Source organism: Nansenia antarctica (genome assembly GCF_963989245.1).
Source record: "Nansenia antarctica genome assembly, chromosome: 7".
NCBI classification, from domain to species: domain Eukaryota; kingdom Metazoa; phylum Chordata; class Actinopteri; order Argentiniformes; family Microstomatidae; genus Nansenia; species Nansenia antarctica.
Genome location: NC_137677.1, coordinates 50,978,072 through 51,050,160, shown reverse-complemented (window position 1 = coordinate 51,050,160; position 72,089 = coordinate 50,978,072). Strand labels below are relative to the sequence as shown.

The window sequence follows — 72,089 nt, the reverse complement described above, 5'->3', positions numbered from 1 at the left end:
CTTATTTTTCCGTCTTCATAAAAATCAATAATTCGGAATGCTGCGCAAATGTAGTACCCCTGCAGAGTGGAGTATCTTCATTTCGACAGATCGACTCTTCGGGGCTGCGTATGTCTGCGTGCACGCGCCCATATCAAAGATTTGTAAGCCTGTCTTCTGTGAACACTTATCACACAAGGCTGATCCTCGTTCGAGGAATCACCTGAGGCTTGAATTCCAATCTCGAGTTGCCTGAGCGCCGCATTTATTTATATCGCGGCTATACTGATCCACCTTTAGTGGAACGGCCCCCTGGTCTGTAGCTCATGTTGAATTACAATTCAATAAAACAGTACTATACAGACTAATCAGATAAAAGACCAGTAAAGAAAAATGTCACCAAAACAGCAATAAAACTAAAATAAATCACAGATCACATGTGTGATCACATTCATTAATTCAACAAATCACTTGTGCATAACATCACTGAATGAACTGAGTGAAACCATACGCCGCCCACCAGACAGCACGCAGGAGTGGTCCAGCAGAGTGGTCCCGGGTCAAGGTGAAGAGTTGACTTCAGGTCCATAGGTCACGGCACCAATGTGACGGGGTGTATCTTTGCATGAATCACTCTCAGCTGGATGGCTCACGTTCATTTATTCTGTAGAAAACAGTGCATCAAATTCTGGACACGGGACTTGCAGGGTCATCGAGCTAAATTCGCATCAGTGGTTAAGAATGAACTGAGACATATAGTAGTCACTCATACTACACAAATTATAACAATAATATAAAACAAAAATACAAAATGTGTAGACTACATAAATCTTCACTTGTGTGATCATATAGTGGTATTCATTTAACAACAACAAACCATTTCCCTCGCCTTGTTAATTGCGGCAGTATTGCACTATTTTACATCTTATTTTTCCGTCTTCATAAAAATCAATAATTCGGAATGCTGCGCAAATGTAGTACCCCTGCAGAGTGGAGTATCTTCATTTCGACAGATAGACACTTCAGGGCTTTTTATGTCTGCGTGCACGCGCCCATATCGAAGATTTGTAAGCCTGTCTTCTGTGAACACTGATGACACAAGGCTGATCCTTGTTCGAGGAATCACCTGAGGCTTGAATTCCAATCTCGAGTTGCCTGAGCGCCGCATTTATTTATATCGCCGCTATACTGATCCACCTTTAGTGGAATGGGGCCCTGACTGCTAGGTAAGCCGCGAGCGTGGTGCAAACTAGCGAGGTGGAAGACCCAACCTCATACAATAGGGTCTACTAACAGAACAACAGACATATAATAACACAACAATAATAATATTACCTGTAGAAAACAGTGCATCAAATTCTGGACACGGGACTTGCAGGGTCATCGAGCTAAATTCTAAAATGGTGTTACACGAACATTCACGTTAGCGCCATCAACGTTAACAACTTAAAACTCATATTACTAAACTTGTGATATGTTCCAAACTAAAATACTATAAACAGGGAAACTCAAAACAGCTATCTTGATCATTAAACATTCAAATAAAACATAGGTACATTAATAATCTCTTAAATTATATGCGATCTCAGACCCTGCAGAAAACATGACCTTACCGCATCAGTGGTTAATGATGAACTGAGGGAGATCACGTTACGTCCCGTGCAATTGCACTGTCCAGCTGTATTTACACGGCATCCGGGTCACGGATACACCCCGGATATACCCCTACGGATACACCACGTCATTAAACCCCTAGAGGGGAGAAGGGTCCAGCTGCGGATATCAAATCCATCACCTGGAAATGTGATGTACCATACGTCATCATACCGCGCCTGCATATTTGCATAGACTACGTCATCGCCTTACTATGGTGGAAACTACGGTGGAAACCATGAATCGCCTTACTACGGTGGAAACTACGGAAAAAACGAATATGTAGAGTACAGTCCTATCAATTGTTCGAAAAGGAGTAGGAAGAAGCCTGTCCTACCCCTGTTTATACTTAACAATTATGCTTACATTATATAATCCAATTAATTAATACATATATTTCAGTATCATCCGTTCTAATACTTTTTCATTAAAAATAATTTAAACCTTTTTTTAAAGAGCAATATTTCTGCTTTCCTTCATATTTTTGACATTAGGAACAAGTTATTAGTGTGATCACGATATCCGACCTCATGTACAATCCTCATAGCTTTTTTCTGTAGTGTAATCAATGGGTTTAAAGTGCTTTTATATTCATTTCCCCATATCTCCACACAGTAACTCAAATAGGGTAAGACAAGACAACAATATAGAGTATACAACATCCTCTGTTCCAGAATATGTTTTGCCCTGCACAATACTGCAATACTCCTTGATACTTTGGATCTAACGTATCTTATATGGGATTTCCAACAGAATTTACTGGGCTTAAAGTGCAGACTCTCAGCTTTAGGTTAAGGGTATTCACATCCAAATTGAAGGAAGGGTTTATGAATTATAGCTCTTATATATAATAACCAAAAGTAATTAGACAATTGACTCAAAAGCTGTTTCATGGGCCAGTGTGGGCTATTTATTCCTTCATTATTTCTTTATCAATTAAGCAGGTAAAAGGTCTGAGTTGATTCCAAGTGTGGCATTTGCATTTGGAGGCTGTTGCTGTATACGCACAACATGCAGTCAACAGAGCTCTCAATGCAACTGAAACAGGCCATCCTTAGGCTGTAAAAACAAAACAAAAATCCATCAGAGAGATAGTGGGAACATTAATACTGGCCAAATTAACTGTTTGGTACATTCTGAGAAAAAAAGAATGCACTGGTGAGCTCGGCACCACAAAAAGGTCTGGACGTCCATGGAAGACAAGAGTGGTGGATGATCACAGGATCCTTTACATGGTAAAGAAAAACCCCGTCACAACATCCAGCCAAGTGAAGAACAGTCTCCAGGAGGTAGGCATATCATTATCCATGTGTACCATAAAAGAAAGACTTCACACAAGCAAATACAGAGGGTTCACCACAAGGTGCAAGCCATTCATAAGCCTCAAGAATAGAAAGGCCAGATTAGACTTTGACAAAAAAACATCTAAAAAAGCCAGCCCTGTTTTGGAACAGCATTCCTGGACCGATGGAACTAAGATCAACCTGTACCAGAATGATGGGAAGAAAAAAGTATGGCTTGGAACGGCTCATGATCCGACGCATACCACATCACCTGTAAAACACGGTGGAGGCAGTGTGATGACATGGACATGCATGGCTTCCAATGGCACTGGGTCACTAGTGTTTATTGATGATGTGAAGACAGAAGCAGACAGATGAATTCTGAAGTGTTTAGGGATATTCTGTCTGCTCAGATTCAGACAAATTCAGCAAAGTTGATTGGATGGTGCTTCACAATACAGATGGACAATGACCCAAAATATAGTGTGTAAGCAACCCAGGAGTTTTTTAAGGCAAAGAAGTGGAATATTCTGCAATGGCCAGAGTCAATCACCTGATCTCAACCCAATCAAGCATGCATTTCACTTGCTGAAGACAAAACTAAAGGCAGAAAGACCCACGAACAAACAACAACTGAAGACTGCTGCAGTAAAGGCCTGACAAAGCATCACAAAGGAGGAAACCCAGCATTTGGTGATGTCCATGTGTTCCAGACTTCAGGCAGTCATTGCCTGCAAAGGATTCTCGACAAAGTATTAAAAATGAACATTTTACTTACTGTATGATTGTTAATTTGTCCAATTTCTTTTGAGCTCCTGAAAAGAGGGGACTGTGTATAAAAATGGTTGCAATTCCTAAATGTTTCATACAATATTTTTGTACAACCCCTTGAATTAAAGCTGAAAGTCTGCACTTCAATTACATCTTGATTGTTTCATTTCAAATCCTTTGTAGTGGCATACAGAGCCCAAATTATGGAAATTGTGTCACTGTCCAAATACTTCCAGACCTAACTGTATATAAATAAAAGAATGTCAATGACCCCAGGTGTGGGACTTTATTAGGTCAAACAGGTTTGAGGGGTCAGGCAAAGGACTTGGTGGAGTCAGGCAAGGGTCAGGCGATCATTGTTGTAATCCATGGATCAGGGCAGGAACCGTGGTGCAATGCAAGGTGCTGGGCTGGAGGTGTCCATGGTGCTGAGTGCCCACTGATGAGCTAAATAAAACATTCTATTTCTGATGAGTCAACAGCACTAGGGCTCCTTCAGAAAAACCCTTACTGGAATCTTCATACTCTGTGAATTAGTCTTTACTTTCTGATGAGTCAACAGCACTAACCCCATCCAGTGCGACATGTAGATAGCATATATTTAGAATATGTAAAATGCAAACACCAGAAATGCAAGAAAGTTTGAGGTATACCAAATGGAATTAATAACAAGTGTTACGACCCTTCTGTCTAGAGTAAAATAAGGGCCTAACAGGGTAGAGTGCACAATGTACAGGTGTGTTGCAACACAAATGCCCAAAAAAGTGTACAAGGGATCAAATCAATTCAAGTTTTATTTGTATAGCGCATTTCTTACAAGATGCGACTCAATGCGCTTCACGTAATGACAGATGTTCAGTGTCCAGTGTAGTGTTCAGTGTTGTGTCCAGTGTAGTGTTCAGTGTTGTGTCCAGTGTAGTGTTCAGTGTTGTGTCCAGTGTCCAGTAGTGTTCAGTGTAGTGTTCAGTGTTGTGTCCAGTGTCCAGTGTAGTGTTCAGTGTTGTGTCCAGTGTCCAGTGTAGTGTTCAGTGTTGTGTCCAGTGTAGTGTAGTGTTCAGTGTTGTGTCCAGTGTCCAGTGTAGTGTTCAGTGTTGTGTCCAGTGTAGTGTAGTGTTCAGTCCAGTGTCCAGTGTAGTGTTCAGTGTTGTGTCCAGTGTCCAGTAGTGTTCAGTGTTGTGTCCAGTGTCCAGTGTAGTGTTCAGTGTCCAGTGTAGTGTAGTGTTCAGTGTTGTGTCCAGTGTAGTGTTCAGTGTTGTGTCCAGTGTAGTGTAGTGTTCAGTGTTGTGTCCAGTGTAGTGTTCAGTGTTGTGTGTAGTGTAGTGTTCAGTGTTGTGTCCAGTGTCCAGTGTAGTGTTCAGTGTTGTGTCCAGTGTAGTGTTCAGTGTTGTGTGTAGTGTAGTGTTCAGTGTTGTGTCCAGTGTAGTGTAGTGTTCAGTGTTGTGTCCAGTGTCCAGTGTAGTGTTCAGTGTTGTGTCCAGTGTAGTGTAGTGTTCAGTGTTGTGTCCAGTGTCCAGTGTAGTGTTCAGTGTTGTGTCCAGTGTAGTGTAGTGTTCAGTGTTGTGTCCAGTGTCCAGTGTAGTGTTCAGTGTTGTGTCCAGTGTAGTGTAGGGTTCAGTGTTGTGTCCAACCCCCAGTGGTCAGACACGGACAGCTCCGTTGGTGGCCAGTCGTCCCTCTGCTCGGGACCACAGCTCGGCGCCTGCAAAAAGTCAGCTCTCAAAAACAAGAAAACAAGCAATAAAAATAGGGGGATAAGTAATCGGTAGACATCTGAGAATGTAGCTATTGTGAACTTTTAAATTACATTAAGTGGTTGAAGACAACGCGGCGTTTTTTAGCCCTGCCAGCTGTACATCTTATATGCATAACTGCATTTTGTTATTGGTACTTGTACTCAGCAATGACAATAAAGTTGAATCTAATCTAATATCTCTCTAATATCTCTGATAACGCTAAACCACATAGGATTACCCAATTAGCCAAGCCAGATGAACAAAACTACGTGCGAAACAGCCGCGTAACACATGCAACAACCTAAATAATAAATACACATCTGAAAACTTGTTCATTAATAATATTTCGAAATTCTCACCTGAGCTGCATTTGCCATTGTATTTGTAATTCTTCTTCTTCTTCTTATCAATTGCGTGTTCAAATTATTGTTCGTTAAATGTCCTATACAATGTCGCTGTGTTTTTAAAATCCATTTAAGATCCTTCAAAATCTCGCGGTTTCTCGCGGTTGCTTACCGACGCGCTTACGATGACGCGCTCCAACCAAATGGTACATCACATTTCCGGGTGATGGATTTGATATCCGCAGCTGGATATACTTGCTAGAGGGCGCAGTTTAGCTCTATTTTAGCTATAATTGAACTTTGAACTTTCTACTCCGTTACACTTGTTGTAAAGAAAATGTCTATAATGCATTGAAATGACATTAAACTAAGATAATACGATGGTTATCATAATTTCTCAAAACTTTATTAATAAGTAATTACAGTAAAAGTAAATGACATTTCTGTCATTGTTGAATCTCTACTAGACCTTGCAGAATCTAATCAATAGTTAATAACTGGGGACGACACATCGAACCTGCGGTCTTAACTCGGGCACGCTTTATTATAGAATGAACTCGCCTGAGGGGCGTGGCAATCATAGACATGACATCCCCCCTTTTCTTGGCATTAAACTCTTACTAACCAACAAACACAGCTGATGATTATACTAACCTTAATGTAGCTAAATTGCATTCTAAATAATATTTCAGTCATTATCAAAATATCCTTTGACACTTCTTAATGGTCAGCTGGTATAACATCAGGTAACATTTTTTCCTTATTATTATAAATCACTGTATTTTCCAAATTAGAAATCAAAACATTGTACCTGCCTTGCTGCCTGAGATCCTGTGCGGCGGGCACAACTTGATCCGATCAACAAGTAAATAGCCATACAGTATATGATGGTGCAGCCAGCAGACCCCCCCCCCTTCTTCTTTAGGGCTCCTGCCTCCTTTAAACTCCTCCCACACTGGGACCAGTCGTGTTAACTAGTGTATGTGTTCTCTGGTGTGTCTTTAGGTTTCCTGCCTCACTGAAACTCTTCCCACACTGGGAGCAGTGATATGGCCTCTCTCCTCTGTGTATTCTCTGATGCCTCTTTAGGGATCCTGCCTCACTGAAACTCTGCCCACACTGGGAGCAGTGATATGGCCTCTCTCCTGTGTGTATTCTCTGGTGTTTCTTTAGGTTCCCTGCCATACTGAAACTCTTCCCACACTGGGAGCAGCAGAATGGCTTCTCTCCTGTGTGTATTCTTTGGTGTCTCTTTAGTTTGCTCATATAACCAAATCTCTTTCCACACTGAAGACAAGAGGGAGTCTTCTGTCCTCCTTGAGTCTGTGGTTGTGATTTAAGGTGAGTTGGACAAATGAAACTCTCACTGCAATCTAAACAGCAGTGATATGGCCTCTCTCCTCTGTGTATTCTCTGATGCCTCTTTAGGGATCCTGCCTCACTGAAACTCTGCCCACACTGGGAGCAGTGATATGGCCTCTCTCCTGTGTGTATTCTCTGGTGTTTCTTTAGGTTCCCTGCCACACTGAAACTCTTCCCACACTGGGAGCAGCAGAATGGCTTCTCTCCTGTGTGTATTCTTTGGTGTGTCTTTAGTTTGCTCATATAACCAAATCTCTTTCCACACTGAAGACAAGAGTGAGTCTTCTGTCCTCCTTGAGTCTGTGGTTGTGATTTAAGGTGAGTTGGACAAATGAAACTCTCACTGCAATCTAAACAGTGGTGATTCTTCTGTCTTGAGCTCCTCCTCCTCCGTCTGTGTTGTTTATGGCTTCCTGATGCGGTGGAGCTGGGCTCCATGTCAGAGTCTGGGTTGGAGCTCTCTCCTGTAAGAAAAGGAACATATACAGGATTAGAAACAACATGAGAACAAGTGCTGCTTCCATAGACTCAGCAGTGCCAGAAGTAACACCACATCTGGTGTCTGCACACACTGTGGGAACATGACGTGTTCAGAGGATACCATATCAATGTTTTATAATTAACAATTGATTTAAAGCATATTCTCTCAAATATAATCAATGTTTAGCGTTTCAGTTTAAGAGTATTCATGTTGTACCTAGTTTAACTGTCACTCACTGTCTTGCTCAACAGTTGTGATTCCATGATCAGTCATAGAAGTTAGATAAATTGTAACAACTTTAGTTTGAATGAATAAACAACTGCTATGGAGGAAATCATGGGAAAAATAAAAATGAAAATAAATGTTTGATTGCATACACCGCAAAATATCTGCCAGCTCCCTTTGATCTACTCATTAATCTGGCCTGGCCTTCGCCAAATACAGAACATGAACTCACCATCCTCATCATCTTCAAGATCCTCACCAACTTCATAATCTTCATCATCGTCACCATCTTCACCATCCTCATCATCTGTGTCCACCAATTCATCTTCTAATTGCTCTTCTTTCATCATTACATCTTCATCCTCCACTTCCTCTTCTTCTCCTTCTTCTTCCTCTTTCACAATTTTCTCCACAACTTCATATTCACTTCCCTCTACTTTCACCATTACATCTTTCTTATCTTCCTCTTCTCCTGCTTCCTCCTCCTCCTCCTCTTTCACCATCACATCTTTCTTCACTTCCTCTTCCTCTCCTTCCTCCTCTTTCACCATCACATCTACCATCTCTTCCTCCTCTTTCACAATCACTTCTTTCTCCTCCACTTCCTCTCCTCCTTCCTCTTCTTTCACCATCACATCTTTCTTCACTTCCTCTCCTCCTTCCTCCTCTTTCACGACCACGTTGACTTCCAGTGTTTGACTGCAGTATTCCAGCTTCACGGCCACCATCTTTGGTCCCCACGTTGTGCTTTTCTGGATTGAAGAACCACAGCAGAAACTCTGTGGACTTGGGTTCAGAAACAGTAGCTGTGAGGTGGATCTGTGCATTGAAAACAAATGAAACAAACAGTCAAGGATACATTTCCGTTTGTTGAGTCATTTCAACAATATAGATACACATATATAGATATACATTATACCTATATACAGTAAAACTAACAAACGTATATATTTATATATTTGTGCCCATATCATGTTTGATTAGCTTCCATTTACACTAATCAGGAACCTGAAGACCGCTAAGGCGACAAAAGGCTTTTTTTCACAACCAGGCGGCGGAGGAATACAGAGTAGAGTGAGGTCGCAGAGTGAATCACTGAAATGAATGGAAGTAGTTGACACCGTTTATCAAGCCATTTAATCTTCTCCTTTCAAGAGCATGTTATTCCATATGTGTCACGGCTTGGTGAAAAGGTCTGCATGTCGGGAATTGTGAAACCTCGCCATCGAGCAAAACAAGTCTTGTTGTGGAAAACGAAAATCTGGTTCTTTGCATGTGACGATGAAGAACACACTCAATATCATAACCAACAGTTTTACATTCACTAAATACCTATAGTTTGTTAGCAAACTTGGGTGGGGGGTAGTAGTCCTATATCTATTTGTGTTGGGGCTAATCACTTCTCTTTCAGCATCAACCCACACCCTCATAAATAGCCATGTGCGTCTGTTTGTTGACAAGAGAGGACACTGCTGTCAATGACTGTATCCACAGAGAAAGTTTTGTCAATCAACATTCTATATCAACATTCTATTCACGGGACGTCCTCTCCTCCTGGCATTCGTCTGTGCGAAGTCCTTCACTATGTAACATGTTTGTTAAATCCATGTTTGTTAAATCCATTTGACGTGCGCGCTGGCTTTCAATGCTGAGAATCGCTAGTCTGGAGAGTCTGTCCTGGGACATGGTGCTTCTCAGATAGCTTTTGATCATTTTGAGTTTTGAAAACGATCTCTCGGCCGGGTCAGTAACACTGACCTCCACCGCGGTGCAACAGGTGCATCCACGACGTTCGTCCCTGACCCAGTGTTAATTGCATCCCTACCCGCGTCAGTCGCAGAAGCTGCTTTGGGTCGGTTTGTGAGAAAATATGACATTTTGGGAAGTTTCGCTGCATTTTGTTACATTTTATATTGCTCTTGCCGTTTTTGCGCACCACTGAAGTTTAACGTTGGCTGTACCCATGCCATACGTTGCGTTTTGAAGTGAGGATCGTTCGTTTCACTGGCACAGCTGTAGGCCTAAGTTAGTTCTTCTCGTTTATCTAATAGATTCTCCCTCTTAATGACCTATTGTATTTTTAGCTTGCTATTCGCATTCTATGCCTTCAGCACCGGAGTATGCTCATAGTCACTTGTATTAGTAAGGAGATGCACTTGTGAGTTCTGGCGAAGCGTCAGCTAAATGACTGTAATGTAATGCGATAGCCAGTGAGTGTTTGCTCGCATTCATGAATTCAATATTGCATGACAAGTGTATTTAGCTAGCTGGCTAACGTCAGTGGTAGAGCAGAGGTGATAAGCTAAAGGCTAGCTAGTGGTAGCCTACCAAACTACCCGTGAGTTAGAGTGAGGCACTGACTGTAGCCTAGCCTATTGTATGGAGCAGTGGAGGCTGGTGACTTCCAGAATTGAGGAGGCCAATTTTTCTTCCGCTTGCTCGCTTCACTCGCGATGGAATATTCCCTGTTCTTCTTATCTGTCTTTGTTAAAAATTATTAATTTGTGTTTGGCGGTACTGAAGGGATTGGGACACTCTCAGGATGGTGGATGAAGCAGCTTTTATTGCCTGCACAATGGGTCATCAAATAAACAAAACAATTGGCATGAATCTCTGGTCCGCCTGCAGCAGCTATTGTCCCTTCTGCTCAGGCTCACAACATTCACCACAACATACTACATACATACAATCAATGACATGTCAAAAGCACTCAAACACTATGTCAATCAGACACAGAATATACAATTCAGAACAATACTTCATCCATTTCTAATATTTATCCTGCAGAACAGCACTCATACACGCGTGTGGCGGAAAAAGGTACTACACGTGGAATGCAACATGACGTTACTGACTAGCCATGCCCTAGCTCGCGAATGCTAGTGCCGTGTATTCTTATTGATCATGAATCAAAGAACAGTTAGTTTAAGATAATTTAATTAGTTACAGGCAGGTTTATACATTACATCTGTTCCCCGTGGATCCTGGGTGAGAAGAGCGCTCTCTGTGTCCCTGTCTCCCCTTTCCCCTCCAGAGGGGAGGGGCCAGCGTGCATGTGTGTCCCTGCTCAACCCCCAAAGGTCCCTGCTGGTCATCTGTGTCCCTGCATGCCCTGGCATGTGTGTGTGTCTAAAACATACCACATATTCATACATAGATCATACATACTACAGAAATATACTACACATCCCCCCTCGGACCACCCAGAGGGTGTTCCGAAACGAAACTACCATAAAACAAAAACAAAAACACAAAACCCCACAAAACATTCCCAAAAAAAAAAAAAAAAAAAAAAATTTTTTTTTTTTTTTTTCAAATAAAATTAAAAATTAAAAAATAAACAACAACAGACAGAAAAACTACACCAACACACAACACAAGAAGCACAATAACACAGACCAACCCAGGACCAGTATTAGGAACCAAAGATATCATAAACAAAAAATAGAAAACAACCAATAATAAAAAGAATTTTGAAAATAACAATCACAATTAAACTAAACACAGTTTATCATGCACAAATCAATACAGAAACTTCCAACGACCGATGTTTTCTTTGTCCTTGAAGCGTCGGGGTCAGAGGTTACTAGCACTTGTACCCAGTTGGAGAACAGCCTTTACCGCTGTCTCAGATTGATAACACTTCCATAGTCAGGAGCTTTCCATTTTCGTTGCGCTAGGAACAGAACCTCTCTCCTAGCTTTGTATAACCACCACATCACTTCTCAACTGACCTCAATCACACGATATAGAAACAAACAAACAATACACAAATAATGACATTCAGTTATCATAACACATAATTCTCCAACAGTAAGCATAGGACAAAGGGAATGCATTAATGCATAGATCTTCACCTCAGGTGAGGACTAGTCTTCTGAAAAGTTCATTAACGTGGACTGAGTGACTGATTTTCCAAAAACAGTCAATGAGGCCCTGCCTTCTAAGAAAGTCAAAAATCATGTCTGCTATAATAGGTGCTCCTATCTTGGCAAAATAAGTTTCCCATGCCCCTAAGACCGTTTCCAGCCATGCTATCATCTGCTGTCCATTCCCGTCGTTCCCTTTGATCTGCTGCTTCACTACCCTATTCATAGTCTTTAATCTTTTCCTAACTGGTCGTCGTCCGTCAGTGTCATTGAGGTTCAGGCAACCGCCTGGTCCCCTCCCACGCTGATCAAGGTCTGGGGAGTCGCCCTCAGCATCATCTGAAGCATGGTGCAGGCACTCGCCAGCATCCCCAGTAGCACAGGTGTCCAGGCTTTGGACACCCCCAGGCTGGACCTCCAGACTGTCAACACTCTCTGCTTCGTTGGTTTCTGGTTCATTGGCATCTGGACAGCTTTCCGCTGTCCCCTCGGTTTCAGGCACTGCCGGTAATGTCACTGGCTGTAACACTGGCATTGCCACTGGCTCTGGCAACACCACAGCATCTCCTCGTAGCTCCTCCTTCTCAGGTTCTCTGGGGACCTCGGCACCTGTTGGCACAACATCCTGCCTACTCTGTACATCCACCCCCCTGTCCACCACCCGTGGCCCTATTGGGGTAGGGATATGCCCAGACACCACTGGTGTACCCACTCTGATGTTGTTTCTCCAACAGACCCCACATTGACCTAAAGCATGGTCAATCTGTTCCATCAAATATGGACTCCAAAACCCATATTTCTTGGTGATCTTGCGTCTCACCTCCCCCCTAGCCACATGTGCTAATCCATGAGCTTCCTGTATTAACATGCCTAATAAATCTGAGGGTGCTACAACCAACCCCTCATGATTCCTCCATAGACCTGTGTCATCCTGACTTGCCCCCCTTGCTAGCCAAACGCTCTTGTCTAACGTAGTTACTCTACTCTGTAACATCAATAAATCCTCAAGTGTGACCATGCCCTGTAATTGCTTTTCATGTGTGACCAGAAGACCTTTACCTGCCTTGTCTGCTCCTGTAATGGCTTTGGCTGCATCCTCTGCAGCCCTGTTACCTTGTGTGACATGTGATGAGTCAGACCTGTGTGTGGCACACTTCACTATAGCTAATTCCTTTGGCTTCATCATGGCTTGTAACAGCTTCATGATCTGTGCGTGATGCTGTATAGGCGTACCATCAGTTCTCTTAAAACCCCGCCCCCTCCATACAGCTCCATTAAAATGACAAACATTATGTGCATAGGCAGAGTCGGTGTACACTGTCACTCTCCGTCCGGTTCCCAAGTTGCATGCTTCTGTGAGGGCAATCAATTCAGCCAACTGAGCCGAGCAAGGCTGAGGAACTGCCTCAGCCTGTTCTACAATAAACTTTGAATTCTGTGCTTTAACTAAGGAATACCCAGCGCACAACGTTTCTCCTACCCCGTAACAAGACCCATCAACCCAATATTCTATATCAGCTCCCTTTAAAGGCAAAGCTTGTAGGTCTGTTCTATGCTTAATCACTTTGGCTGTCGATGGAACCTGAGCACCGCTGTCAGGTGTGCATTTTACTGTACAGTTCAATTGGCATAGAGCATCTCTCCCTAGCAGCCCTGTTGGCGTGTGTTCTGACACAAGTGTTGACAGAGTTGCTCTCTGTCCCTTGTACTCTAAGTCTACAAGCTCAGTTGTAGGAATCAGCTGTTTAATTCCCTCAAATCCGATTGTCTTCACATATTCTCTAGACATAGGGAGGTGCGTGGCGCCTTCAGGCTTCTGTGTCACCACCAGCTGGCACCTCCCACTCGGATCTTCCGGGCACCCCTATAGGCCAGCTGCTGGGCCTCCGTAAGGGTTCATCACTCCTGGAGCAGGTGTAGTAGGGGGCCAATATCCTCCTCCTTGGCTCCCCCCTGCGCCCCCCTGGGGCCTGTTGCAGCAGGCACAGGCTAGATGTCCATTCTGGTCACATTGGCATGACTCTAGCATCTCCTTCCCTGCTGCTGTCCATCCCCCTGGTGGTGGTCCTTGGCCAGGCTGTGTGTACATCTGGTATGGAACCGCTTGCACCCCTGGTGGCCCTTGTGAGTATGGATACCCCCCTTGTGGCCCCTGTGGGTAGGACTGGTAAGTAGCAGGATACCCCCCTTGTGGCCCCTGTGAGTAGGACTGGTAAGTAGCAGTCTGCACTCCAGGTGGCTGTTGCTGTGGGGCTAAAGCCTGCACTCCCTCTATGTTCCTCTCGCTTTCAGTCAATTGCAAATGAGTCAATATTCTGAGGGATTCTTCGTCTCGTGCCTTCTGTATCTGAATGTTCTTTCGATATAACTCCACGTGATGAGCTACGTGGTCTATATAAACAGCTTTGTTCATGTGTCGTAGCCCCACCACTTCTGCTAGCTTATCCTTAACTGGGGTAGGAAGCCCTTCTTGTATTTTTTCCCTGATTATGGATTTTTCTAAGGGGTTATCTTCAGCGTCTTTCCCTGTCACACTTCTCCATTGAGAGTGCATACGGGCAATATAACCCCTGGGATTCTCATCCCCCCCCAGTGGCTTCACAATGATATTGTCTGGGTGAATGTGAGTAGGGTAGGTCTCTCTGATTGCTTTCCACAGCCTGCCTCTGTTTGCTGCGAAGAGCTCTGGATCATAAACTGATGTATTGATATATCTATGAAGTCCTGCCTTCATCAATATTTCCTGCATTGTATCCAATCCTGCAATAAAAGCTAAGAGTCTTTTCAGGTCTCCCATCGCGACCTGCGTTCCTATCAGTATCACGTCGACCTGTCGCGTCCACGAATGTCCTCCCTCTTGAAGAACTGGGAGTTTCTCGATCACTTCAGACAAATCTGTATGATGCCACGGATGATATTCCATCTTGTTACCCCGAATCAGCACTGGACAGTTCTTTAATGTATTTGATGACATTCGGTGACAATCTCCCTCTTTCTCCGGGCGTCTTCTCCCACCTTTCCTTTCGGCTGTGGCTATCATCTTCCTGACCTGCGCGTGGTAGCCTCCATCTGCATTGTCGTCATCACTTGAGTCTGCACTGCCATCTTCGCTGTCATCTTCCTCGTCACTCCTGTCGTCCCCTTTTCCCCTTGGCTCCTTCTTCTTCTTCTGGGAATGATCCTCCAGTGCCTTAGCATATGGAGGGGGACTGGGGGCAGGACACTGAGCTATTTTCTGTCCCTCTACCTTAAATAGATCTAAAATAGCTAACTCTAACTTGCGTTTCTCTGATCTAATCTTTCCTCTTTGATGTGCTTTGTGCCCATTGATAAGTATCTCCAATGTTGTAATTAATTGTAAATTAAGGCTGCCCTCTTTCGGCCACGGCTGTTCAATGTATGCCCAACGGCTATTCCATTTCGTAGACATTTTGCTAATTTCCCTAACAAGAGGATTCATTTTTTCCACTACAGCCATAGGGGATAACGTAGCCAACATTCCACGATGTTCACTAATATCTTTTAACAGCTTCGTGGAATTCGACCCCATTCTACTTCGCTCAATATGCTGACAATATTCTATATTAGATAAGGTGTACGCTTCTTACAACCCACCTTATTTTGTCTTGTTTGCTAAACAAATGCTAGTCCAATATAACTGTATTAACCATCCCCACAAAAACCCTGCAACTCCAGAATAACAGACTTGCCTCTTGTGTATGTCAGTGCAGTATTAACTTAAATCTAATAGCTGTGTAAGTACTTTATACTTAAATGTGTTTCCTAATTGTTTATGAATGTGTCACTTAATTACTCATTCAATCCTAATTACAGTTCTGGTCAACACAATTATTAAATCACAAAGATTGGTCAACACCTAAGTATTCACTGATTTACAAAAACCCTTTTACTGCTTAATTATCAAATATGTACTATTCTGCTATTCCTTAATCAAACACTGTGGAAATGACCTAACTAAAATAAAAGATGTAAATTACAAATATTAATTATAACCTGTAAAGGAATCGACTTGTTATTTGGAAAAGAATGAATGATTAATTATTAATTACACACTTAAAGAAATCGACTTGTCATTTGGAAGGAATAAAATGATTAGTTATTCATTACAATCTGTAAGGAAATCGACTTGTTATTTGAAAGGAACAAAATGATCAATTCTCAATTACAATCATTTATAACCATCTATTTATTAATGTATCGGACTGTTTCATCGACCTCAGCTGTATCTCCCTGAGGATTTAGTGTTTTAAAATGTATTGTCGTATTTCGACCAGCAGATGGAGCTGTGCTCCGGCTAACGCGCATCGATTGCGCATGCGCCAACTCTTAGCCAAGGCTATGAATGTTTTAACCGTAACTCTAAACTATTTAAAATACCCCGAGATCAATTCACTATATCTCTTTAACACAACTTGTTTTCATAAACGATTACTTTTCACGACACAGCAATATCTTTCAATCCAGTTAACCACTATTTATCTCATTCAAATATTCTACGTTCACGCTTCCCTCACAAAGATGGCCTCTGTGTGTGTCCTTTAGACTCTCTGACCCACTGCAAATGGCGTCTAAATGCAAATGGCGTCTAAACTCCGCTGAAAGTACACTGCACGTTTCCCTCATAAAAATGGCGTCTGAGAATAGACTCTCTGACACACTGCAAATGGCCGCCCACACAACGGCGTCCTCTCACACAGACAAAGAGTAATGGCGTACTCTCTGTTACAATACAAAATAGACTACCCAGTCCTCCAACACATAAACACAACCTCACCGAATTTTACACAAACACACACACACGATATTCCAATACCGTACAAACAAATCACATACCATCAAACACTATATCTTACAAAAAAACGGGCTACAAAGTCCGGCTCTCACCACCCACCAAAGATTTATGAAAAGTTTGCATCTATTCCAACAAGATTACCGTTACACAGATTCTTTTGACTATAACTTATCTGAGATTTACAGTTTATTTTAAACACACCAATCGACTAGAGAGAGATTTCTGCAGAAAATCTACCTTCTTTGTTAGATTGAAGTTCGCAAAATACTGTAAATTAAGTTACATTTAACTCCTGGCTAGCTCGCCATTTACTGCCGTGTATTCTTATTGATCATGAATCAAAGAACAGTTAGTTTAAGATAATTTAATTAGTTACAGGCAGGTTTATACATTACATCTGTTCCCCGTGGATCCTGGGTGAGAAGAGCGCTCTCTGTGTCCCTGTCTCCCCTTTCCCCTCCAGAGGGGAGGGGCCAGCGTGCATGTGTGTCCCTGCTCAACCCCCAAAGGTCCCTGCTGGTCATCTGTGTCCCTGCATGCCCTGGCATGTGTGTGTGTCTAAAACATACCACATATTCATACATAGATCATACATACTACAGAAATATACTACACTAGCAACACCACGAGTGGACTCTTACAAAATGCACCAAAACATAGAACTCAAACAACATATGTAATAAGTTACCTGCACAATGGGTCATGGTCCGCCTGCAGCAGCTATTGTCCCTTCTGCTCAGGCTCACAACATTCACCACAACATACTACATACAATTATTAATTATTAATATTAAAAATAAAACTGTTCAATAAATCCTAAATGTTGTCTACCTATTCGATGTATAAATCGCGCCAGAATCTCGCCGACTTCCGAGGTCATTTTAAGCAAAAGTATTTGGCTTATTTTCAGGGATAATAGCCATGGGTGTTCTAGCGTGTCCTGCACTGAAGTGACTGGCGAATTCTCAAAATGGCTTCATGTGATTGGACGAACAAAATGTCAATCTTTCAGCCCTGGACTCAATGCATGGTGAGGCCAGGCCTCCTGTGCCCACCCATTTTCAGTGATTTGGCCAATCACATATTGCCATGAAAAAAATTGCATTACATTGACTTCTATGAGAAACCACTTTCCGACAGGAGGCCTGGCCTCCTTCAATAGAAACGGATAGGGATTCTGGCCTGTAGGTGCTTTACAATTGCAATATTGGGTTTTAGCCATGGAAAAATTCAGATTTATGAACAAAACGGAAATAATATTAATATAATATAATATGTTAAATAAATAAATAAATAAAATACATATAATTATTGCTTTTTTAAATCTCTCTCTCTTCTCTCAAATTATTGGGGAGGCCAGGCCTCCTCCACCTCTATGGAGGAGCCTCCACTGGTATGGAGTGAGAGGTCACATTGCATTGTTTTGGAGCATATCTGTTATATAAAAACGTTAGTGTCTTGTCTGTAGCCTATATTGCACTTTGGGTTACTGACCTTTACATAAAATTATTACCTAAAACAATGCATGTATTGAGCTAGAGTTCAACTACTTTATTGAAACAATCTACCGCCATAGTCCATGGCCTGTTGTTAAACCTATTTGATGTAGCAAAGCCTTTTTTATTTATATTATTATTATTTTTTTATTAATACTTATTCATTTTGCACATGTATATGTATAGGCCTGGCTGATTTAGAAAACATAAATTAAAATTTGCAAAATAAATCTGTTTTTTTTCATTTTTATCCGATTAATCGAAAAAATAATTGGCAGATTAATCGAATATCAAAATAATCGTTAGTACTGTAGAATAATACTGTGGATTAAAATGATTTCACTAGCCTACTTCTTACAGTACAGGATGACTTCAACACAGGTTTACAAAATATATGAGCTGGCTGCTGGTGGTGCTGGGATGATCAAGAGAGAAGGGCAGAGACCCCCCCCCCCACCCCCCGCCCCCGGCTGGTGTATTTATCAGCCTACAATATGTAAATACAGTTTCAAACAGTGACCTATCACAATCACTGTAGTTGGTGACCTGGGTGTGAAAGAGGGGCACTCACATATGATGTCACTCTGGCCTAATGTTGTTCCAGGTTAAAGGTCAAGGCAGATTCACAGATAGTCATCCTAAAATGCCCATAAGGACATCCACTTCCTGAGGCAAAAAACCTCTGTCTCTGAGACAAAAGGATGTGTTAAAACACATGTCATAAAACAAGGATGTCATAAAACAACCCTTTGTCAGCAGACATTCTTTCATAGCCAAAAAGCCTAACCCTAAGTAATACAGTCCATGCATGTGTGCAGTGTTTCCTCCAGGAATTTTTACAATGGTGGCGGGTAGCGCTGACCGCGCGCGCCCGCGATTTTTTCCGCGTGCACGCGCATGAAACGCGCACGCGCGCTCAAAACAACGACGTAATTTCAGCCAAAACTCGAGGATGGCCCAAAAAAAAAAATGTTTTCCCGTACGTCTCTTATTGTCTGTGTCTGCATGTTTTTCCAGCATGTAATTCCGTTGTCAATAAAAAATTCGTCTCCCCTTCTTTTCATTATCATTATGGAGGCTTTATGGTTGTTGTAACTATTATGGGAAGCGGTTGACACAGTAGCCGCTTTTCGTGTACGCTGCAGTGGATCCCTTCACAACGCAGAAGAAAGAGGAGAGAGAAAACATTGTCAATGTGCAGGGAAGAATCATGTATCAGCAGGGTTCAACAGTAACGCTTGCCTGGGGCAAGTAAAAAAATTCGCCGGGTTTGTTTGCGCGAGCCCGAAGACGCTGCTGGATCCTGGATCTGTTTACCTGTGTGCAGGAAGAAAAACAGACGGAGCAGGCGCCAGACCAGACTAGATGATTGTGGAGTGAAGAGATTATTAAAGCGTACGCGATGCGACGGGTGATCGACAAGCACGTACACTTTCATAATATCTTCACTCCACGATCATCTAGTCTGGTCTGGCGCCTGCTCCGTGTTCTTCCTGCACACCGATGCACAGATCCAGGATCCAGCACCGTCGTCGCGCATATTGTAACATTTGAAGTAGTTTGTAGACTACACGCAGCCTAGATGTATTCAACCAATCACAAAACAGTTTTGCAAGCCCGTCGCTTCGCGCTTGTGGGTGTGTCTAGCGATGTGAAGGTCTGAAAAGCGGCCTATTTTTTTTTTTTTTTTTTTTGAGAAATCTGAATGGTGGCGGAGGAAATTCCATCGTGGCGGTCCGATATCCTAATTATTGTGGTGAAAGACTGCTGCACTACATAAAGCCAAGGGACATATAATGGATTGTACACAAATAATCTTCCAAGGCTAAACATGATCACTACCACTGTACTCAGCAACACTTCTAGAATATGGATCAAGTGAGTTTCAACCATGAGGGGTGACATACATCTGTGTCTTGTCGTGTAAATTCTACGAATTAATCAGTACCGTAATAAAGATACCCGCGATTTTTTTCGCGTGCACGCGCATGAAACGCGCACGCGCGCTCAAAACAACGACGTAATTTCAGCCAAAACTCGAGGATGGCCCAAAAAAATAAAATGTTTTCCCGTACGTCTCTTATTGTCTGTGTCTGCATGTTTTTCCAGCATGTAATTCCGTTGTCAATAAAAAATTCGTCTCCCCTTCTTTTCATTATCATTATGGAGGCTTTATGGTTGTTGTAACTATTATGGGAAGCGGTTGACACAGTAGCCGCTTTTCGTGTACGCTGCAGTGGATCCCTTCACAACGCAGAAGAAAGAGGAGAGAGAAAACATTGTCAATGTGCAGGGAAGAATCATGTATCAGCAGGGTTCAACAGTAACGCTTGCCTGGGGCAAGTAAAAAAATTCGCCGGGTTTGTTTGCGCGAGCCCGAAGACGCTGCTGGATCCTGGATCTGTTTACCTGTGTGCAGGAAGAAAAACAGACGGAGCAGGCGCCAGACCAGACTAGATGATTGTGGAGTGAAGAGATTATTAAAGCGTACGCGATGCGACGGGTGATCGACAAGCACGTACACTTTCATAATATCTTCACTCCACGATCATCTAGTCTGGTCTGGCGCCTGCTCCGTGTTCTTCCTGCACACCGATGCACAGATCCAGGATCCAGCACCGTCGTCGCGCATATTGTAACATTTGAAGTAGTTTGTAGACTACACGCAGCCTAGATGTATTCAACCAATCACAAAACAGTTTTGCAAGCGCGTCGCTTCGCGCTTGTGGGTGTGTCTAGCGATGTGAAGGTCTGAAAAGCGGCCCATTTTTTTTTTTTTTTTTTTTGAGAAATCTGAATGGTGGCGGAGGAAATTCCATCGTGGCGGTCCGATATCCTAATTATTGTGGTGAAAGACTGCTGCACTACATAAAGCCAAGGGACATATAATGGATTGTACACAAATAATCTTCCAAGGCTAAACATGATCACTACCACTGTACTCAGCAACACTTCTAGAATATGGATCAAGTGAGTTTCAACCATGAGGGGTGACATACATCTGTGTCTTGTCGTGTAAATTCTACGAATTAATCAGTACCGTAATAAAGATACACGTGAGCAGGGGCGGATTTAGGATTGTAGGAGATCCGGGGCTTAGCCCAGAGGGAGAATATAATGTGCGCGCGGAGCGCGCCGCAAAAACTTTGCCTTCAACCTTCAACTTACCACCACCTTAAAGCAGACAAAAGGCACTGGAGAACACATACATTCACACCCTTTAATGAAGCAAACTAATTGTGGTGGTTCTGGGCACAGAGGGAGGTCAGCACACGTAGCTCCCCCTGCAGGCCAGAATGCGCCATTGGATAGCAGCTGACCTGTATTACAAAATAGACAGTAAACACACACACACCCACGTCAGTCACCATCATTTATATTTGAATAGAATTACATAATTGATGGGCTGAGGCTAGTTATGTTACAGTATGTATATCAGGGCAGACTCTGTGCTCACCACTTATGTATAAGTATTATCCTTTGTTTGATTTCTTACCATGTACCGTAACAGTACCTTGCTATGTTTCATTTTCATTATAACATAACGTTATGTTATGATAGCCAGCTAGCATTAGCAAACCAGCCAGCTAGCATTAGCAAACCGGAAAAGTAGTGTCAGTGAGTCAGTCACCTTTCTAATAAGATTCACAAACCTGAAACATCATCTATGTCATCACTGCTGGTGATGTCATTGTTGTCAGCTGCTGATACTGCTGCTGCAACAGTTCTTGGCGCTTGTTTTGTTGAAAAAAACTTTCGGATATCCATCCTTAGAATTTTGCAACTCAGGCACTGATTGAGATCACTTCTTCTTCAGGGCAGGGCAGGCTACGCAGTACGCAGGCTAATGTCGCGCAGCTGCTGCCTCTCTGTTGGACTCCGGTACTGCACGTTACTCACGAGAGTATTATTATTTATTTATTTTTCAAAAGTAAAACATTCGGGGCTTTTCAGAAAACATCCGGGGCTTGAGCCCAAGTAGCCACCCCCTAGCCCCGCCCCTGGTGCTATCGAACATGCCACCTAACTGTGCAAACTGTAGTAAATATGCCGAAACACTAAAGATAAACATTATAACAATGATGGATAATAATTTAACTTACAGATATTGCCGCTCAAAGGGTTAGAAACTAAACGATAACTAACGATGGAGCAAGAATATTGATGCTGTAAAAAACGATAGTTTTCTTGTAGTCATGGAAACCAGTGCTGAGCAAGAAGTAGCACTAAACAAAACGCCACTAGATGGCCCAGGCGAGAGACTCTAAAGATAAAACAACTATGTCCCCTAGTGGCAGAAGAAGGGCTCAAATAATACATGGAAACCGTTTAGATTATCAAACAGTCCTTTGCTTTTGGACACGACCCAATAGTGGGGTGCCTGAGCACTCAGTCATTTCAAAGATTGATTTGGGTTCGAGTGGCCCACCCACAAATACAAAATAAGGCCTCTAGGGGGCGCCGTTTTGAGCAAAATTGCTAAAACTTTTGATCGGATTGTCCGATCTGAACAAGTGAGATATGTATGGATTCAGGATCAAGAGTACTATCTGATAATACAGTATATAGCTTATAGAAGCGTTATTTTGTCTGATATTCACAAGAATAGACTGATGATCATTGGCCTGATGGGCTAAAACAAGATGTTGGCCTAATAAGGTGAACTACAATCACATACAACAGTAATGACATTTTATTTATCTTTTAATTGTGCCAAAATATGGTCAGTAATAACACCTTATATTTACTTGTTTGTCTTATCTCATGCCTACATGTCAGTCTTGTAAATTGCTCTAGTCTCGCAGCAGAATCGTGCATCCTGGCACAAATCATGTCGTCACCTTTATATGATAACAGCATTTGACAAGGCAAAAAAACGTTATTCTATAGGATTTTTCGATCCTCAAAGATCCAGCCGAACTGGTGCACCTGTTAATCGTAACCATTGTCTTTTATGTGGTGAAGAGACAAATAAAGATGACCATTCTTTCCAGAAAGTAGAACTAACCCAAACCGTATTGTGTATTGAAGATCGTATTGTGGCACTCCTTGCAGAAGGAGATCTGGTCGCTATTGAAGCCAAGTGCTACGCAGGGTTCAACCGCCGTTACAATGCAATTTGTAAAGAAGACACAGTGGGTGAAAACTTTGAGGTCACAGCAGAGAATGAATTGCTCCAATTCATAAAGGAAGAAATCGCTGGAGGTTGTAGGATGTTTGCATTGCAAGACCTAACAGAAATTATGACAGATAAATTGGAACAATATGGAATCCAGCAGACCGTGAACCGGACACGCTTAAAGTTAACAGTCCTTGAACACTTCCCGGATTTAACAGAGGAGAAAGGTATCCGTAACCGAGTTCTCCTTGTATACTCGAAGACCTCCAGGAAGATCATATCAGAAGCAACACAAACACCAGATGAGGAAGCACATACATTACTAATGGCAGTGTCAACCCTCAGAAAGGCTGTTGTGGATCATGACACTCCATTCAGGTTTGATGGTTCATTTCCCAATGGTTGCGAAGAATCATCAGTTCCACAACGTATGAAGTATTTCTTCCGTCATCTCCTCGCAGGACCCAAATCATCGCCAGAACGAGAATTCCAGAGAGACCCTCTCTGTGAGTCAGATGGCCATGTTAAATATGACCTCTCTTTCTGCAAACTCTAATTGTGAGCCGCCCACCGCTTAGTGTTTCTTGCCCTGCGATTGCATTCGCTAACAAGAAGCAAAGGTTGGTCAATCTCCTACACAGATGTCATCTGAGTGTGTCTTACAAGAAAGTCCTCACCCTTGAAGTTAGCTTTGCACAGGCTATTGCACAGCAAACAAGGAACAACGCAGATATTGTCTGTCCTACTAATTTGCGTCCGCAAATCTTCACAGTTGCAGCCCTTGATAACTTGGATCATAATCCCACATCACGTACTGCAATCTCATCCTTCCATGGAACAGGGATTTCAATCTTTCAGTTTCCTACATCAGAGAATCCTGGGTTGAACCAAGAATGTCTACGAATCGACTCACAGAAAACAGGAACAGGCAGCAGAGGACCTATCCTGCCTCATTTGTACACGTTTGTACCACCTGTGGGACAAAATCTTGTCACCCAACCTCCAGTAAAAGTTGTCCAGCCGGTTGCGACCAGTTTCTTCGATGCAGAGAAACAGCTGGTGGCGACTAGTTCCTTCGATGCAGAGAAACAGCACGAACAGGCATGGATGACTGCAGTACATGACACCCTTTATGTTGATTCTGATACAGAAAATGCCACTACAGCAATGTGCTCTTCATTCCACACTGCTCGATCAGATGCAGTTGGACAGCCAGAGAAAAGCATTGAAGCTCTCCTGCCACTTTTCATGAGAAAGCAGCCACCCCAGAAATGATTCGCCATGGAATTATGGAACTGGTGAACAAGACAACTGAGCACCTCAACCCACACCAAGTCGCTGTGATGGTAGTGGACCAACCACTCTATGTCCTAGCAAAACGAATGCAGTGGACATTCCCTGACATCTTCGGACAAGACAAGTTTGTGGTGATGCTTGGTGGGCTCCACATTGAAATGGCTTTGTGGAGCACCATTGGAGATCTTCTACATGGGTCTGGATGGCCTGAAGCCATGAAAGAAGCTGGGCTTGTGAAGTCAGAAGCAGCAGCCACATCATTTCTGAAAGCATCCAATGCAACGAGAACAAGATACGAACAAGACATCAAGTTACTGTTGTGGTACTGAACAGCCTTCTGAAGCGAGCTTACGAGGACAGTGGAAACGAGAAGGCCCTTGAGAATTGGGCTGAGGGAGTTGTCCAAGAGAGACACCTGGATCAGGGTTTCCGTTAACCGGTAATTACCGGTCTTTGTCCGGTAAAATTTGTTGAAGTCCGACAAATTGAAAACTCGTCGGACATAAATGTCCGGTGAAAATAATTCCCTCTAAGCACAATTTGAATACAATTCGCTAAAGTTCACATTCTGATTCCTTCTATTTTAAAAAAGACGAATATATAGGCTATGTATTTATTTTATTATGATATGATTTGACACCGACATGATGATGACTCCTAATGTGTAGGCTGCCTATGCGAAACAGCGGTTGTTTCCGGTGTGCGCTATAACTCGTGCACAATCGAGTCGAGGCAGAGAGGAGGATAGCGATGTTTCTCTCTGTGATAGTGTGATTATGCAAGCCTTTTCTGAAAGGGATGAGAACCCGATTGTTTCAGCTTCTCCCAGGGAGAAAGTGGTAGAGTTACCATCCTCCCCGAGTCCTACCATACCATCCGCTGACAGCCTATCTCTGCCTGTAACCGGCGAGCGATTGCGTGTCGCTCAAGTAGCTGATCAGTCATTAAACAAATGTTTTTTACATGCAGCTAGTGAGGAATCTGAAATAGGGGGCAACGTAGTTTATTTCCTTAACGATGGGATATTAATGCGTAAATGGTCTCCTCCTAATGCAAATGGTTGTGAGTGGAATACTGTAAAACAAGTGGTTGTGCCTGTGGGTTATAGACAACAGGTGTTATCTGTAGCACATGAGAGCCAGTGGTCAGGACATTTAGGTATAACTAAAACTTATCAGCTGATATTGAAACATTTCTTTTGGCCCGGACTGAAGGCGGATGTTGCCAAGCACTGCCGTCTGCCGCTGTTGCCATACTTGTCAGATGGCGGGTAAGCCTAATCAATCCATTCCACCCGCACCATTGCATCCCATTCCTGCTATAGGGGAGCCATTTGAACGTGTAATAATTGATTGTGTTGGACCTTTGCCTCTGGACTAAAAGTGGAAGTCAGTATTTGCTTACTATTATGTGCGCTGCTACTCGTTTTCCCGAAGCTGTTCCGTTGCGTAACATATCAGCCAGCTCAGTGGTGAAAGCTTTAACAACGTTTTTTTCCACATTCGGTCTTCCTCTTGTTATACAATCTGACCAGGGCACTAACTTTCAGTCTAAGCTTTTCAAACAAGCCCTAAGAACGTTAGGGGTATGATGTCACGCCAGAAGCCTACATGCTTGCACTGTTCAATAAAATGTTATACATCTAGACATTGTGGTATTTCTTTATATACGTATCCCAGCCTGCCTATTGTTTCTCAATAAACAGTTATGTTCTCCTCATTGTCATACTCCCGAGTCCGATTAAGTATGATTTGACAGGCAGCTAAACGAAATGCCTTCCCAACCAGCGAGACCTGGTTATAGAAATGACATTGTTTTATTGATAAAAAAAGGGTAAAACTGGAAAGAGAAAATAGAAAACTCACATTAATCCCAAACAATTTAACAAACTTCAGTTAACGTAATGTGGAGTCCGTTCATTGATCGATGCTGTCTGTTCAGTTCCCAGTGAGGCGCCCGTTCAGCGCTGGACATAATGGCATAGCGCGCATGCGAATCATGTTATATTATTATATATTATATAGCTCGCATCTAATCGTATCGGATGAGAAATAGACATTAAATGGCATATATAGGCCGCTACACAACAGTAATCACCGCGACAAACAGCTATATTAGATTTGAAAAAAATAATAATATATATATATATTTTTTAAATTATATTTTAATATGATGACCGGAATATATCACGTTTGTCCGGTAAATCGAAATCTTCCCGGACACGATGTCCGGCGGCAATTTTTTCTAACGGAAACCCTGACCTGGATATAAAGTGCTCTTGTACAAGTACTTGTATGAGTAGGCCTACCTGCTCTCAGTGCAAGTGCATGCAGGCACAGTTGAAGTGCACACGTCTGTGCAAGTGTGTGGTGTATTTTTACCATGAATTGCATTAGGGCCCAAGGGGGGTTGTATGGCAGCCAGCAAGACGCCCATACGGGTTGGGACCATTGTAAGCAACCACACACATACTTTGAGTCTCACCCCTCCTGACTAAGTTTAAATTACTTGAAACACACATACCATGAATTTGTATGGGGCTTTGTAATGTTTACATTTACGTTGTTGGCATTTGGCAGACGCCTTGTCCCAAGGCAACTTTCTTGTAAATACTTGCAGTACTTGCCTGACCGCTCCCTTCCTCTGAAACAAGGGGGTCTTGCGACAGACCACATGGTCAGACACACACACACACACAGGCACGCACACGCACGCGCACACACATACACACACACACACAGAGGTTGAGGAACGATCGATCAGCTCCTTATTGGGGCAAAAGCTGAGGAGGAAGGGGTTGGCTCAAAGGTGAGCTGGGGAGGTATAAAACTTGGAGAGACAGAAGGATCATTCTCTTTGTCCTCGGAAACCCCCACCGTGATGCCTGTTGTCGATGACCTGATCCTGTGATGACCTGATTGCTGACTTTTTTGAATAAACAGTCTTAATCTTTGCTCAGAACTTTTCCTCATTTTTGACAATCATCAGAAGACGAAAATATACAACAAGTGCAAGTGTGAGAAGATAGAGATATACACACACACACACAGACACCTGGTGACCCAGACCGCTGCCATGAACACCATACGGGTTAGACACACACACACACACACACACACACACACTCAGACACCTGGTGACCCAGACCGCTGCTATGAACACCATACGGGTTAGACACACACACACACACACACACACACACTCAGACACCTGGTGACCCAGACCGCTGCTATGAACACCATACGGGTTAGACACACACACACACACACACACACACACTCAGACACCTGGTGACCCAGACCGCTGCCATAAACACCATACGGGTTAGAGATATACACACACACACACACACACACATACACTCAGACACCTGGTCACCCGCACTGCTGCTATGAACACCATACAGCAGGGGTAATCAATTACAAATTCGGTTGGGCCAGATTTGAAAACCAAGCAAAACTGCATTGTCACAGTGTAAGGATGTTATCTGAGGTGCAACAGCGGACCAGCGTGCTGTCAAACCATTTACTCTTCCTGTCATGGATGGAGCCCCATCCATCACAAGCATTCTCACACGCTTTAAACTTTGAAATTGAACGTTCTCTAGTGTGCACGTAGATCCACAGTAATTGTTGGAATTGGAATGGAATGGAATGTATTACTGGCTTGTAGTGTGTTAGTAGACACACACACACACACACACACACACACACATTGTCATATTTGGACAAGTAACTTGAGCTCTCGGACAAGTAAAAGAGGTTCACTTGTCTGAAGGAGCTTAATGTCAAGCCCTGCACTGGTTACTAGAAATAGAACAGGAATTTGACTTTGAAAGACTTAAATGTTTTCTCTCTTTTTTTAAATCCCCCCAAAGGAGCAAGCCTGTGGCTGCCACGGCAACAACAAACTCATTTTTGTAAAAATTGAGTTTTCTACATAATCTGACCCATTAGGTGTTTATTAATGCCTGTGTGGTGTTATTTTTTAAATGTTGACATTTGTCAGCTAGTAATTAATAAAATACAAAGGTTCCATCTCACAAAACATAATGGAATGTAAAAACGTTGATGCTCAATATCTCTGAACTGCCCTAAACGGAGATAGAACCTAATAATTCTAAGCTCACGAATGGTCAGGAATAACTCCTAAAAGAATCCCTCATCAGTGTGTCTGTGTCAGCTTCCTGTGGTTGGTGGCAGCATCGGTGCCAGTGAGACATACTAAATCATTTCATAGCCAGACTGGTGACACGGTCAAGTAACAACTGCTGTAGAGAGGTAAACAATGTAAACAAGTTTATTGGCCTGACCGTAGACCCCCCCAAAAAAGCAAGCCAGGAAAAAAAACTTCCCTGAGCACAGCGGCAAGGAAAAACTCCCTGGTAGGAAGAAACCTTGAGAGGAACCAGGCTTAGTGGGGGGCGTGCCCATCCTCCTCGGACTGGTCGAGTGAAACTGTACTTTTAGTCCGGGAGCCATGGGGATGAACCTTGTATTTGTCGGGTAAAGTTTTTCTCTCTGCTGTTTCTTGTTGCTTGGGGGTTCCTCTTCAAAACACAGGAGGGTGCCCTGTGATATCCCTTGAGCACTGTCAGACATTAACCCCTTCATGCCCGACATGTCAAAATCCCAGAACAATTCGGTATTTATGAGATTTCATGCAAAATACTAAAATCAAATGCATCACATTTGCTATCTTCAATGTTTACTCATGAAGGAGGTCATGTACAATGTATTTTTGTGTTACTTCATTAATTTGGAAGAATATTTATTTATTTATTTTTTAAGGCAGTGGCTTGGTCGAGGACTTGCTGGAATGGTGCATCCACATTACCAAAGGCTGATAGTTTGTACCCAGCTTTCAGGACTTTGATGACAGAGCCTTTTCCCAACCCATAGTAAGACACTACAGTGTCGCATCCCCATATAGCATGGGCTGATGAAAGGTTCTTGACAATTTCTGAATGCTTGGCCAGTGTGGACTTGATGTCCTTGCGGGGGGATTCCATGATGAGTGGTACATCCAGGCCTGCCTGAAGGTGATGGTGAAGGAGGAGGACAAACACGTCTGTGTCGTCAGAAACCACAGAGATTTGATGGGCTTCTCCAGCACACATCAGGACTTGTTGGACAACGATGGTGTCAGCTTCTTCCTGCTGATCTTCTTGGTCATAGTGGTTCCTTCTTTCTTCCATCTTGATCTCGATGGGTCATGGGTCCTCCCTTGTCACCACCAACTTGTGTTTGTTGGTGCTCCGTAGATGGAAAAGCCTGTCTTGGGTCAGTTCCTCATATAATAATAGGTTCAGCTGTTTCTTGTTGTAAATGGATGACACCTTCTGGGGGGTATTCCTAGAAGGGCGATTAGAGCCGATCCTGGCTAGTTTTTCTAATTTGTGATAATTTCAATTTCAGCAGAGAAAAAAACTTTACCCCACAAGATCAAGGTTCATCAAAAAAGTAGGCTTTGGCTCCCAGACTATTTTCCAGTTGGCCAAATGTCTTTTTGACTCCTCTGGAGGTAGGCTGGAGGTCTTCATTAAGGCCTCTGGATTGGTTGGGTTGGTTGGTTGGTTGGGGGGGGCGGGGTTCTTTGATGAGGGGCGGGGTTACTGTGATGGCAGAGAACACTTATATTAGTGTGTACAGCAATTTGGAATAGCTAGTATCCAACACTTTAGGGTTAGAGATCACTTTGGATCCCCGACATCTATAAGCTGTTTGCACGACTATGTGAGTATGTATGCTATCGTCTCTGTACCTCTCTTTCATAGAAGAGACTATGTGAGTATGTATGCTATCGTCTCTGTACCTCTCTTTCATAGAAGAGACTATGTGAGTATGTATGCTATCGTCTCTGTACCTCTCTTTCATAGAAGAGTACATAGCCAGTCTGCTCTCTCTTCTGACAGACAGACGCGCCGGTTGTCTCCACGACCTTCATGTCGCTATAGGAGAGCCAGCGGTCCGTCAGGTCCCCAGGGTCACCGTCAGTGTAGACCCCATCACTGACGTAGTGTCCTATAGAATCCCCAGAACACACAGTCAGGATGAGACACACACATTCATGTACTCAGAGCTCACACAGAGGTGGTCATGACAACAATACGCTCCACATGTCCACAGTCCACACACACGTCACAAACTGCAGAATGGAAACACACCAGAGACACTCATCATGTTGGGAGGCAGACGTCAGTGTTGTGACTGCTAGCAGAAGGGAGTCAGCGTGGTCGCTAATTAAAGGTAAATACTAATAAATGACTAAAGACAGCTTACCTGCAAGCTTTCAAAAACCTAGAGCCAAATGGGTTTGCTAGCAATCGTAACTGTGAAGTCTGTCTCCAAAAATGAGGAGAATCTCCAGTTATGTTTAGACTTTGTGTGTGTGTTCATCTCACCTGAGGTCGCAGAAGTGCCTAAGTGGCTCAACATTGAGACCATTGAGTACCTAGACTCAGGCTGGGGACAAGATCAATCCAAGCAGTTACACACACACAAACACAGAAACGCAAACACAATTCACAAAAAAAAGTTGACAAACATAGCTTGCTGACTGTCTCTCATCCATCCATCCGTTTTTAAATAAAACAACATTTGCTTTCTCTCTTTTGCACTCCTTCTCACCATCTGGCTGCTGCCCTCTCTCCCTGCCTCTTTCTCCACTGTGCTCAGAGTGACTGAATCAAGAAAGGACAGGACACACACACATATATGGACCCTGTTCTATATCAAGTCTCCAGCTCCGACTGTATACTCTATAACCTGGTTTCACAGTTCTGTCCATATCTATTGTCTCTTGGTTCATTCTATCCTAAACTATAATAATAATAATACTAATAACTTTATTTGTATAGCACTTTACATCAAAGTGCTTTACAATAGGTAAGCAGCAATTTAAAACAATTTAAAACAACTATTTCAATTTAAAACACACAATTTCGAAGCACAAATACAATAGGTAAAAACAACAATTTTAAACAATTTAAAAACAACAATTAAAAAAAGAAAGAAAACAATTTCGCAGCACAAATATAATAGGTAAAAACAACCAATCTTTAACAATTTAAAAACAACTATTTCAATTTAAAAACACACATAATTACAACAGCACAAATACACAGCCTATGACATGTAGACAACAGAAAACAGGTGGGTCTTTAACTTATTTTTGAACACTTTCACTGATTCTGCCTGTCTGATATCCAGTGGAAGACGGTTCCAGAGAGTTGGTGCACGGAAGGAGAACGCACGCTCACCGATTGTCTAATGGTGTATAGGAGGTGGTGAGAGGAAGACAATGTACCTTTGGCAAGTGGGGGTGTCTGTGGCCCCCGGGCCTGGGTGGCAGGAGGGAGGGCCTGTGGTCCCTGGGTGGGGGGGAGGCCTGCAGTGTCTCCATGGGGGCCGGAGGTCACTATCAGCTCCCTGGAGAGACAGACACGGTCCTCCACCTTGACCATGGTGAACTGTGGAGTCATCCTGAACCTTTTCAGGTGGAGGACAAGCGTCCTGCAAACAGCATCAGGGATTATTAACCACTCTATAGTTAGAGCATTTTTTGGGAAAAAAATTGTATCTTAATACATTTGGCAATTTGGCTGCCACTTTTATCCAAAGCGACTGACAGTACAGTGAGTGAATACGATTGTAGTACACATGATGTGTTCCCTGTGGGAAGCACCAGGCTCCACCAGAGCCACACAGGAGGTGAGTCTCATGTAACTGTAAGTGCAGTGCAGACTTATCCAAAGGCCCACAGGCAGCATAGGGGTCACTCACCGAGGCGAGGTCAAGAATGACCACTTCAGGCCAGCCTCGTTACCCCCGCAGTCCTCACACCTGCACTCCAAGTCTGTCTCCTACAGGAGAAGGGAAGTGGAGAATAACACACTTGCCACATCTCATATGTATGACGTTAGAAAACATGAAGACTTGATTATTCAGCTATGGCACTGACCATCTGGTAGAGCTTCAAGCTGTCCTGCACTGAGCCTCCAGGTACCAGATCCAAGGAGAGCTGGGAGAAGTATTCCTGTTTAGAGGACTTCTTACCACAGCTGTGAAAAATAGGAGAAACACACACACACACACACACACACGCACGCACGCATGCATCATAAAGTCACAAATATACGATTTAGACAGTGTACAGCTGGAAATGCAGTTCTGTGTTTGTTGTGTATGAATATTGCTATTCCTGTGTGTGTGTGTGTGTGTGTGTGTGTGTGTGTGTGTGTGTGTGTGTCACCTGCGGCAGGTTCTGGTGCTTTCCATCTGGAAGCTCAGGTGAGTTTCCACGGGGCAGGAATAAGTCTCGCCCCCAGCCAATGCCAGTGCCTGCAGTCCTGGGGCCAGAGCTGAGACCTGCGACACACACGAGCTGACGAACTCGTGGGCGTCCTAGAAACACAGAGAAACACAAACACATACTGTAGCATTAGCAAACAAGACAGAAAGTTCACCAACAATTGTATTTCTCCTAATGTCGTTGAGACCAGATTTTTTGTTAATCTTGGTGAAATCTAAAGGTAGCCCTCTGTAGAGGATAGGTATATGGTAGCCCTCTGTGGAGGATAGGTATATGGTGCTCTCTCACCTGCTGACCACTCCCCAGGAACTCAGGTGCGTCGTTGGACACTGAACCCTTCAGTGCCTTGAGCAGGGTCATCTTGCGGCTCTTGTTGTTAAAACATCTGGCCACTTGGAGGTCCACTAAGAACCTGCAAAACCAAGTTTTTAGGTAGTAGGAATTATTAATTATAAATTAGCATGTATTGTTTACTGGCCAAATTGAGTTACAGCTATTGTTTATGTGGGTGTGTGTGTTTGTGTGTGTACCTGAGGATGTTGGGGGCGGGGTCCAGACGCCACACTCGGTGCTGTCTGCAGATGTCCTGAAAGAAGCTGGTCAGGCTGAACAGACACTGCAGGGTGGCGTTCATGTAGCAAGTCTGCGACAGGTTTGGTAACCTAGGAAACAACGTGTGAGGAGGGAGACAAAGCTCATGAGTTGAGAAAACACATATACTTTGTCTGACCACATACTTTCACTCTGGTGTGTATTATTTAGTTATTATTTTGTATTACATAGTTGATAATAATAATGATAATAATAATACATTAGACTTATATAGCGCTTTTCTAGACACTCAAAGACGCTTTACAAACTGAAAAGATCGAGTAGTAATAATAAAAGAAACCAAAAAGAAATAAAAGAAAGTATAGGTGCCTAATTAATGTAGTGCTGGGGATACATGGGGAGGGGAGGGGAGGGGGAGAGGGTTAACTGGTGATGGTGAGCTTGAAGAGGTGGGTTTTGAGGGCCTGTTTAAATGTTGGGAGGGTGTTGGCCTGTCTGATGTGGTTGGGGAGGGCGTTCCAGAGGGACGGGGCTGCGGCTGAAAAGGCCCCATCACCCCAGGTCCAGAGCTTGGTCCTCGTGGTCTTGAGGGTGATTTGGTCGTCAGACCTGAGGCAACAGGAGGGGGTGTGGAGGGGGACGAGGTCGGCAAGGTAAGAGGGGGCCAGATTGTTGATGGTTTTGTAAGGGGTGAGTAGGATTTTGAATTGGATCCTGTATTTGACCGGGAGCCAGTGTAGGTTTTGGAGGACAGGGGTGATGTGGTCATGGCGGCGAGTGGAGGTGAGCAGGCGGGCAGCAGAGTTCTGGACGTATTGGAATTTGTTTAGGATGTTATTAGGCAAACCGTAGAGGATGCTGTGTTCTCCACAGTGTCCGACACACTACTTACCCTAAGTCGACGAGCTGATGGTAGGTGAGACTCCGGGAAGGGGCAAGGGGTCTGTGTCCCTCCTCTGTCTTGCCTCCTGGCACCTTGATGCTGGCCCAGTCCAGCTGAGGCACACTGGTCACCAGCTGGTGCCCAGGGCCCATTGTGGTCCTAAGTTAGGATGGGAGTTTAAAAAAGGATTCACTTAGTGGTGAATTAGGGGAAGAGGAGGACGTGTACTGACAGTTTAAGCATTGTACCTTTTAATCACTCCTGGCACCTTGACGCTGGCCCAGTCCAGCTGAGGCACACTGGTCACCAGCCGGTGCCCAGGGCCCATTGTGGTCCTAAGTTAGGATGGGAGTTTAAAAAAGGATTCACTTAGTGGTGAATTAGGGGAAGAGGAGGATGTGTACTGACAGTTTTAAGCATTGTACCTTTTAATCATCATGGTATGTTATATGTTTAAATAATAGTTCAAGTTAAAAATTAAGTTAAAAGATAACCCTAAGTCCTCAGAAGATGGGGCGTGAAAAAAATCAACAGAAACAAACAACAGTGAAACAAAACAGCTCCACACTCACGTGTCCAGGGAACAGGAGGCCCGGACGCCCCTGGAGAGAGAAGAACCTGGAGGGGAACCAAGAGGAGAGAGACTGGACCACAGATACACCCCATGTATACAACACATGATGACATTGCCTTGTTGTATAGAGAATACTACTACACAGCCTGGCTGGCATTTAAGCAGTATGCAACAACACTAATAGTCTATATATACAAGGAGTGTGAGAGAATGCCAAAACAAAAGACAGGAAGAGAGAAAAGGAAGGGAGATGTGCATACCTCTCATGTGGTGGACCTTGGTGAGGGCCACAGCCTCAACCATCGGGGCAGGGGTGGCCTCTCCTACCAGAGCAACGGTAAGCACTTCCTGCTGCTCAGGGGTCCCCTCTTCCACCACAGCAGTGGTGAGCTTCTCAGGGGTCCCCTCTTCCACCACAGCAGTGGTGAGCTTCTCAGGGGTGACCTCTTCCACCACAGCAGTGGTGAGCTTCTCAGCGGTGACCTCTTCCACCAGAGCTGTAGTGAGCTTCTCAGGGGTCCCCTCTTTCACCACAGCAGTGGTGAGCTTCTCAGGGGTGACCTCTTCCACCACAGCAGTGGTGAGCTTCTCAGGGGTGACCTCTTCCACCACAGCAGTGGTGAGCTTCTCAGCGGTGACCTCTTCCACCAGAGCTGTGGTGAGCTTCTCAGGGGTCCCCTCTTTCACCACAGCAGTGGTGAGCTTCTCAGGGGTGACCTCTTCCACCACAGCAGTGGTGAGCTGCTCAGGGGTCCCCTCTTTCACTGTGGTGAGTGTGCTAGGGGGAAATAGTGAGATCATTTCATTCCAGCAAACAAGTGTGTGACAGTGGAGAGTGTACTGCAGTACTGCAACGTTATACATTATCACACAAGCTTCAAATAGTTCCATATAGCTTCCTGGTTAAACTTCATGATTTACACAATATTGGACTAACAACTGGTTGCTCCATTGTCCTCCTGGAGGGTTGGATAGTGGTAAAAACAGACTACAGAGAAAATGGCCAACCACACTACAGACAAAATGGCCGTCCAGACTACAGACAAAATGGCCGACCAGACTACTGACAAAATGGCCGACCAGACTACTGACAAAATGGCCCCCATCCTTCCAGCATCTCCCCTCCTCATTTCTCCTGGAGGGTTGGATAGTGGTAAAAACAACCTGCTCCATTGGTAAAATGGAAAAGGAACTATTTGGCATTGGCCAATAGAAAATGGACTCCTTCATTGGCGCCCCTCTTCCTTATAGAACCCCCAATGTACTGTGTTTCCTTACATTTCTTTCCCTCTCTTTATATTGGAGTCTTTAGACCATAATACAGTATAGTCATATATATATAGCCAGATATAGCCAGATATAAGCCAATACAACATTACAATCAGCTTGGATAGCATTAGAGTTAGCATGATAACTGGGGCTGTTTTACTGGTCTGAACAATAAACATACTCTACTTGACATGGTACTCCATACTAAATGAAAGGCTGTGTATGTGTGCTCTGTGTGCTCTATGCTCATTGCTGAATCATTGCTGACAAAGTATTTCTTACCTCTTTGGTTCCTCAGCTACATCCACAGCGTTTAGTGAGTGAACTCGCCGGCTCTGTTTTTCAGGAACAAATTTAGATGGTTGAACAATGTAAAGTAAGATAATTACAGTGATAATTTAGGACCTCTTGATAGAGGCTGTAGCCTGTTCCCATATTGTACAGATGCTTCACTACTCTTACTATTTTGGCCCCATGCACAAACAAATGGATCACTTTGACTGGAAAAGGAAAGTTAAAGACTTGCTTTTAACAGAATAACTTATTTGGAGGACATTACCTCGCAATAAGACTGAGGCTAGTTGAGTACAATTATATTGTTTACTCCCTTTCAGTGAAACATAACCATACATTTTAGAATAGGTTTATATAATAATAATAATAATAATAATAATAATAACTTTATTTGTATAGGGGTTTTTCCTGCAAACGTTGCAGCTCAAAGTGCTTTAATCATTAGGCCTATATAATCTTAATTTAATTATTTTGTAATTTAAATGCAATATAAATTAATATCCATATAATATGCTCTATAACATTACCTTCCGGCGGAAACATCTGGGGAAACATCTACTCCAATTACAACAAGGCATCTTTCCTTAGCTAGCTGACAGCATAACCTGACAGCACGACACTTTGTGTAATTATGATCTAGATACTGATGAGGGATATATTACATAGTATGCCCCATTATGACATCATATAGATATTGCAGGCCTAGTACAGCTGGAACCATGGAAACCTTCCCACCAGCTGTATGAAAAGAATGTGCCCCATTATGACATCACCGATAGCCTGTCACACATTGGTTTGGGCATTTGGATTTTGTGGTAAAATAAACAAGTATGTTTCAGTCCAGGCAGAGTTAAACCGATGGTTTTCATCGTCAATTTTACGTTTCAGGGTGGAGAAAGTGGAAGACATGTTTGGAGTTGATATTGGACTTCTAGCTAGCCTACCACTAATATAACGTTGCTAGACACACTTTAACAAACAATGCCCTGATTGGGTTGACTGTTGCTAGGGTTAGGGCCGTCCAAATCAGTTAAGAAATAAGGAAGTTATGCCAATATTAGTTCAGTAAAAAGAGCATGGTTTTGTCCCCTGTTTTCAATGTAAATGGCCTAAAAACTGTGATCTTAGGTCAGACACCACCCCAGAATACAATATATTTTTTCCTTTACTCCTATCATAATGAAACTTAACATGAAAGCAAACATTTATAGAACATGTTTTTGTATTACAAGTTTTAATTACCATTAAATATGCAAATGAGGTAAATACTCCTTAATTAAGTATGCGCTAATGTGCATTGGAGAATGTCGGCGATTGGCAATGGCGACTTCTCTGAATACATCAACAAAACCCTATCACCATTTCGACAAATAACTGCATTTTATTAACAATCAATGCCAGAAATATAATCATTGTATTTTAAACTTGCTTAAGTTAAAGTAGTCTTAATTTTAAAGAATATAGCACTAAAAGATCGCTTATGTGACATGAATGATCGGTGAGAATGACTGCAGAGTTTCCTAGTGAAGACAGTCTGGGAGTCTGCTCCCATTTGACATACTGCTGACCGTCGGGTCTGCTAGGGCGAGTTTGCACACGAATCTATTGATGATACTAACATATTTATTAGATTACATCCTCCTTTCAATGGAAGGTTACCTGTCAAGGATGGAAGATTCTTCCCTGTCATTTGGGAGGCTTGCGAAGATGCGCTTCTTCTTTAGGCCGCCGGCAAATGATGGAAATGTGTGTTTTTTCCCCGAAAATGTTGATGTCACATCGCAGTCCGCGGTTTCCACAGGGTATATACAGGAATCTTGAGGTTAATTTCAATACCTTTCTAAGACTTTTTAAAGACCTTGTCAATATTTTTCCAGACCTCACCTCCACTTCGAGCTGTAACCGTTGACATCAGTGAACCTTTAACTTAACAGTTTTAGTTTACAACAGACTACAGAGTCGTGAGATCGGCCCAGAAGATCATCGGCGCCCCCCTCCCCTCTCTGGAAGAGCTGTACAACACACGCTGCCTCAGGAAGGCCTCCAAGATCTCCAGAGACCCATCCCACCCTGGGAACGAACACTTTGTTCGGCTGCCCTCGGGCAGGCGGTTCAAGACCATGTCCGCAAGGACAAATAGACTGAAGCTCAGCTTCTACCCTAGGGCCATTCAGGCCCTGAACACAGCAAAGACCTAGGTTCTAGGCCCTGGACAATCTAGACAATTTGATGGCAGCTACTAGATTATAATCAAGTGCAATACTGAAACACAACTGTGAACATTTCAAACCTGCAAACTGCGACACTTTAAATGAATGTGCAATAATACTATGTGCAATATGACAAACCCTCGTGCACATAAGGTTCAGAGATAGGAAATGTTAGGATATTTATAGCATAGCATAGAGTACAGCACAGTGTTTTATTTGTATAGTATAGTATAGTGGATAGTGTATATAGCCTTTATTTATGTAAACCAGCCCTTTTCCCTTCTTGTTTTTAGTAAAAAAAATAAAAAAATAAAATAAAATCCTAGCACCAGGGGAGCCCCCCCTCACAAATTTCGTTGTATGGTACCTGTACTATATTAATGACAATAAAGACCATTAATTAATTCATTCATTAATTCATTCATTTCAGCAGCGCCGATCTAATCCCGAGCTAGCTCCGGTGATTTTCGACTATTTAGGCTACAAGCTCTCTTTCTAGCAATTTCTTTCTAGCAATTTCCGCGGCTTGGACCAATGTAATGGACACGTCAAATGTATCTAAGGCATCTTGACTTAGATACATTTATTGGTGTACCCGCAATTCTCCTCACATCAGAGGGTTTTTTCCTATGGCGATTTTAAGGAGACACGCATCGTTATTGAAATCTGATCGTTTTTGCGGATGGTTTTCTATTAAATTCAACTTGTTTTCTATCTAAAAATATATACAGATACATGTTTGTCTTGTAGCCAGCGGATTTTGGCGGATTTTGATTAGAAAATGTAGCCTCCTCAAGCTCCGGTTGTAACTTGTAGCGGAGCCCCGTCTACTCTCGCCCGCTAGACGCTGTTTGTGTGAATGGTCTGGCTAACTTGTAACGTCAGCTGGCTCACTATGAATTGCGTGATCAATGTTCCCATTTGCTATTAATATTGGTCTTAAAATTCTGAAAATAATGATATATAGGGTTATGTAATAAAAATGAATAGTTTAAAAGATAAATGTACAATGTACGTAGTTAGCTAGTAAGTAATAAAAATATGTTCATTCATATATCAGCACATCCTCTTTATATATTGGGACCGCAGCGTTCCGATATGACACTTTAAAGTCCCATGGTGCTAGCAAGCGACATTCCCATTGCATGACTGCTGCCAGTGAGCCTGGAGTGCCAATTCCTCGAATAATTGAGGGGGTTCAGAAGATGGACGACACCCTCCGCGTGAAAATGATCAATATCATGCACGCAGCATATTACATCGCAAAGGAGGAGCTGCCTTTCACACAGTTTCCAACGCTACATGGGCTCATTAACAGGACTGGGGGCAAGCTTCCAGACTGTTATAGCTCAGACAAGGCATGTGCTAGGTATGTACAGTAGGCTACCTATTAACCCATTCACAGCATCATTATAATACTTTGTTTTAATATAGTGTTCCACACAGTCTTCATGGCCTAACAATGAAGACATAAAAAATAATGTTTGACTATACTTTTTAATTATAAAGGGTACTGTTTTTGCCCATGATTCCGATTCATAGTGGGAATTTATGACATGGAGAGAGAGACAGCTGGAAAAAATCAAGAAAACCAGCTATTTCTCCATACTTATTGACGGGGCGACGGATAGCGCTATGCTAGAGAACAAGCTGCTCTACGTTCGCTATCTGTCAGCTGAGGGGCCAATAAACGCTTACCTGTCCATTGAGGATGTCAAGAATGGCAATTCATCCGGGGTCCTGGACACCATCTATGCACTTAGTGATAAAGGAAAACATTGTCTTCAGAAGATTTGTAATGTTCTATTATGGTATTGTGTATGTATTCATTAGCGATTTCCTTGTTCTTCTTTCTTCAGCGTTTGAGAACGCTGGCATCAATGACTGGAGGGAACGTTTGGTGGGATTTGGCAGCGATGGCGCAGCTGTAAATGTGGGCTGCAGGAGTGGTGTGGCAGCGCGTCTGAAACAGGAGATTGGGCACCTGACATCCATCCACTGCATTGCCCACCATTTAGAGCAGGGTGTGGTGAAGGCCATAAAAGCTAACCCAAAGATGGAGCAGATGCAGGTCATACTGAAAAATCTGTATGATCAGTACCACTACTCCCCCAAGGCAGTCAGAGAGCTTCGCATGATTGCTGAGGCACTGGAGGAGAACGTTCTGAAGCCCTCCAATCTTCATGGTGCCTGCTGGCTACCCTACGTGCACCGCTATCAAGGTACTCAACGCCTTTACAGCATTTAAACGCATATTTTGTTCGTTTTGTGTTCATAACATTACTATTTGACCAGTTGATAGGCTACTGGCCATGTAGTAACCATTATTCTGATATTATTTTACTACAGATTGTGTGCGACAGCTATCCGGTCCTTGACGCTCATTTTGAGGATATGGCAAGTGCCGAGAGGAACCAGATATTTCAAAGGAAGGACTGATCCACGATGCCCTGCTTGTGAGGACTTTTGGCCACATGAGATTCCAGAAGTGAATCGGCCTCAATCACTGGCCCCTCAGAGCCAGTCAACATCATCATCAACATCAACCCATCCCCGTAGATCAAGGAGAACCTAAATAGTAAATTATTTCAATACTGATATATCCCTGGTTTGAATTTTGAATCATATTGTAGCGAACTGGCATCTTCTAGTGTAACTCGCCCCATGCGGGAGTCGAACCCCAACCTCCCACATAACCGACGGCCGCGCTAACCATTAGACCAAGAGAGTTAACTCCCTTGGTGGAGCTGTTAACGGGCCCCATACAGAATCGTTACACTATCCTCACCGTTCGGGAGAGCGTGCCCTCACGCTTCACTATGTCAAGTCCCTCACGTGGACACGCCTCTCCGATGGCCTTCCTTCCATCCCAACTTTCTGACACCAGTGTAGCGAACGGGAACTCTTCTAGTGTAACTTGGTGTCAGAAGTGGGATACGAACCTCGCCGACCAATAAGATGACTCTAGTAGGGGGCTTCAAGCAGATGATAAAGGAGGGCGGCATTGCCTCTATGTGGAGGGGGAACGGGGTCAACGTCCTGAAGATCGCCCCTGAGACCGCCATTAAGTTCATGGCCTATGAGCAGTACAAGAAGTTGCTCTCCAGTGACGGAGGGAAGGTCAAGACCCACGAGAGGTTTATCGCGGGGTCACTGGCCGGGGCATCCGCCCAGACAGCCATCTACCCTATGGAGGTGATGAAGACCAGACTAAGGGCCAATCCCAATTCCCTTTTCTACCCCTATGGCTCGTTTTCGAGTGTCACTCGATTCGAAGGCCTTGCCTTCGAATACGTCACAAGCCCTACCCCTTCAAATCTCAGCCCTTTGAATTGGGACAGCCCTTCGCGGCGCCTACGTCATCAACAGTGGTTTGACGCGGTACGGGTGACGCGTTGTGTTGCCGGCTCTCACATCTCGCAATGCCTTCTTCAGCTGTGTTTATTTCTGTTGCGTGTGCTATTAGCATCTTTTTTCGTTTATTATCAACTCTAAACTTGTCTCTTGTCTCTTTCTTCTCTTCTCTTCTTCGCCGTTGTCAATAGGTATTGTGGCATTGATCTTTTTATACATGACATGCAATGCATTGTGGTATAGTTCACCCGTGCCGATGCCAGTCTGCGCTCTAGCTGTAGTTACATTTGTAAGTTACATACAATGATACAACCCATTAATAATATTACCTAATAGCAACTGCTCGGATTAGATTGCGGGTGGAAATAGGTCAAAATGCGCATCATGTAGTCAGATGAACGTTTGATAGATAACTTTACATATGTGTACCATCATCCGCTGTCAAACGCCACAGGTAATAATTGATTTATGACTGTAATCTCTGAAATGCTCGACTGTCATGCAGCGTTGCGTTACTGTAACGTTAGACACAGCACCGACATAAAAGCGATTTTTGGGTTAAGCTTGTTATAAATAAAAGGTCTATAATGCATTGTAATGACATTAAACTAAGACAATACGATGGTTATCATAATTTTTCAAATCTTTATTAATAAGTAATTACAGAGAAAGTAAAATGACATTTCCGCATTGAATAGAGCGACATAAGATTTCTGTAGATGATTCGCAATGCATCCTGGTATCAAGGGGTAGCGTACCGTTAGCCCTTCGAAGCTAGTCTGGTCCTGAAATCCCTCGAAACGAAGTAATAGTTAGCCCTCCCCCTTACCCCTAGCCCTCGATGAAATATGAATTGAGACAGCCCTCGCCCTAAACGTGAACGCGCAAATCGAGCCATAGGGGTGAAAACGAAGGGCTAGGGGTGAATTGGGATTGGGCCTAACACTAAGGAAGACCGGACAGTATACTGGAATGTTTGACTGTGCCAAGAAGATCCTGAAGAAGGAGGGAGTGAAGGCCTTCTACAAGGGCTACATCCCCAACATCCTGGGCATCATTCCCTATGCTGGGATAGATCTGGCTGTGTACGAGAGCCTGAAGAACGCCTGGCTGGCCCGGTATGCCAAAGACACAGCCAACCCTGGTATTCTGGTTCTGTTGGGGTGTGGTACCATCTCCAGCACCTGCGGCCAGCTGGCCAGTTACCCTCTGGCTCTGATCCGAACCAGGATGCAGGCACAAGCGTCCATCGAAGGTTCAGAACAGATGAATATGAACCGGTTGGTGAGGAATATTCTGGAGCAGGAGGGGTTCTTTGGACTGTACCGTGGAATCCTACCCAACTTCATGAAGGTCATCCCTGCAGTCAGCATCAGCTATGTTGTGTACGAGTACATGAGGTCTGGGCTGGGCATCTCTAAATGAGCAGCAGAGGTGTATCAGTGTGTGTCTACCTCTGTGTATGTGTGAGTGGGCTCTACATGTACATGGTGAGGAGGAGTGTCAGATTATTTCCAAATATATCCGTCCTAATTTCAGTGACATTTTGAGGGTATGTGGAAGAAACAAGTTTACCTGGGAACCTACCAAATCCTGGACTCCATTTTCTTCATGTTTACCAAGTTACCTGTTAGGTGTGAAATACATCATTAGTTAAAGGGTGGAGCTGTTAACGGGCCCCATACAGGATCGTTACAATATCATCTTTTGTCCTCTAGTTTTCTTCCCCCCACTCATTCCAATATATTTTATAATGATTTGTATTAAAGTTTATGAATTAAGGGGGTTAGTTTTAACTGTTTATCGGGAGCTCGAAATTAAGCAGCCATCTTGCAAGTTTCGCCACCGGAAGTCCCTGATTTCATTCTTATAGATAAGACCGTGCAGTTCAGTGTTGAGTTATGCTTTAATGGAATGTAGCCTTAACTCAAAGTTTCTACTTGCATGTTTCTGTGCTTGAATCTGGTAGATTTAAGATGTTTGGAGTTATATCCCTGGTTTGAATTTTGAATCATATCATCTTTTGTCCTCTAGTTTTCTTTCCCCCACTCATTCCAATATATTTTATAACGATTTGTATTAAAGTTTATGAATTAAGGGGGTTAGTTTTAACTGTTTATCGGGAGCTCGAAATTAAGCAGCCATCTTGCAAGTTTCGCCACCGGAAGTCCCTGATTTCATTCTTATAGATCAGACCGTGCAGTTCAGTGTTGAGTTATGCTTTAATGGAATGTAGCCTTAACTCAAAGTTTCTACTTGCATGTTTCTGTGCTTGAATCTGGTAGATTTAAGATGTTTAAGATGTAGTGGTGGAACCCCAAGCCATCCCCTACTGTCATTGGCAGGGCCAAGCAAGTAGCTGGCTACTTGAAGAATTATGTCAACGTCCTCTTCCTCCACTTTATGAGTGATGTTCTGTCCCCTTCCACCCTAAGCAAAATGTTCCAGAAGGACAACATCACTGTGTGCCAAGCAGTAGTGCCAGGAAGCGTGTTTCTGGGATATCCCATCCCTGAAGATGACGATGGGTCTGCAAATGGCCAGGGTCCACCAGGCTGTGCAAGAGAGCGGGGAGTACAAAGGCATGAAGCTCCAGAATGTAACCCAGTCCATGCTGGAATCTGAGCGGACGGTGGTAATCGGTAAGAAAACAAAGTGTGTGTGTATGTGTGCAACATGGATTACATTAAATAAAGTAGTCGTTACAAATATTTAGATAGAGTTGGCGCATGACTCTCAATTGCCCAAACAGATTCTATCATCACCCATCTTGAGGAGCGACAGCAGAATCACAGTGTACAGCCAAGGCCCACCAATGTGAATGAACAGAATTGTGTAAATGTACACCAGGGGGAACGGGGTCAACGTCCTGAAGATCGCCCCTGAGACCGCCATTAAGTTCATGGCCTATGAGCAGTACAAGAAGTTGCTCTCCAGTGACGGAGGGAAGGTCAAGACCCACGAGAGGTTTATCGCGGGGTCACTGGCCGGGGCATCCGCCCAGACAGCCATCTACCCTATGGAGGTGATGAAGACCAGACTAACACTAAGGAAGACCGGACAGTATACTGGAATGTTTGACTGTGCCAAGAAGATCCTGAAGAAGGAGGGAGTGAAGGCCTTCTACAAGGGCTACATCCCCAACATCCTGGGTATCATTCCCTATGCTAGGATAGATCTGGCTGTGTACGAGAGCCTGAAGAACGCCTGGCTGGCCCGGTATGCCAAAGACACAGCCAACCCTGGTATTCTGGTTCTGTTGGGGTGTGGTACCATCTCCAGCACCTGCGGCCAGCTGGCCAGTTACCCTCTGGCTCTGATCCGAACCAGGATGCAGGCACAAGCGTCCATCGAAGGTTCAGAACAGATGAATATGAACCGGTTGGTGAGGAATATTCTGGAGCAGGAGGGGTTCTTTGGACTGTACCGTGGAATCCTACCCAACTTCATGAAGGTCATCCCTGCAGTCAGCATCAGCTATGTTGTGTACGAGTACATGAGGTCTGGGCTGGGCATCTCTAAATGAGCAGCAGAGGTGTATCAGTGTGTGTCTACCTCTGTGTATGTGTGAGTGGGCTCTACATGTACATGGTGAGGAGGAGTGTCAGATTATTTCCAAATATATCCGTCCTAATTTCAGTGACATTTTGAGGGTATGTGGAAGAAACAAGTTTACCTGGGAACCTACCAAATCCTGGACTCCATTTTCTTCATGTTTACCAAGTTACCTGTTAGGTGTGAAATACATCATTAGTTAAAGGGTGGAGCTGTTAACGGGCCCCATACAGGATCGTTACAATATCATCTTTTGTCCTCTAGTTTTCTTTCCCCCACTCATTCCAATATATTTTATAACGATTTGTATTAAAGTTTATGAATTAAGGGGGTTAGTTTTAACTGTTTATCGGGAGCTCGAAATTAAGCAGCCATCTTGCAAGTTTCGCCACCGGAAGTCCCTGATTTCATTCTTATGTAGATCAGACCGTGCAGTTCAGTGTTGAGTTATGCTTTAATGGAATGTAGCCTTAACTCAAAGTTTCTACTTGCATGTTTCTGTGCTTGAATCTGGTAGATTTAAGATGTTTGGAGTTATATCCCTGGTTTGAATTTTGAATCATATCATCTTTTGTCCTCTAGTTTTCTTTCCCCCACTCATTCCAATATATTTTATAACGATTTGTATTAAAGTTTATGAATTAAGGGGGTTAGTTTTAACTGTTTATCGGGAGCTCGAAATTAAGCAGCCATCTTGCAAGTTTCGCCACCGGAAGTCCCTGATTTCATTCTTATAGATCAGACCGTGCAGTTCAGTGTTGAGTTATGCTTTAATGGAATGTAGCCTTAACTCAAAGTTTCTACTTGCATGTTTCTGTGCTTGAATCTGGTAGATTTAAGATGTTTAAGATGTAGTGGTGGAACCCCAAGCCATCCCCTACTGTCATTGGCAGGGCCAAGCAAGTAGCTGGCTACTTGAAGAATTATGTCAACGTCCTCTTCCTCCACTTTATGAGTGATGTTCTGTCCCCTTCCACCCTAAGCAAAATGTTCCAGAAGGACAACATCACTGTGTGCCAAGCAGTAGTGCCAGGAAGCGTGTTTCTGGGATATCCCATCCCTGAAGATGACGATGGGTCTGCAAATGGCCAGGGTCCACCAGGCTGTGCAAGAGAGCGGGGAGTACAAAGGCATGAAGCTCCAGAATGTAACCCAGTCCATGCTGGAATCTGAGCGGACGGTGGTAATCGGTAAGAAAACAAAGTGTGTGTGTATGTGTGCAACATGGATTACATTAAATAAAGTAGTCATTACAAATATTTAGATAGAGTTGGCGCATGACTCTCAATTGCCCAAACAGATTCTATCATCACCCATCTTGAGGAGCGACAGCAGAATCACAGTGTACAGCCAAGGCCCACCAATGTGAATGAACAGAATTGTGTAAATGTACACCAGGGGGAACGGGGTCAACGTCCTGAAGATCGCCCCTGAGACCGCCATTAAGTTCATGGCCTATGAGCAGTACAAGAAGTTGCTCTCCAGTGACGGAGGGAAGGTCAAGACCCACGAGAGGTTTATCGCGGGGTCACTGGCCGGGGCATCCGCCCAGACAGCCATCTACCCTATGGAGGTGATGAAGACCAGACTAACACTAAGGAAGACCGGACAGTATACTGGAATGTTTGACTGTGCCAAGAAGATCCTGAAGAAGGAGGGAGTGAAGGCCTTCTACAAGGGCTACATCCCCAACATCCTGGGCATCATTCCCTATGCAGGGATAGATCTGGCTGTGTACGAGAGCCTGAAGAACGCCTGGCTGGCCCGGTATGCCAAAGACACAGCCAACCCTGGTATTCTGGTTCTGTTGGGGTGTGGTACCATCTCCAGCACCTGCGGCCAGCTGGCCAGTTACCCTCTGGCTCTGATCCGAACCAGGATGCAGGCACAAGCGTCCATCGAAGGTTCAGAACAGATGAATATGAACCGGTTTGTGAGGAATATTCTGGAGCAGGAGGGGTTCTTTGGACTGTACCGTGGAATCCTACCCAACTTCATGAAGGTCATCCCTGCAGTCAGCATCAGCTATGTTGTGTACGAGTACATGAGGTCTGGGCTGGGCATCTCTAAATGAGCAGCAGAGGTGTATCAGTGTGTGTCTACCTCTGTGTATGTGTGAGTGGGCTCTACATGTACATGGTGAGGAGGAGTGTCAGATTATTTCCAAATATATCCGTCCTAATTTCAGTGACATTTTGAGGGTATGTGGAAGAAACAAGTTTACCTGGGAACCTACCAAATCCTGGACTCCATTTTCTTCATGTTTACCAAGTTACCTGTTAGGTGTGAAATACATCATTAGTTAAAGGGTGGAGCTGTTAACGGGCCCCATACAGGATCGTTACAATATCATCTTTTGTCCTCTAGTTTTCTTCCCCCCACTCATTCCAATATATTTTATAACGATTTGTATTAAAGTTTATGAATTAAGGGGGTTAGTTTTAACTGTTTATCGGGAGCTCGAAATTAAGCAGCCATCTTGCAAGTTTCGCCACCGGAAGTCCCTGATTTCATTCTTATAGATAAGACCGTGCAGTTCAGTGTTGAGTTATGCTTTAATGGAATGTAGCCTTAACTCAAAGTTTCTACTTGCATGTTTCTGTGCTTGAATCTGGTAGATTTAAGATGTTTGGAGTTATATCCCTGGTTTGAATTTTGAATCATATCATCTTTTGTCCTCTAGTTTTCTTTCCCCCACTCATTCCAATATATTTTATAACGATTTGTATTAAAGTTTATGAATTAAGGGGGTTAGTTTTAACTGTTTATCGGGAGCTCGAAATTAAGCAGCCATCTTGCAAGTTTCGCCACCGGAAGTCCCTGATTTCATTCTTATAGATCAGACCGTGCAGTTCAGTGTTGAGTTATGCTTTAATGGAATGTAGCCTTAATTCAAAGTTTCTACTTGCATGTTTCTGTGCTTGAATCTGGTAGATTTAAGATGTTTAAGATGTAGTGGTGGAACCCCAAGCCATCCCCTACTGTCATTGGCAGGGCCAAGCAAGTAGCTGGCTACTTGAAGAATTATGTCAACGTCCTCTTCCTCCACTTTATGAGTGATGTTCTGTCCCCTTCCACCCTAAGCAAAATGTTCCAGAAGGACAACATCACTGTGTGCCAAGCAGTAGTGCCAGGAAGCGTGTTTCTGGGATATCCCATCCCTGAAGATGACGATGGGTCTGCAAATGGCCAGGGTCCACCAGGCTGTGCAAGAGAGCGGGGAGTACAAAGGCATGAAGCTCCAGAATGTAACCCAGTCCATGCTGGAATCTGAGCGGACGGTGGTAATCGGTAAGAAAACAAAGTGTGTGTGTATGTGTGCAACATGGATTACATTAAATAAAGTAGTCGTTAAAAATATTTAGATAGAGTTGGCGCATGACTCTCAATTGCCCAAACAGATTCTATCATCACCCATCTTGAGGAGCGACAGCAGAATCACAGTGTACAGCCAAGGCCCACCAATGTGAATGAACAGAATTGTGTAAATGTACACCAGGGGGAACGGGGTCAACGTCCTGAAGATCGCCCCTGAGACCGCCATTAAGTTCATGGCCTATGAGCAGTACAAGAAGTTGCTCTCCAGTGACGGAGGGAAGGTCAAGACCCACGAGAGGTTTATCGCGGGGTCACTGGCCGGGGCATCCGCCCAGACAGCCATCTACCCTATGGAGGTGATGAAGACCAGACTAACACTAAGGAAGACCGGACAGTATACTGGAATGTTTGACTGTGCCAAGAAGATCCTGAAGAAGGAGGGAGTGAAGGCCTTCTACAAGGGCTACATCCCCAGCATCCTGGGCATCATTCCCTATGCTGGGATAGATCTGGCTGTGTACGAGAGCCTGAAGAACGCCTGGCTGGCCCGGTATGCCAAAGACACAGCCAACCCTGGTATTCTGGTTCTGTTGGGGTGTGGTACCATCTCCAGCACCTGCGGCCAGCTGGCCAGTTACCCTCTGGCTCTGATCCGAACCAGGATGCAGGCACAAACGTCCATCGAAGGTTCAGAACAGATGAATATGAACCGGTTGGTGAGGAATATTCTGGAGCAGGAGGGGTTCTTTGGACTGTACCGTGGAATCCTACCCAACTTCATGAAGGTCATCCCTGCAGTCAGCATCAGCTATGTTGTGTACGAGTACATGAGGTCTGGGCTGGGCATCTCTAAATGAGCAGCAGAGGTGTATCAGTGTGTGTCTACCTCTGTGTATGTGTGAGTGGGCTCTACATGTACATGGTGAGGAGGAGTGTCAGATTATTTCCAAATATATCCGTCCTAATTTCAGTGACATTTTGAGGGTATGTGGAAGAAACAAGTTTACCTGGGAACCTACCAAATCCTGGACTCCATTTTCTTCATGTTTACCAAGTTACCTGTTAGGTGTGAAATACATCATTAGTTAAAGGGTGGAGCTGTTAACGGGCCCCATACAGGATCGTTACAATATCATCTTTTGTCCTCTAGTTTTCTTTCCCCCACTCATTCCAATATATTTGATAACGATTTGTATTAAAGTTTATGAATTAAGGGGGTTAGTTTTAACTGTTTATCGGGAGCTCGAAATTAAGCAGCCATCTTGCAAGTTTCGCCACCGGAAGTCCCTGATTTCATTCTTATGTAGATCAGACCGTGCAGTTCAGTGTTGAGTTATGCTTTAATGGAATGTAGCCTTAACTCAAAGTTTCTACTTGCATGTTTCTGTGCTTGAATCTGGTAGATTTAAGATGTTTGGAGTTATATCCCTGGTTTGAATTTTGAATCATATCATCTTTTGTCCTCTAGTTTTCTTTCCCCCACTCATTCCAATATATTTTATAACGATTTGTATTAAAGTTTATGAATTAAGGGGGTTAGTTTTAACTGTTTATCGGGAGCTCGAAATTAAGCAGCCATCTTGCAAGTTTCGCCACCGGAAGTCCCTGATTTCATTCTTATAGATCAGACCGTGCAGTTCAGTGTTGAGTTATGCTTTAATGGAATGTAGCCTTAACTCAAAGTTTCTACTTGCATGTTTCTGTGCTTGAATCTGGTAGATTTAAGATGTTTAAGATGTAGTGGTGGAACCCCAAGCCATCCCCTACTGTCATTGGCAGGGCCAAGCAAGTAGCTGGCTACTTGAAGAATTATGTCAACGTCCTCTTCCTCCACTTTATGAGTGATGTTCTGTCCCCTTCCACCCTAAGCAAAATGTTCCAGAAGGACAACATCACTGTGTGCCAAGCAGTAGTGCCAGGAAGCGTGTTTCTGGGATATCCCATCCCTGAAGATGACGATGGGTCTGCAAATGGCCAGGGTCCACCAGGCTGTGCAAGAGAGCGGGGAGTACAAAGGCATGAAGCTCCAGAATGTAACCCAGTCCATGCTGGAATCTGAGCGGACGGTGGTAATCGGTAAGAAAACAAAGTGTGTGTGTATGTGTGCAACATGGATTACATTAAATAAAGTAGTCATTACAAATATTTAGATAGAGTTGGCGCATGACTCTCAATTGCCCAAACAGATTCTATCATCACCCATCTTGAGGAGCGACAGCAGAATCACAGTGTACAGCCAAGGCCCACCAATGTGAATGAACAGAATTGTGTAAATGTACACCAGGGGGAACGGGGTCAACGTCCTGAAGATCGCCCCTGAGACCGCCATTAAGTTCATGGCCTATGAGCAGTACAAGAAGTTGCTCTCCAGTGACAGAGGGAAGGTCAAGACCCACGAGAGGTTTATCGCGGGGTCACTGGCCGGGGCATCCGCCCAGACAGCCATCTACCCTATGGAGGTGATGAAGACCAGACTAACACTAAGGAAGACCGGACAGTATACTGGAATGTTTGACTGTGCCAAGAAGATCCTGAAGAAGGAGGGAGTGAAGGCCTTCTACAAGGGCTACATCCCCAACATCCTGGGCATCATTCCCTATGCTGGGATAGATCTGGCTGTGTACGAGAGCCTGAAGAACGCCTGGCTGGCCCGGTATGCCAAAGACACAGCCAACCCTGGTATTCTGGTTCTGTTGGGGTGTGGTACCATCTCCAGCACCTGCGGCCAGCTGGCCAGTTACCCTCTGGCTCTGATCCGAACCAGGATGCAGGCACAAGCATCCATCGAAGGTTCAGAACAGATGAATATGAACCGGTTGGTGAGGAATATTCTGGAGCAGGAGGGGTTCTTTGGACTGTACCGTGGAATCCTACCCAACTTCATGAAGGTCATCCCTGCAGTCAGCATCAGCTATGTTGTGTACGAGTACATGAGGTCTGGGCTGGGCATCTCTAAATGAGCAGCAGAGGTGTATCAGTGTGTGTCTACCTCTGTGTATGTGTGAGTGGGCTCTACATGTACATGGTGAGGAGGAGTGTCAGATTATTTCCAAATACATCCGTCCTAATTTCAGTGACATTTTGAGGGTATGTGGAAGAAACAAGTTTACCTGGGAACCTACCAAATCCTGGACTCCATTTTCTTCATGTTTACCAAGTTACCTGTTAGGTGTGAAATACATCATTAGTTAAAGGGTGGAGCTGTTAACGGGCCCCATACAGGATCGTTACAATATCATCTTTTGTCCTCTAGTTTTCTTTCCCCCACTCATTCCAATATATTTTATAACGATTTGTATTAAAGTTTATGAATTAAGGGGGTTAGTTTTAACTGTTTATCGGGAGCTCGAAATTAAGCAGCCATCTTGCAAGTTTCGCCACCGGAAGTCCCTGATTTCATTCTTATGTAGATCAGACCGTGCAGTTCAGTGTTGAGTTATGCTTTAATGGAATGTAGCCTTAACTCAAAGTTTCTACTTGCATGTTTCTGTGCTTGAATCTGGTAGATTTAAGATGTTTGGAGTTATATCCCTGGTTTGAATTTTGAATCATATCATCTTTTGTCCTCTAGTTTTCTTTCCCCCACTCATTCCAATATATTTTATAACGATTTGTATTAAAGTTTATGAATTAAGGGGGTTAGTTTTAACTGTTTATCGGGAGCTCGAAATTAAGCAGCCATCTTGCAAGTTTCGCCACCGGAAGTCCCTGATTTCATTCTTATGTAGATCAGACCGTGCAGTTCAGTGTTGAGTTATGCTTTAATGGAATGTAGCCTTAACTCAAAGTTTCTACTTGCATGTTTCTGTGCTTGAATCTGGTAGATTTAAGATGTTTAAGATGTAGTGGTGGAACCCCAAGCCATCCCCTACTGTCATTGGCAGGGCCAAGCAAGTAGCTGGCTACTTGAAGAATTATGTCAACGTCCTCTTCCTCCACTTTATGAGTGATGTTCTGTCCCCTTCCACCCTAAGCAAAATGTTCCAGAAGGACAACATCACTGTGTGCCAAGCAGTAGTGCCAGGAAGCGTGTTTCTGGGATATCCCATCCCTGAAGATGACGATGGGTCTGCAAATGGCCAGGGTCCACCAGGCTGTGCAAGAGAGCGGGGAGTACAAAGGCATGAAGCTCCAGAATGTAACCCAGTCCATGCTGGAATCTGAGCGGACGGTGGTAATCGGTAAGAAAACAAAGTGTGTGTGTATGTGTGCAACATGGATTACATTAAATAAAGTAGTCGTTAAAAATATTTAGATAGAGTTGGCCCAAACAGATTCTATCATCACCCATCTTGAGGAGCGACAGCAGAATCACAGTGTACAGCCAAGGCCCACCAATGTGAATGAACAGAATTGTGTAAATGTACACCATTTGACAACGATGTCAAGCATTCTATGTACCACTCCTCTACCAACAGATGCGTGTTCAAGATAAATCCGGACAAGGGCTCAAAAGTACAAAAACAAGGCAGTAAGAAGCGTGTCGCAGTCAATCCCAAGGTCCTGTCACTCATATCAAAGATATCGGAGTATGACTGGCTGTAGTGACAGGTGAATTTATTGTTAATTCATTTGATTCCTTGTGATTTATTGACCCAAATAATTAAAAAAACTGTCTAGACAAAATTGACCCAATAATTTAATACTTGAATATTAAGAGTAGTTTTGGACTTTGCGTGATGCCTGAGTGATTTATTTCCCTAGCCGTTTCTTTATATGTCTATTCACTGTTTGAATAAAGTTTGTTTAAAGGAATGGTAACAAATCAAATCCTACTTTTCAAGGACTTTCCAGGGAATCATAGTGTCCTTTTTTCGTTTTCACAGATGCACCAAGGATCCAGCTGATGCTCAGGATTGTTTGAGACGGATAAAGTTTGAAATTATTGTTCATTGTTTATTATTGTTATCTGTTTTATACAGCACTTGCTAATATATTATATTATATATTATATTATATATTATTATATATATATATATTATTACTCCAAAAAGTGAATGGTTTTGCAGGTGGTGGCCACAGACCATTCACTTTTTGGAGATGTGCCATCCTGGATGAGCTGCACTACCTGAGCAACTTCTGTGGGTTGCAGACACCGCGTCATGCTACCTCTAGTGGTGAGGGCACTGGCAAAATGCAAAAGTAACCAAAAATCAGTCAGAAAGGATGAGGACACGGTCTGTGGCCACCACCTGCAGAACCATTCCCTTTTTGGTTGTCTTGCTGTTGCCTCTCCTGTCCACCTGTTGTCACTTTCATTTGCACCAAAGCAGATGAAATTGTTTAACAATCGTTTACGCTTTCTAATTGGACAGATCGATATCTCAGAAGTTGAATTTACTTGGTGTTATAGTGTAATGATTATGTGTTCCCTTTATTTTTTTGAGCAGTGAAGTATTAATATATTCCAAAATACAACTGTTATTTTATGGCAGTTGGCAGTTGAAGCTTTTTGTTTGAAAAAAATCTGTCAAATAAAAGTGTTTGTCTGCTTAACTTTTAGTGATGCCCCTTTATTAAAGATGTTTGATGGTAATAATTTAGGAGAAATCTGTAAAATAACGGTGCTTCTCTGCTGAGTTTCTAGTGCCATCACTTTATTGAAAGTGTTTGATCTTAATAATTGAGGAAAAACCTGTATAATCAGTGTTTCACTGCTGAACTTTAAGTTCTGTCACTTTATTGAAGGTGTTTGATCGTAATAATTTAGGAAAAACCTGTAAAATAACAGTGTTTGACTGCTGAACTTTAAGTTCTGTCACTTTATTGAAGGTGTTGATCGTAATAATTTAGGAAAAACCTGTCAAATAACAGTGTTTGACTGCTGAACTTTAAGTTCTGTCACTTTATTGAAGGTGTTTGATCGTAATAATTTAGGAAAAACCTGTAAAATAACAGTGTTTGACTGCTGAACTTTAAGTTCTGTCACTTTATTGAAGGTGTTTGATCGTAATAATTTAGGAAAAACCTGTCAAATAACAGTGTTTGACTGCTGAACTTTATGTTCTGTCACTTTATTGAAGGTGTTTGATCGTAATAATTGAGGAAAAACCTGTAAAATAACAGTGTTTGACTGCTGAACTTTAAGTTCTGTCACTTTATTGAAGGTGTTTGATCGTAATAATTTAGGAAAAAACTGTAAAATAACAGTGTTTGACTGCTGAATTTTACGGATGTTTTTGGGTGAAATAACAGTGGTTTTCTGTAAAAAAATATTTTTCTGTAAATTAATTGCTTTTCCACTTTATTTTAATTAGACTATTTTACTGTAATTTGACAGTAAGTGTTTGGCAACTTTTGCTGCCAGACATTTTACCGTCTTTTTACATTTTTTTTTTTTACAGTGTGGAGCCTGAATACGAGGACGACGGCAAACCATCCAGAGAACCAACCATTGCAGACCTGACTAGCATACTTCGGGCCCACATGGCGCAGCAACACAGCCGGGAGAATCAATGGGAAGCTGAGGCAGCACGGCAAGAGCAGAGGTTTAAAGCACTACAGCAACACTTTACAACTAGAGGTTCAAGCACGGACTTCTCCAGTTCCTTTACCACCTAGTGGGGAGCAAAGCCAGATCACAGAGGGAGGTGAAAATGACATTGACATGGAGTTGGCTCCTCTAGACACAGATCTAGACAGCAGTGGAAACTCAGAACAAAGGGTGTCTGGATATAAACCTGACAGAACCGATGCTGAGACCCCTGGAGCCTCCAGGAAAGGAAACCTCCCAGCTTCTCCAAACAGAAACACAGAGGAAGACGATGACTCAGATGTGGAGTCCCAGAGCTTGTTGTTGCCAGAGACCGTCTCTGTGGTATCTGAGTCCAGATCTCAGAGTTCAGTTCTACAGTTCTGGATTCTGCTACAGGTCCTGGTTCCTCTCTGTGGTGTCTGAGTCCAGCCAGATCTCAGAGTTCAGTTCTACAGTTCTGGATTCTGCTACAGGTCCTGGTTCCTCTCAGGGCTGTGATCCAGAGCAACATGATTCACCTTTGGCCTCTAGTCAACATGCTGGCTCTCACTCACCAGGACCCACTGATGACCCTGTCTCTCCTGTCCCCACTGATGACCCTGCCGGTCCAGTCCTTTCACCTGTTTCACCTGCCCTCCCCACAGAGCTCTGCTAAACACCTGTCCCCCCACCTCTTGGATCCAAGATACAATGACCGCTTTGGAAAACAAACTTCAGGACTTCGATGCGCGCTACGCTCAATTTGACCAGAAACGCAGCCAGCTCAATCTCACTGAGGGGCGAGCGAAACCCAACCAACCCATCAAAGACCAGAGGAAGATACTTTATAACAGGATTTTTTTTTACATGCTCACACAGATGAAGGCTAGATTTAGCAACTTCGAATGTTTGAATTTCATTGGCCTTATTGACTGCAAGCAATTTAACCAAATGTCAAAATAATTTGACAAAGCCAAATTTGAGAGCCTGGCTTTGTATCATAAATATTTCGATTTCGTTAGACTTAAGGCAGATTTAGTTGGACTTTACCAAATCCAAGAGGTGAGGGAGAAAACACCTGAGGAGATGCTTGGATGGATCATTCAGCATGACTTGGCTGAAACAGTTCCAGAGGCAACAAATTTGATTAAACTAGTCCTAACCATACCAGCAACAACGGCATCTGTTGAGAGGTCATTTTCAACTTTGAAGAGAGTGAAGACCCTCACTCGAAATCGCACTGGACAAGGACGCCTTTCATCACTGGCCCTGATCTCAATTGAAAAAGAGAGACTTTCCAAACTGCAACAGGCGAGTGACTTTTACACTAAAGTGACAGAGGTGTTCCTTCGCAAGGAGAGGCGAATGGACCTCGTTTTCAAGTAAAGGTAAGATATCATTTTTAAATTTACGTCATGGCTTCTTTGCTGGTTTATATGATTTATATGATTCGCGAGGCTGGTGGCGATCTGTGCTTGTTTATATGGTTTGAGTACTGCTGTGCTGCTGGTTATGGCTTCTTATTTAAGACTTCCTCTGCTTTTACCTTTGAATGTCGGCCTGTGCCGTTGTGTTTGGAGAGAGAGCTGCTTAATCAATCGCTGAGATAGGCCTAATGTCGCTGTCCGTGACATTGGTTCTGAACCAAATGTGTTTGAGAGAGATAGAGAGGGAGGGTTTGTGATGTGATGTCAAGTGCCTGTGTGACAAAGTGTGAAAAGAAAGTGTGTTGTGAGTTTACTATGGAGGTTGGAAACGGTGTGTGTCTGTGTTGTGCGTGTGTGCGTTAACTGCGTTTGCGATGTTGAAACTGGACTTGTAGATTTCAGCAGGCTGGCTACTTGAAAATATCTTGGTTCAAAAAAGATTGAACAATGAGCACCCCTGATATTAGGGGTGTAACGGATCACCTAACTCACGGATCGGATCGTGTCACGGATTTTGAGTCACGGATCGGATCATTTTTCAGATCAACACAAAACATTTATTTTATTTTATAAAAACAACATTTTCCTTGAATTCTGTAAAAACACCACTTTTAATGTGTGAAACAAAAAAACAACATTCAAGATGTCAAAACGGATATATATATCACATATATAACATCTATATATAACAACATATACAGTATATAACATCACTGCTGCAATCTGGTTGCCAAGTGAAACCTAACTTTACCTAAATAATAAAGTGAAATCCTTTAAACATGGTAAGAAAAAAAAGTAAATAAAGCAAAGCAGCCTCAAGCTTATAACTTCATATTCATTTTCAAAAAGATGAGGATGTCCACATTGTCTGGGGAGAGGGCAGACCTATTTGCAGTCACTATGTCTCCTGCTGTGGAGAACACCCTCTCGCTAGGAACTGAAGTAGCCGGCACAGCCAGGTAGCGTCTTGCCATCATGGCAACGTGAGGGTATTTATCCTCATTCCTTTTCCACCATGCCAGTGGATCACCATCCAGTGGAATGCTGCTTGCTACCTTGTAGGATGACACCTCCTCCTCAATGGTGTTGGCAAACTTCTGGACTATGTCCATGCTGCTCACAAAGGTCTCCCCAAAAAGCTCCTGCATGGCTGACTTCTTTTGTGGAGGAGATGCCTCTGGCTCTGCGTCTGCGTCTCCTGGCAGCTCTGTGGCTTGACCCTGCAGAAAAAAGGAAACGATCTATTAATCTAACTAATCATTTATTTTCATATTTCATAGAACTATAATTGTAGCAATAACATACATTATTATCTAAATCCAAAATGGCATAGACTAAAAGAATTGCAGTATTTATTATTTAAGTAATTAAATATTAGGTAAAAAAAACGTTTTTAGATATATATATTTACCTTTTCTTCAGTGCCCATAATCTCAGTGATGAGATCGCTGTATGTCCTCTGACGTAGGGTAGGGTCTAGGTGAGACAGCGACTTGAACCTTGGGTCCATAGACGGATCATGAAAAAATGGGCCCCTGGGCCTGGACGTGTAGAAAGCCCCCCCCCCCCCCCTCCCCAGCGCAAACACATTTTTTTTAGAGCGCAAGTAAACACAATGCCAACAGCATATAAGACATACCGGTAGCCTACGTTTATCTGCATCTCAACAGATTTTACAGCGGAGGAACACTCAAAGCCAACAGCACAATAACTAGAAAAAATTCACCTGTATTTCAACGACACAGGATTTACAACACAGGCATGCCACACTCACTTTTTTTTAAAGATCTAAGATGCCCAAGTAGTTTCCATTGTGTGGGGAATCTAGCAATTCATCACGCCCCCTAAATGCGAGACCCCTCTCCCCTAAGAACTTGATGACGGAGACAACTCTCCTAAGCACCTCTCTCCAATATTGCCTCTCTCCATCGATTTGCTTCATAAGGTCGGCGTCCACGGTGGCACATGTGATTCTCTGATGCAGGGCAAGCATGCAGGCTCGATGTTCTTCACTTCTCTCGTGCTCGCCGATTCGCTCTGGGTGTTTCCAGTCACAATAGCCAGTAACGAATGCAGCATGTGACTTAGTGGACAACAGCTTGCATGCAAAACAATAAATATTTCCTGTGAATGGGGAATACGTAATCCACTCTCTATCAACCACTTGGCTATTGGGCAAAATGCATTTCAGCTGTTCATTTGTTAATACTCTGGATTTGCCACCAATCCCACTATGCCTTACAGACGCTAGATAATGTGCACGCCGATTCTGGAACATTTTAACTCCTCTGTCAATTAGAACCGCTTTGGCCCGCTTACTTTGAGTGATCTCCCACAAAGCTGGGTCAGTTACGGTTTCAAACCAAGCCTCGCTCTCCTCTCTTTGAGTAGTCTGTAACTGATCCTCCATGTTAGCAGGCGGCGGAGGCGACACGCGTCGCCGTTTGGCCTCTTGAGCACCGGCCTGCTCCTCTTCCTCACTCGCCAGCACCAACAGTTGCCCTGGTGGTGCAGCATTCGCACTAGCACTAGCAGTGCTGCTGACTGGCTCTGGCTGTTGCTCATCTCCCACGATGGGCTCGTCAGCCTCCCCCGCAACCCTAATGTTGTTCTCTTCATTTGTTTTAATATTCTTGAAAAAATGTGAAATTCGAGGAACATGATGTAAAATATCAGATTGTTTTGCTTCTTTTTCTTTTTTTATCTTTCGTTTAGCTGCTCCACTTAATGTGTGAAGGTGCTCCATTTTACCTGTGCGTTGTCAGTCTCAAGTTCGTTGTTATTGACATTGACCTCGCGACCTGCACCAGTGTGACCTCGTGACCTGTCCCCGGTACACAAACTTTAATGGCGCCCTCTAGTGTCTAGTTTCTATAGCCTACTCATTAATCTAATGGGAATGTAGCCTGTATTCGCATTATAATCTGAGTAGGCTATAGAAACTATGTAGCCCACACAAGCTTCTCTTTTTTTTGCAAGACGTGGGCCCCTACAAAATTGTTCAAAATAGTATATTCAAAAGTATATTCAAAATAGTTTTTTTACGTTCATATAAGGAATCTCATTTGTCCCAGTTACAGTAGGACATTTTCTACCGGCATCCCTGCGACAAGAAATGCAAAGGGCCCCCTGATCTCTGGGGCCCCTGGGCCTGGGCCCGGTAGGCCCGTTCAGTAATATGTCTTTGCTCCTAGGTTGCACTACTTGGAACTTGTATTCAATCACTTCTCTCATGTATCAACTACCGGTATGTCTTCCTGCTAAACTGTGAACCCTCTCTTCCCAGGTGCTTCGTTGAGAAAAGAAAACATTTTCATTTAGGATTGAAGATTCATTCTGTCTTGCATATCGTGGTTTTATTGTGATATTCCTCATTTGTAGCCAGTTTGTCCACTGTTGCCAAAAATGCACCAGAAAAGCGCAGAATCTTATAACACTGACTCCAACATATTCCTCCTTAGATTCTGTGAAATGTGTCATGGGCTATACTCAAAGGTTTACTACTATTGAACACACAGGTAGCGCCGCTCTGCATGGGTTCAAGTCTCTAGTCTCGTTTGTGATTCTTGTGCTGTACATATAAAGCTTTAGACCTGCTTGGCTGCCGCAGTTTTAGTTTTCTCCACAACATAATCAAGTGACTGACCCTCCCCCTCTCCTCCCCCAACCTGAAGCATGTCCAACGAGTAACCTTCTGTGTCCAAGCTTCTGTCCTCTATGGGTCTGTTCTCGTCTAGAACGTCTGTCCTGGTCGTCTCCTTTTGCATTTTGAATACTAGGACAGTCCCAGAGTACATTTTGACTACTCCTAAAACAGTTGCATTGTTTTTTCCAATGGTTTGTCAACGAACAAAGAGTTTGAAGTGTGAGTCAACGGTAAGAGGCGTCACTGTACTGTACTCCACTCACTGGCTTCTCCACCAATGAGTGCTCAGTCTCAGTCCAGGGAAGACCTTTAACAAAAGCATCAGGGTTGACTCACACCGTAGCCTCTAGTAGAGAGTACTAGTCCTCACTGCATACTTGCACGTCTTTTTGAACGTTTTTGCCCCCCAAAATCAAATTGCGCACTGGTTTTTTGGTGTGTCCCCCAAACTCACTGCAATTGACCCGTTTTAAAACCAAGCCCCCATTTGTCCATGGTTTCTAATCACTCTTTCAAATTAAAAGCATATTATGTACGTGTGTGTGACTTGACGGTGTTGTGCATCGAGACTGACTGTGTGTCTGTCTCCCCCCCCCTGCCCCACAGGTCCGAGTGGTGAATGCATTCCGCAGCTCCCTGTCCCCCTATGAGGGGCTGGAGAAGCCTGAGTCGCGCAGCTCCATCCACAACTTCATGACCCACCCGGAGTTTCGGATAGAGGACTCGGAGCCCAGCATCCCCCTCATCGACGACACCGACGCCGAGGACGACGCCCCTACCAAGCGCAACTCCGCCTCCCCCCGCAACGCCACGCCCACCCCGCCTCCCCCGCCCACCCCCTCGCCCAACCAGAACAATAACGTCCTCTGTCCATTCACATTTCTATCAATATTTACTCAGTTTTTCATGTTCAGAGGAACCTGTTTCTCATTTCTTTAAGGGGTTAATGGGGGGTCGATTCTTTTAAGATTTATTTTTAGGAAAACTTCAAGAGTTCGGGTTTGTTGACATTTCAAAAATCAAACCCCCCCCCCAAAAAACCTTTATTTTTTCTTCATCTTTGTCAATAAGATTCCTTTCATGAAATGTTGCTGCATTTGATTTGTTTGTTCACCCTGTTTGTTAAGGACTTAATATTGTGTGCTTCATTGTGTTTTCTTTTAATTTCTTTTTAATGGCTAAAGAGACCAACCATTGTTTTTATTTTATTTTATTGTTTCCACATGCATCGTTGCTCTGTAGCATTGCCTATTCATGTAAAATGATAAACCTGTCATACCTGCATTGGCTCTGAAAACGAGCATTTTTTTTGTAACTGGCAATACTGTTTTTATAAAATAAAGATATTTTCTCAGACCAGATTAGATGTTGTGGTTCTTAATTGTGTGAGAGAGAGAGACAATGTGAGCTGGATAAACATGTCTGTTTAAAGGGAAGTGGCTCAGTCTAGTGGTAACCTGATTCTCTGCCATTCAAACATCACACACACATTAGCACCTCGGTGAGTGCCTGTACTTCTAAGTAAGGCTGATATACAGCTTTCTGTTCTGACATTTTTTGACAATTGTTTGTTTGCTTAGTGTGTCTGCTTCCCCCCACTGCATTGTTTTGAGTATTCATGCCTTCAGGGGAGTAATCTTCACTAGGGACAAGGGGGACATGTCCCCCCCACTTTTCAAAACCTAGATTTTGTCCCCCCCACTTTTTAACATTATTTTAATTTTAACAAATTGTTGGCTGCTGCCACCTAAATGATGGTAATGTTACTGTTGGTGTACAGCATGTTTACAGTTAGTTTATAAAGACATAACTGACCGTCTGTAAATGAAATGATTTCAGAGCTTTCTGAAATGTGTATTTACGAATGTGTTTCTTATTAAGCTTGGTCTTTTGATGTGCTTGCTGCTTATAGCACAACCGTTTATGCTTGTCAACAGAGTGATGATGTGTGTAGTTCTTCATAGATCTAGCCTCTTAATTCTGCCCTCAAAGTGACTCACCAAATTGATGCATTTTACTTTCAAATGTAAAATAGAAATCTTCTGTGGGTGTCTAGTTTCTATAGCCTACTCATTAATCTAATGGGAATGTAGCCTGTATTCGCATTATAATCTGAGTAGGCTATAGAAACTATGTAGCCCACACAAGCTTCTCTTTTTTTTGCAAGACGTGGGCACCTATAAAATTGTTCAAAATAGTATATTCAAAAGTATATTAAAAATAGTTTTTTTAAGTTCATATAAGGAATCTCATTTGTCCCAGTTACAGTAGGACATTTTCTACCGGCATCCCTGCGACAAGAAATGCAAAGGGCCCCCTGATCTCTGGGGCCCCTGGGCCTGGGCCCGGTAGGCCCGTTCAGTAATATGTCTTTGAGCCACATACTGTGTCACTGTCTCACCTGTACGTTGGTGTCTTCGTTTGAATATGACGCGGCGGAGAAGAGCGCTTTGTGGAGGGGCGAAGTGTTGCTTCAGTAGTTCCACAGCGTCTGTGTATCTCGCCGCAGTGCCGAGAGTTCCGAACACGCGCTGACCCTCTGCTCCTAGGCAGTGCCGCAACAGCGCACATTTTCTCTTGTCGGAGATGTCTTCCAAGCCGGCGGCTAGGATGTATGTCTCAAAAGAGGAAATCCAGCGGTTCCACGGAATCGGTGGTTCTGCCGGGACTGCTAGGAAAGGAGAGGGTGGAGGTAAGGCAAGGCAAGGCAAGTTTATTTGTATAGCACATTTCATACAACAGGGGCAATTCAAAGTGCTTTACATGCATTATTTAAAAATACAGCAAGAGGAGCATAAGAAAATAACAATTACAATGAATAAAAGCAAATATAAGAAGTAAATAGATAAAACATTTAAAAAGACAATAGTTAATGGGAAAAAGACATTGATAGAAGTGTTTGTGTTTAATCATATCCCTCCACATCCTTCTACATCCCTCTACATCCCTCTACATCCCTCCACATCCCTCTACATCCCTCCACATCCCTCTACAACCCTCTACATCCCTCCACATCCCTCTACATCCCTCCACATCCCTCCACATCCCTCCACATCCCTCTACATCCCTCCACATCCCTCTACATCCCTCTACATCCCTCCACATCCCTCTACATCCCTCCACATCCCTCTACATCCCTCTACATCCCTCCACATCCCTCTACATCCCTCTACATCCCTCTACATCCCTCCACATCCCTCCACATCCCTCTACATCCCTCTACATTCTCTACATCCCTCTACACCCCTCTACACCCCTCTACATCCCTCCACATTCCTCTACAATCCTCTACATCCCTCTACATCCCTCCACATCATCCCTCTACATCCCTCCACATCCCTCTACATCCCTCCACATCCCTCTACATCCCTCTACATCCCTCCACATCCCTCTACATCCCTCTACATCCCTCTACATCCCTCTACACCACTCCATATCCCTCCATATCCCTCCACATCCCTCCACAAGAGGAGCATAAGAAAATAAAAATTACAATGAATAAAAGCAAATATAAGAAGTAAATAGATAAAACATTTAAAAAGACAATAGTTAATGGAAAAAAGACATTGATAGAAGTGTTTGTGTTTAATCATAACTGGTGCAAAACATGAAGGTTTTTAGCTTAGATTTAAATATTTTAAGGGTTTGGGCCTGTTTGATTTCTTCAGGGAGTTTGTTCCAGGAGCATGCAGCAGCGTGACTGAAAGCTGCTGCACCGTGTTTTGTTTTTACTCTTGGAATTATTAGCTGATTTGTCTCAGCTGACCTTAGGGACCTTGCGGGAATATAGGGTGGGAGGAGATCTGATATGTATTTTGGTCCAAGACCATTTTGTGATTTGTATGTAATTAGGAGGATTTTGAATTCAATTCTCTGAGAGACTGGTAGCCAGTGCAGGGATCTCAGGATTGGTGTAATGTGTTCAAATTTCTTTGTTTTTGTTAGGACCCTAGCAGCGGCGTTTTGGATGAGCTGCAATTTACGAACAGCTCCTTTAGATAGGCCTGTTAGTAGACCATTACAATAATCAAGTCTACTCGAAACAAATGCATGGATGAGTTTTTCAAGGTCTTGCTTGGACATGAAACCTCTCATTCTTGTTATGTTTTTCAGGTGATAGTAGGCTGATTTAGTTATTGAGTTTATGTGGCTGTTGAAGTTTAGATCGGAGTCTAGAATTACACCAAGATTTCTGACCTGTTTTTTACTGTGAAGAGAGAGAGAATCAAGTTTTGCACTGACTTTCGATCTTTTGTCAGGTGCACCGAATACAATTATCTCTGTTTTGTCCTTGTTTAGTTGGAGGAAGTTTTGTGTCATCCAGGCGTTTATTTGCTCAATGCAATTACAGAGATTGTCAATGGGACTATAGTCGTTCGGTGAGAGGGCTATGTAGATTTGAGTGTCATCCGCATAGTTGTGGTAGGCAATTTTGTTCTTTTTTATGATGTGTCCCAATGGAAGCATGTAGAGATTGAATAGAAGGGGGCCAAGGATTGACCCTTGGGGAACCCCACATGTCATTTTAATTTGGTCAGATACAAAGTTGCCAATGGAGACATAGTAGCTTCTGTCCTGTAGGTAGGATCTAAACCAGTTTAGGGCAGTGCCCGAAAGTCCTACCCAGGTTTTTAGTCTATCTATTAGAATGTCATGGTCTACAGTGTCAAAGGCAGCACTAAGATCTAGTAGTACCAAAACTGAGATTTTTCCGGAGTCTGTGTTTACGCGAATGTCATTAAGGACCTTAATAAGGGCCGTTTCAGTGCTATGTAGGGGGCGAAAGCCTGATTGAAAGTCATCAAAGAGATCATTTAGGGTCAAATAATTGCTAAGTTGTTCGTGGGCAACCATTTCAATAATTTTTCCTGTACAGGGAAGGTTTGATATGGGTCTGTAGTTGTTTAGTACAAATGGGTCTAGGCCGTTCTTTTTTAGTAGAGGCTTAATAACTGCAGTTTTCAGGGCTTCAGGGAAGATTCCTGATGAAAGGGAGGTGTTAATTATTTGTATTAGTTCGCCTGCCATGCAGCTAAATATGTTTTTAAAAAAGCTTGTTGGCAGGACATCAAGGGCACAGGTGGATGGTTTAAGACGTGACATGATTTTATCTAGGGTCTTGTAATCAATGGTGTTAAATTGTGACATGGTTGTTATGTCCGCCCTATTTGGGGTTGTTAATGGGGACATGTTTTTCATGCCTGACACAGAAGACCTAATGCCTTGTCTAATGGTTTCTATTTTATTGTTAAAAAAGGATGCAAGCTCATTGCATTTACTAGTTGAGTGAAATTCCTGAGCAATGGGTGTTGGGGGATTTGTTAGTCTGTCAACAGTTCTGAAAAGGATGCGGGCATTATTTATGTTATTGTTTATGATCTTAGAGAAAAATGATTGCCTGGCACTTCTTATTTCTAAGTTATAGTTCTGAAGATTCTCTTTATAGATATCATAGTGGACTTGAAGGTTTGTTTTTCTCCATCTGCGCTCTGCTTTACGACATTCTCTTTTTTGGGTCTTTACGGATGGGGCAGTTCTCCAGGGAGCTTTTTGCTTACCAGAGATGCATTTGGATCTAATGGGTGCAATATCATCAATGGTTTTTGTGATTTTTAAGTTGAAATCGTGTAGAAGGTCATTTACTGAGGTTGGAATAGAAGTTTGGGGTGGGGGGGCTAGGGAAAAGGCCTGTGTGAACAGTGCACTGGTCTTTTCATTGATATATCGTTTGGAAATAGTTTTAGACATAGTTTGAATAACAGGAAAGATAGATACGTCAAAGAATATGCAACAGTGGTCAGACAGGGCAATGTCAGTTACAACAACATTTGAAATATCTAGGCCTTTGGTAGAGAACAATCAGCCATCCTCGTCGCCAATGTTATGTTCAATAATGGAGACTGAACTCAGAGCTTCAAGTTGGAACTGGTACTCCATTTATTCAACAACGTGTCACCCATAACGTAATACGGCACTGTAGTAATGTCCAAACTGTCGTAAAACTACAGACGTAACAACAGGGTCAGTGACACAGACACAATTGACAAAAACACAGCAAAGGGTAGTTTCAAAAAGGCACAACAGGTTCAGAACATAGAAAAATAAACCAGTAGATGCCACTGACTAGTCAAGGCGAACTGAACTTGTCTCCAGTTTAAATGGAGCAGAGATTTTAAACCCCTTTAGTGTTCGTTTGAACAAGAAAAGAAAAGGAAACTATCCTGCCTGAGGATTGCCAAATATGTAACCTGATGATGATGTCTACCGCTCGGCTATATATCATCGACCTATAGGTGTCGCTGTAGGTCTTGGTAAATGGTGAATGGACTGAATTATTTTCAAAAACGCTTCTCCATTATACACAACAGCCCCGGAGCGAGTCGGGACAGTGCCCACTTCTGTTCGCTAGCTACATTACGTTTCTGACCATTTTGACAAACTGACACAATCGTGCAAACTGAGCATTTAATTAATATACACAAGTGCACAACGGACTCACACACGCACTCTTGCGCGCGCATACGCACACACACACACACACACACACTGCTAAAACATAATGTCATCTTAAAAGTAAACAAAGACCAAGAGAGAAAGTACTTCTGAGACAGGAACAGTCTAGCTGATTAAGACAGTCAGAGGAGAGTAAAGCTGCTCATTAAGTGAGGAGCGCACACACCCACCCAAGCACGCACAACAAAAACAACAAGTGACTCACAGGAAACTAACTAGGAAACATTTCCTGTGTGATACAGCCACGATATCTCTCTCTCTCTGTGTGTGTGTGTGTGTGTGTGTGTGTATGAGCATGTTCTCATTTCAACTCCTTGAGGGCTGTTAAGTACTAGCTTATGTCCTGAGTGAGACCTGGGAAGCCAAGTACTTACAGAGCGCATAGAGACCTGCTTACTTTAATATGAGAGTATCTCTGACTGAAGGCCTAACTTAGACATACTACAGGGCTGCCAAGTCTCACGCAATTACCGTGAGACACACGCATTTCAACCAGTTCTCACGCTCTCACGCCGCAACTCTATTTCTCACGGCGAGAAATAACAATTTGTTTTACGGGACTTTTATTTTTGAAATTCCTTGAAAGAAAGCTACTGGACATGAGTTTCGTGACGTCCTCTTTCTGCACTCGCGTTATTATGCTTGCGCGTGCGCAGTCGGAGCGGCAGGCGAGCGTTGCATCTGTGTTCACTGCAGCATGAAGCGGATGGCCAGAACGGTAGGTAAGTCTCACCTCATTCGAATTAGAATCCAGGTTCTTGATTAAAATATAACTAAATTGAATCACTTAACTGCTTGCGAGGTAATTGATACTGTGAGCTCGTAATTGTAAAACTAAAACTGTGAGCAGTGAGCTCGTAAAAGGATATTTAGCGAAGTACGATGTTGGCCCTGGTGGTGGTGGGCGGGGGGGGGGGCGATGTTTCAGACCAGACGGATTTTCTTGTGCTTTTTATGTCATGTTTAGTTGTAAAAACTACCTCAAATCAGCACTTCTGATTTTGAATCATCATTGCATTTTGTCTGTTTAAAGATGTCATCGAAGCAGAAAGCAGGGAGCAGTAAGCAGGCAGACCTGCTTTCAATGTGGGCAGCGAAGGGTCAGCCCCCTTCCAAAAAGGTTGCCAGGTCAGAAACCAAAACCCGTAACAGTCTGGCTCTTGATGGAACCCTTTCATCCATCATGACGGTGAAGATGGCTGGCCTCGAGCCAGAATGTTTCAAGTGGGAGCCCCCTACCTTTGTTATTAAGGCATCTTAAAATCTGCCACAAACGCCTACAACACAGAGTTATGAACACCGCTTGTAAGGGTTGGGGTTGTTGTACTGCATAAGATGTTGTAACTTTATACGTCACATGGTTGATTGACAGTTAAAAGAGTGATTAATATGTTACATGGTTGATTGACAATTAAAAGAGTGATTAATATGTTACATGGTTGATTGACAGTTAAAAGAGTTATTCTGATGTTACATGATTGATTTATTTATAGATACACTCAGAGTGTGGGCATTCTCCAAACGTCCAAAATCCACGCCTGACACTTTCAAGAACTGACTCTTGAAGTGTTAGTTTAGATAATTTCAGTGTTAAAATAACACTGACCTCTGTTAATTTACACTAACACTGGACAATTAACACCGGCAGTTTTGCTGCAGAGAGGACTTAGAGAATGAACTGGGATTATTCTAGTGGTGTACATAACACATCTACAGACCACCAGGGGAGGCTGGTGGAGGTAAAAATCGAAGGACGGGCTCATTGTAATGCATGGAATGAAATGATTGTATTCCGAGCATTAGAAGGAGCCTGTCCTCCAACTTCTACCTCCACCAGCCTCCACTGCTATGTTCAAGAAGAAGTTTGGCATTTGTGATGTCAAACTCTCGCTTCACTCATGCATCTCATCAAATAAAAAATGTGTTTAAAAAAAAAAATATATTATTCGCCAGAAATGCACAAATTATGATGCTTAATTTTGTAGCCAATGAAAGTGTTGTTAGCTAGGTAAATACCACATAAAACCAGTGTTCTGGAGTGCTCTGGAGTGTTCCACTCAAGTGTTCCGGAATTCTTTGGTTACCTGCACCAAGAACCCATGCTGCAGGGTGGGTGTGGCCTTTATGCCTAGGGAGTTGTAGGAGTTCTCTTTCATAGTATTCGTTTCGTATCTCACTATGGGAACGCCCCCTGCGTGACCTCATCTGAAACTGAATTACACTGCGCCAGCCCATTGGCTGGCCCAGGCGACGCTTGTGTCACGAGGGACGGGACCCTCCGCCTATATAAAGCGTACACACAGCGTCTGTCGTCATTCAAAAACCTTTTCTCGCTTCTCACTGGAGCTGACAACAACTGTGCGGGTGGCTAGAGCTAAACAGTCCACAGATACGAGCGACCAAACTCGTGCCGACGGGCGCTCTGCTGCTAAACTGCACTTCGTTGACGTTCACAGGAGTAGAAATACTTCTGTTGAAGAGTAGGAATACTCTGACTCGGGGTAGCGATACCCCGTGTTACGATTCGAGTAGCAATACTCGCCTTGCTCGGAACGAAAAAAGTAGCGATACTCCTCGTTCTGAACGACGCGAGTAGCAATACTCCCTGTTCTGCGAGTAGGAATACTCCGAACGGTTACGGGTAGCAATACCCAGTGTGAGAGACAAAAGTAGAAATAACTTTATCTCTATAACACACTGCTAGCGGGTAGATAGTAATATCCCTCCCCTGGCCCCTCTGTTTTCCCTTGATAGCTGACAAGCTAACGGGTGAAGTAGCGAGGCCTGCTAGCAGCTAGCCTACAACCCTTAGCCAGAAATGGCTAACGTTGAGGCTAGCGGACCCAGCACAGCCGAGACTAGCCGGAAGACCTGCCCGTGCGGCAAGTCAATGGCTAGCTGGGACACTCACTCTAAGTGTGCAGTGTGTCTGGGATTAACCCACGCCCGGGCCGCTGTTATCTCTACCGATGAGTGTATCCACTGTGCAGTGTTCTCCGCCGACGGCTAAGTCGCATGGCTAGCCTGTCGGGAGAAGATCCGCTTCTGTGTAAGGCAGCCGAAACGCTGCCACCACAGTCTAACGCGGACATGTCTCCAGGTTTACCGACACCATGCTGGGCGGACTTAGTGCCACATAGCCCTGACATCGGTTTCCCGGTACTGGATGACAAGGGGATTGACAGCTTTACCGCTGCTCGCTATGAGAGAGACTCGGACAATGATGAGGGAGGGTCGCGTGACTCAGACCTCATTTTGTCCACCGATGATGAGGAAGACTCCTCATTATCAATCGGTAGGCGCGGAGCTGGAAAGCCCCCCACGCCTGACGGAGGTAACCAACCCTCCGCCCCGTCTCCCATGGACTGCGACATGCAGGACATGTGCAAGCGAGCAGCGGAGAGGCTGAATATCCCCTGGCCCGTCGCCCAAACCGAAACTGCTATGTTAATTAATTAATTAATTTTGCCATTTAGCAGACGCCTTTATCCAAAGCGACTTACAATTACGAATTACAGGGACATTCCCCCTGGAGTAACTGAGGGCTAAGTGCCTTACTCAAGGGCACACTAGTAGTGGTGTGGTTTCAGGCGGGATTTGAACTCACAACCTTCCGATCACAAGTCCAACTCACTATCCACTAGACCACCACTACCCCATGTGTATGTCACGCTTTGACGGCAAAAGACTGCAGACGGCGGCTAAGACGGGGAAACAAGTTATGCCGTTCTTCCCCGAGCTACTCGATGAGATAGCAGTTACGTGGAAAGAACGGCCATTCAGCGAGAAACACCCAATAATCGGGGGTTCTCGACTGGATTGTGAGGGGATGGACTCCCTCGGCCTCCGCCACATCCCACCGGTCGAGCCGGTGGTGGCGCGCCACCTGCACCCGAAGACCCCCGTATCTTCGGCTACCCCGTCCCTACCCTCCAAGTCGGACCGCTTCCAGGCTAGCCTTACAGACAAGTGCTACAAAGCAGCGGCACTGACAGCGAGGGCTCTCAATGCCTCCGCACTCCTATCAGCCTACCAGGCTGAGCTGGAGGAGGATATGACCGCTAACCCAGACAATATGCCTACCCTATGGGAGGAAATCTGCGTTATAACGGATCATATCCTCCGTCTCCACAAGACGGCCATTCAAGCCACGGGTAAATCCATGGCTCTCATGGTACTGCAGGAGAGGGCGCGTTGGCTCGGTCTCACCAACCTGTCGGCGAAGGAAAGAGAAGAAATTCTCGACACCCCTATCGTACCGCAGGGTCTCTTCGGTGCAGCAGTCACCTCAATGCAGAAGAGATGTGAGGAGAAAAAGAGAGAGGATGAGGCTATGGAGCTGTGCCTTCCGAGAAGAGCGCAGCCCGCAGCGCCCGTGACCCAGCCACGGCAGTCATATGCGCAGGCTATCTCTCGCCCGGCCCCTGCCTTCAAGATCCCCAGAGCGGCTAGACAGCAGGCAGCGCCCCAGGCACCCAGAGGTCCCAGGAAACCATGGGCCAGAAAACAGGCTCCCCGGGACAGACCTCAGGCGTCCCCGCCCCCTCGCCCGGCCGCCGCGTCGGCGAGGAAGAAGAAGCGGGTGATCTGACAGCCTCACCTCGTGAGGAGAGCGAGTCCAGTCGGCCCCCCTCGCTGACCGCTCTGTACCCTCCCAGCTCCGTTCCAGAGCAAGTTCGGTACGACATGTTCCATACAAAGTGCAAGACCACGGTCGGCGTCCGTGTTCACACGCCTTCCGGGGGAAAGCTGAGAGACTGTTCATACTACAAAGTTGTTTGTCACTCAAGCACGTTAATGCACAATGTATTAAAAATGTCCCGACAAGCGCATCCAGGCAGAGTGCCAAGGGCGTTGTTAACAATGTTGAAAAGCATAAAAATAAAAGAGATGTTGAAAAACGAATCTTTCTCTGCCATAACGCAGACCGTGGGACTAGCCCGTCCCGCGGCTGTGATGCAGAAAGCGGCCCGACCGCGCACAGCGCGGGAAGGCACGCTAGGCGGCTGTTGCGCGCCCCGGCCACATGTGACGGTGTGGCCAGTCAGCCCGCTTTCCACGCATCAACGGGAATGGGCAGACTGCACACAGTCAGACTGGGTGTTGAGGACACTACGAAGGGGCTACAGGCTCCAATTCTGTGTCGCTCCACCCCCATTCAGAGAAATACTGTACTCTCGAGCTCAGGGCGAACGAGCCAATATTCTCCAGGAGGAAATCTCCATTCTAAGGGAGAAAGGAGCTATAACAGTTGTACCTCTCGAGGAGACCCACAGAGGTTTCTACTCAAAGTATTTTCTGGT

The 72,089-nt window shown here is 43.8% G+C and overlaps 4 protein-coding genes across 4 annotated transcripts; all 4 read left to right on the top strand.

Moving 5' to 3' along the window:
* Positions 1-41,477: 41,477 nt before the first annotated feature.
* On the top strand, positions 41,478-47,502 carry LOC308162736 (mitochondrial adenyl nucleotide antiporter SLC25A24; the record flags this gene model as incomplete). The annotated part of the gene is made up of 2 exons (XM_080536878.1): positions 41,478-41,555; positions 46,843-47,502. The coding sequence occupies 2 exons, from the start codon at positions 41,478-41,480 to the stop codon at positions 47,500-47,502; spliced, it is 738 nt and encodes a 245-aa protein (XP_080393004.1).
* LOC308161855 (mitochondrial adenyl nucleotide antiporter SLC25A24-like) lies at positions 44,398-45,399 on the top strand (the record flags this gene model as incomplete). The annotated part of the gene is made up of 2 exons (XM_080535932.1): positions 44,398-44,528; positions 44,724-45,399. The coding sequence occupies 2 exons, from the start codon at positions 44,398-44,400 to the stop codon at positions 45,397-45,399; spliced, it is 807 nt and encodes a 268-aa protein (XP_080392058.1).
* Positions 47,503-48,601: 1,099 nt separating the features above from the next.
* On the top strand, positions 48,602-49,603 carry LOC308162734 (mitochondrial adenyl nucleotide antiporter SLC25A24-like; the record flags this gene model as incomplete). The annotated part of the gene is made up of 2 exons (XM_080536876.1): positions 48,602-48,732; positions 48,928-49,603. 2 exons carry the CDS (start codon positions 48,602-48,604, stop codon positions 49,601-49,603), a joined length of 807 nt encoding a protein of 268 aa, XP_080393002.1.
* A 1,101-nt stretch (positions 49,604-50,704) lies between these two features.
* LOC308162733 (mitochondrial adenyl nucleotide antiporter SLC25A24-like) lies at positions 50,705-51,706 on the top strand (the record flags this gene model as incomplete). The annotated part of the gene is made up of 2 exons (XM_080536875.1): positions 50,705-50,835; positions 51,031-51,706. The coding sequence occupies 2 exons, from the start codon at positions 50,705-50,707 to the stop codon at positions 51,704-51,706; spliced, it is 807 nt and encodes a 268-aa protein (XP_080393001.1).
* Positions 51,707-72,089: the final 20,383 nt, after the last annotated feature.